This window comes from Malurus melanocephalus, unplaced genomic scaffold, assembly GCF_030028575.1.
Source record: "Malurus melanocephalus ecotype Western Australia unplaced genomic scaffold, MMel_1.1 scaffold_224, whole genome shotgun sequence".
NCBI lineage: Eukaryota > Metazoa > Chordata > Aves > Passeriformes > Maluridae > Malurus > Malurus melanocephalus.
This window is the reverse complement of record NW_026623456.1, coordinates 192739-253686: the sequence shown is the minus strand read 5'-3', so window position 1 is coordinate 253686 and position 60948 is coordinate 192739. Positions and strand designations below refer to the sequence as shown.

At 51.0% G+C, this 60948-nt stretch overlaps 6 protein-coding genes across 11 annotated transcripts in view; 3 read left to right on the top strand and 3 right to left on the bottom strand.

Annotated features, from left to right (window-relative positions):
* Positions 1-2036: 2036 nt before the first annotated feature.
* Positions 2037-17121, bottom strand: LOC130578332 (cryptochrome-1-like). 3 transcript variants are annotated; one of them, XM_057374324.1, is made up of 12 exons: positions 16904-17121; positions 15773-15955; positions 12660-13120; positions 11625-11741; positions 9515-9662; positions 9116-9256; positions 7826-7996; positions 7152-7292; positions 6557-6708; positions 5324-5421; positions 4719-4829; positions 2041-3012 (listed from the first exon to the last, which is right to left on the bottom strand). In XM_057374324.1, the coding sequence occupies exons 3-12, from the start codon at positions 13070-13072 to the stop codon at positions 2921-2923; spliced, it is 1584 nt and encodes a 527-aa protein (XP_057230307.1). In that variant the 5' UTR covers positions 13073-13120; positions 15773-15955; positions 16904-17121; the 3' UTR covers positions 2041-2920. The 3 variants fall into 3 exon arrangements, with proteins under 3 accessions (XP_057230305.1, XP_057230307.1, XP_057230308.1); XM_057374325.1 differs by lacking the exon at positions 16904-17121 and adding an exon at positions 16504-16554; XM_057374322.1 differs by lacking the exons at positions 15773-15955; positions 16904-17121 and adding an exon at positions 14535-14681 and having other exon boundaries at positions 2037-3012.
* On the top strand, positions 17094-22346 carry UBE2T (ubiquitin conjugating enzyme E2 T). 4 transcript variants are annotated; one of them, XM_057374328.1, is made up of 7 exons: positions 17094-17158; positions 18367-18512; positions 19022-19091; positions 19826-19931; positions 20533-20631; positions 21007-21087; positions 21999-22346. In XM_057374328.1, the coding sequence occupies exons 2-7, from the start codon at positions 18407-18409 to the stop codon at positions 22122-22124; spliced, it is 588 nt and encodes a 195-aa protein (XP_057230311.1). In that variant the 5' UTR covers positions 17094-17158; positions 18367-18406; the 3' UTR covers positions 22125-22346. The 4 variants fall into 4 exon arrangements, with proteins under 4 accessions (XP_057230311.1, XP_057230309.1, XP_057230310.1 ...); XM_057374326.1 differs by lacking the exon at positions 17094-17158 and adding an exon at positions 17327-17448; XM_057374327.1 differs by lacking the exon at positions 17094-17158 and adding an exon at positions 17327-17511.
* Positions 22347-23091: 745 nt separating this feature from the next.
* Positions 23092-25629, bottom strand: LOC130578340 (tetraspanin-18-like). The gene is made up of 7 exons (XM_057374345.1): positions 25573-25629; positions 25131-25325; positions 24522-24596; positions 24175-24273; positions 23808-23987; positions 23473-23556; positions 23092-23139 (listed from the first exon to the last, which is right to left on the bottom strand). Exons 1-7 carry the CDS (start codon positions 25627-25629, stop codon positions 23092-23094), a joined length of 738 nt encoding a protein of 245 aa, XP_057230328.1.
* Positions 25630-27046: 1417 nt separating this feature from the next.
* Positions 27047-33750, top strand: ADIPOR1 (adiponectin receptor 1). The gene is made up of 8 exons (XM_057374319.1): positions 27047-27128; positions 27238-27456; positions 28125-28241; positions 28918-29089; positions 29995-30181; positions 31133-31320; positions 32516-32709; positions 33000-33750. Exons 2-8 carry the CDS (start codon positions 27307-27309, stop codon positions 33126-33128), a joined length of 1137 nt encoding a protein of 378 aa, XP_057230302.1. The 5' UTR covers positions 27047-27128; positions 27238-27306; the 3' UTR covers positions 33129-33750.
* Positions 33751-34798: 1048 nt separating this feature from the next.
* Positions 34799-45707, bottom strand: TIMM17A (translocase of inner mitochondrial membrane 17A). Its single transcript, XM_057374320.1, has 6 exons — positions 45625-45707; positions 40867-40966; positions 39376-39439; positions 38496-38624; positions 37853-37963; positions 34799-35744 (listed from the first exon to the last, which is right to left on the bottom strand). Exons 1-6 carry the CDS (start codon positions 45648-45650, stop codon positions 35674-35676), a joined length of 501 nt encoding a protein of 166 aa, XP_057230303.1. The 5' UTR covers positions 45651-45707; the 3' UTR covers positions 34799-35673.
* A 6304-nt stretch (positions 45708-52011) lies between these two features.
* Positions 52012-60948, top strand: part of LMOD1 (leiomodin 1) — a 21182-nt gene continuing 12245 nt past the window's right edge. Inside the window, exon 1 of the mRNA XM_057374314.1 lies at positions 52012-52483. Within this exon, the coding sequence (XP_057230297.1) occupies positions 52223-52483 (261 nt within the window). The 5' untranslated portion in view covers positions 52012-52222. The remainder of the gene's footprint in view (positions 52484-60948) is intronic.

Here is a 60948-nt window from a genome sequence, read left to right as displayed (position 1 = left end):
TAAAGCCCTAATTCACAATCCCCAAATGAAAACTTTAAAAGATAAGCCTCAAAAAGTAGCAAAAATGAGAAAAAATATCACCTGGGCATAGAAGGAAGCTTTGGGTATGTTGGAGAGGATTGAGGGCGCCAAGGGAGGGGCAGGAGTGGTGAGAAAAATAAAAATAAAACAAAATCAACACCATCAGACACCTTTCCCTGCTGGAATAAATGCACCTAAGGGGGCCCAAATTCAGATATCACCACTGCCAAGCCAGAGCTGCTTTGGATCACACCAGCAATGCCCAGCAAAGATGCCATCACTTGTCTCCACCCAAGTCAGAAAGCTGCATCAGGTGAATTCTGATGATTCACTATGTGAACAATTCCACATCAAATCCTGCTGCCTCCAAGGTCCCCTCAGCAGTGAAAAAGAGGCAGAGACAGATCTACCAGTGCACTCTACCAGTGATTCATTTTTACAGAGTCTCTTGGCCATGAGATCACAAACCAGCTCAGCCCTTTCCAGTGGCAGCTGGGGAAGGAGACTTCAGGATGTTTCTACTGGCCATGGTCCACTTGTACAGTCCATCCAGTGACTGTACCCCTGCACTGGGCACTGATGAGGTCCCACCTCCAGTCCTGGGGTTGGTTTTGAGCCCCATACCCCAAAAAGGACCTTGAGGGGCTGGCGTGTGCCCAAGGAAGGAAAATGGACTTGGGGAAGGTTCTGGAGCCTGAGAAGCAGCTGARGGAGCTGGAAGGCTCAGCCCTGGGGAAAAGGAGGCTCAGGGGGGACCTTGTGGGTCTGCACAACTCCCTGACAGGAGCAGGCAACTAGGTGGGGGTTGGGCTCTGTTCCCAGGGAACAGGGACAGGACACAAGGGTTCAGCACTGAAAATACAAGACTCTTCAGGTTGCCCCAGGGGAGGTTTTAGGTTGGATATTATGAAAAATTTCTTCCTAAAAAGGGTGGTCAGGACATGGCAAGTACTGCCTGGGGCAGTGGTGGCGTCACCACCCCTTAAAGTGTTCCAAAAGTACGTGGATGTGGCACTTGGAAACACAGGTGAGTGGTGAAGGTGGCAGTGCTAGGGAAACATTTGGACCTGGCGATCTCAGAGAGCTTTTCCAGCCTCAAGGATTCTGTAATTCCATAGTTCTGCTTCTTTCAGAAACTTCTCCAATGCTACTTTGTCAGCCAGAAGCAGATGTCAGTCTCCAACAGCACTTGCTGTTTCTTGCTCAAACACTGCTCCTACTCTCACAGCAGCTCATTTGCAGGCCAAGTCTGCTCCTCCCAACCACGGACCAGACAATGAAGCTGCTTTCCAACAACAGGAGTCCCAAAGAGGTCTTGAAAKAGTGGCAAGGCCCTGGCACAGACTTTCCAGAGAAGCTGTGGCTGCCCCATCCCTGGAAGTGTCCAAAGCCATGCTGGATAGGGCTTGGAGCAACGTGGGACAGTGGAAGGTGTGCCTGCCCATGGYAGGGTGTGGGACTGGGTGACGTTGGAGGTCCCTTCCCACCAAACCAGTCTGGGATTCCGCACTTGTGCTGTACAACACAGCCTCAGGACTCATTGAAGCTCAGGGAACACAAAACACTTCAAGACAGAGACATTTCRGGAAGCAAGATCAGCCCCTCTAGGGCTTGAGTGCAAAGACTGTGCCTGGAACACAAGGCAGGAGCCAGCTCTGCATTCCTGTGGCCTCTGCACTGGGGCCAGGCTCAGACATGATGCCATAAATTCCTTCAGCTACAGGAAGGGCTTGGAGCAGCAGGAGAATCCTTGCAGCTTTGTATTTACATCTCCTGCCCTGCTGCCACTGTCCTCTTCCCTGACAGATCCTGCAGGTCTCCAGCACATTGGAAGATCCTGTCAGGAGCAGTTTATGGCCTCCTCCTGGTGCTCGTGGTTACTGTGTTGCTCCTGCACCAGATCCTGGGATCTTCCAAGGAGTTTGGATTGCTGCTGGAGCTGTCATGAGGCCTGATGGTTTCCTGGCAGGATAGATGGATACCAATCTTGGCAACAGATTCCTCCAGAGCCCTTGCATTGGTCATGTCAGAAATAAGTTTTATTTCTTTCCAAATCCAAAAGAGTACCTACAGCCATGAAAACCCTGCAARCCCCACTGCGCTCCCCTACCCCCCAAAATCCCAACCATAATTGATTAATCCTGCCTTGTCAAAGTTCACAAGGACACATTTCAGTAGGAGCGGAATTTTTTCCATGTGATACATGATAGAATTAATCTCTGCCCTGTAGTTCTGGAGGAATTAGTCGAGGAGGGGAGTTATGGTGATAAAGCTGTATATTTTAATCAGACATTTTCAAAGTTATAAAGTTGTACATAAAATGCATAAGAATTCCTACTTATGACTTAAAAACTACACACAAGGTACGAGGGTCTGCATTCTGCTCTGTCTCCCCAACCTGAGGACTATCACAAACTGGGAACTTAAAATAAATCATCTGAACATTCCAAAATCTCTGTCTCTACAAAACAAGCAAATCAAGGTCCTAATACTAATGTGTAACCACATTAATGTGCACACAGTTTTCAACAGACATTGAAATTAGTATTTATCAAAAAATCTATTTATACAGGTGCATGAAACACAAGGATTTGAAGGACACTGCAGCGGCAAGTCCTGCCACAACCAGGCACCTCTTGCATTCACCCAACAGCTTCAACCAATGGTCCACTCAAAGCCACTTTGAGAAGCCACTCAAAGATAAACAATTCCATCCAAAATAACTGCACTAACATTATTCAAGATCCAACACCTTTCCTGAGATCAGGTCACAAGCATGAAGCAACATTAGCAGGGAAAAATACTGAGGACAGTGCTTTGGCCACCTCAGCYGGCCCCTAGCTCACCCCTCTTGCTTTTATTTTTGTTCCCAGCAGGTGATCCGTGAGGGAACCTCWGTTTATTTTGTCATCCTGGCCACTTTTCCTTTTGAAATGTTTTCTTCAGAGAGGTCACATTTTACCTTTATTTCCATGGGGTCACCTGCATCATCTATAATGAGAAGGGAAGACAGATTAAAGTTTGCAAGTTTTCCTCTGATTTCAGTCAGGTGTAGATACAAAGTATTCCAGAAAATGCTTCTGTTCACAGGCAACAAGAATCATGGAATCCCAGCATGAATTGGATTGGAGGGGGACTTAAAGCTCATCTTGATCCATGGGCAGGGACACCTTCCATGTTGCTCCAAGCACCACCCAACTCCTTAGCCATTACTCTATTCCACCACCTGTTACCTGTATGAGCTGGKTTCACACTGAGTTGGGTGCTGGATAACGCTCCGAGTCAGGGACTCTGCTGTTCAGATTTTGGCGCTCCCAATCTAACAACAGCTCCAACATTTAGTCCCCGGTACCACAGGGCTTCTGGAAGAACTGCCAGCACACAGTGGTAACACCTCTAGTGTTCCAATGTGCAACCTCCTGGACACATTAACAGGTATCCATTTCAGGGTTTGGAACAATTAATTACCACAGACAAGAGCAGTGGAAGAAGGAATAGCTAAGGGTCCCCTCAGCTGCTGCATGTTGGGTTTCTGTAATACAGAGAAGCTGCTGTAGCCCACTGTTAAATAAAAAGGTATTTTGTCACTTACATTCCATTATGGAGCCAGGCTGGGAGAGYTGGGAATATTCAGCCTGGAGCAGAAAAGGCTTCAGGGAGACCTTAAAGACCCTTCCAGTGCCTAAAGGGGCTCCAGGAGAGCTGGAGAGGGACTTTGGACAAGGGATGGGGTGACAGGACACAGGAAATGCCCCCCCACTGCCAGAGGGCAGGGTTGGATGGGATATTGGGATGGAATTATTCACTGTGAGGGTGGGGAGGCCCTGGCACAGGGTGCACAGAGAAACTGTGGCTGCCCCATCCCTGGAACTGCCCAAGGCCAGGCTGGATGGGGCTTGGAGCACCCTGGGATAGTGGAAGGTGTCCCTGCCCTGGCAGGGAGTGGAATGGGATGAGCTTTAAGGTCTCTTCCCACCCAAACCAGGCTGAGATCCCATGATTCCTGAGAAGGATTCCTCTGAGCTCAGCCAGGCCCTGGGATTTCAACATTAAAAAATAAGGTGCCATGTATATATGTACATAAACTGTATGGCAAAGGTGCCATAAGTGACATGTCTGTGTGACTGGAAATATTGAACCAATTAATTACTTCAGGATCAGCACAGTTTGAGTGTTCCAGTCTTATCTGATAACTACCTGATTGTTATCTGTAGGGTTAAACAATGCAGAACACCAAGCCACAAGGTAAATTTCCTGGAGCAACTCATCTCTCCAGAGCTTAGTGCTCAGTGGAAATCTCAATCCCAGCTACAGCACAGGGCAGACAATGGAACCGAGGACAAACAAGGATGCTGTGGGTCACAAGAGGCATGGGCAGAGCTGTAGAGATTTCTACACCTTGGAGACACACCCAGCCAGCCTAGCACTAGGGAGTCTGGGCAGGTGGAGAAGATCTGATTTTGGCAAGGTATTCCTGTAGCAGGTAGAAAGRTGCTCCAAGGGGAGAGGGAAGGAAGAAAAGGCTCAACGTCTTGTTCTCCCATTTGAGATAGCATTTTAACAGTAACCAGAAGAGGAGTGCAAGATGTTGGTATCCCAAGAGGAAAAGTATGCTGAAAGAGCACCCAGAGCCCTGGGTTCCTGGGGACAGCCTGTATGTCACAGCACAGGAACTTGGGTGCTGCTGTACCTCTCACCTCTCGTGAGCTGGGCTGTTCTGTGCTGCTCCTCTCGGACCTGTTTCATCAGCTGCAGGTTGTGGTCACTGGCTTCCTTGTGGTTCACCATGGGGAAGGGGTAATCCTGACCTGGGCAATGTGAAGACAGAGCCTTTACAGAACTCAGCAAGGAGATTTCCCTGAATTTAAAATACTTCCAGCTTTTCTTAAAATAAATGGAAGTGCCTACTCCTCTCCATCAAAGAGAAGAGCTCCCATTTTGACATAAGAGCCTTCAAAGATGTGTTAGAGCAGAAGTAAAAGCACAAGGTGTTCTGATACTATTTAAAGCAGCCAAGCATCCAAGATGGATAAAATCAAAGGCAAAAGCCTAGAGTGATCCCAAAGTTTTAGGACATAAAATTGAGACAAAAATATGTACTCTGAAATGAAATTCCCATTAAAAAAAAGGCTAAAGGAGAATTAACAGAAGAGAGGCTTGGATTCATCCATTCTGTTGGATTCATCCATTTTCAGAAGATAAATGACTTGTGTTGGAAGTGTGATGCTACCATCTCATCCACATATTTATTTTGGATAGTTAGCAGCAGTGAAATCATTAGCAAGGAATGTGAATGAATTACCTATGATACACCCTGCTTGCTTCTGCTCCTCTTCAGATGCTGTCCAGGGCTCGTAGATGTACTTGGAAGGAAAATTCTTTAGGATAGGCAGGTATTTCCTACAATACACGGATAATAGGAAGGCTTATAATCCTGCAGGCAAATACTCATACATTCAGAGAAGTGTAAACCAACCTGTGCCATGTTAATATTGATATTACAATCCATGGGAAAATTCTGATTAATTCTCCTCAAAAGAATTATTTCTATGTCCTCAAACCTTCATAGGCGATATCTTTCAAAAGTTAACTTTATGGCATACAATAAATGGGGTGATTTAAACAGTATTTCAGTTTTGATTTCATCCAAAATAYGTTTTTAACATTGTCACTGAATTTCATCCTAAACACACTAATAAATTTAAAAACCAAACCAATTTAAAAATATTGTTGCAGAATGGAAAAGTAATTTTCTGTCCCACTCTGTCAGGTATATCAGCATGGGCTTCTTCTTGGCAATACCCAAGTCTAGACAGAATGAGAAGAAGAGGTGTGGGGAAATGGAGCTGTTTGATCAACATCAACACAGTGAGCCCAGGACACCCCCGTGCTTTGAGAGCCCATGAGCACCCTATGGAGAGAGAAGGAAATGAAGCAAAGAGGATTTAGAGTGGAAAATAAAACCTACATGTGTGCCACTAAAGGGTGGCAGGGTTAGATGGGATATTGGGATATTCCTCCCTGTGAGGGTGGGGAGGCCCTGGCACAGGCTGCCCAGAGAAGTTGGGGCTGCCCTGTGCCTGGAAGTGTCCAAGGTCAGGGCTTGGAGCAACCTGGGACAGTGGAAAGTGTCCCTGCCCATGGCAGGGCGTGGAATGGGATGAGCTTTAAAGTCTCTTCCAAGCCAAACAATCCCAGAATTCTATGAAAAGCAAGCAAAAAAGGGCASACAGGAACCAGGAAAGCTGTGGGAAGTTCTACTCTAATCTTTTAGGAAGAGGAGCCAGCCTGGTGACCAAACATGGTGCTGGAGTGGTCACAAATGAACACAAGCCCTGCTCAGCCATCGCTTGGAACCACAGGATCTCTCGGCTTCTCCATGCCTCTGCTTCTTCATGTGTTCAACAAAACCATTGCTATGAGCCCCATTTAACAGATGTGTGTGTTTCAAACAAATCCAGTTCATCAGCTTCTGCTGTCAGAAGAGCTTGGGAAGCTCTGAGGGAGTAGATGGTGGGGTGGAGTATCCCCTGACCTGATGTAGTTGCCCTGGGGGTCCGTGCGCTTCCCAAAGCGGACAGGACAGAAAATCCGTGTGTACTGGTGGAAGAAGGCGCTGGCTGACAGCCACATCCAGTTCCCAGCATTGATGCTGTAGTCGGCATCTAAAAGCAGCTCTTCAAACACCTGCACATCAGGGATGGGAAGGGAAAGAGAGAAACAACCCTGAAATGGCTACATTGCCAAAACTAGACAAAAGCAGGCTGTGAGTGAAGAGTGGGGGGTGCTACTGGAAGCATAGCATTGTGGGGCCTGTACTGCCTCCTCACAGGCACTCTGGGAATGCTCTCCACAAAGACAGAAGGAAGAGAGAGCAACCCAAAAACTTTGGGTTTGAGACCTGCTACAGACTAAGTGTGTCTCCACCACTATCCTCATTGTCCAAAAATCATGAGGATTTGGGGAAAGGAATGACCTTTCACCACAAACCAAGAGATTCCATAAACTCTAAAATTCGTAGGGAGGCTCAGAAGGTTCCTCAGAAGGAACCCTCCCACTGCTAGACTCAGGCTGTACAGGGTTTCTCAGGGCCAGGCAGAACAGAGGAAAAATAAAAGTCAGCAGTGAACCTTCATTCCCTTTTCCCAGCTGATCCAAAGATCCCCCCGGGTCAGGAAGCAGGCGACAGCATGCCGAGCCAGGTGATGGATCCAGCCTTCCTGGCGCAGCTGGGTCATAATGGCATCGATCCATGGGAACCCCGTCTGTGCCTGCAGCAGAACAGGAACATCAGCCCTCCCTTCACACACTGTTTTCACAAAATCCCAGGATAGGTCAGGTGGGAAGGGACCTTAAAGCTCATTCGACCCCCTGCCAGGGGCAAAGACACCTTCCACTAGACCAGTTCACTCTAAGCCCCRTCCAACCTAGCCTTGGACACTTCCAAGGACAGGGAGCCACACTTTCTGTGGACAACCTGCGTCAGGGCCTCCCTACCCACAACAAAGAAGAACTTCTTCCCAATATCCCATCTAACCCTGCCCTCTGGTGGTGGGAAGCCATTCCCCCTTGTCCTCTGGCTTCACCCCTCATCCGAAGTCCCTCTCCAGCTCTCCTGGAGCCCCTTTAGTCACTGGAAGAGTATGGTTACCCGGGAGCCTTCTCTTCTCCAGGCTGAACATTCCCAGCTCTCCCAGCCTGTCAGACCACTGCAAGACCCCCTCAAACCACCAGCAGGGATTGATCAAGGGAGGAGGAAAGCTCTGACTTCCAGTGCAGCGGCTGTGGCTGTGCACCTTATTACCATTTTCCATTTGTGGAGCCTCTCTGCGTCCTCATACCAGCGGATCTGGAGGCAGATGGGGTTCCCAGCCATTTGAGTGAAGTTGGGGGTTGCTGATGCCACTGTATAGAAAAATTCCCTCCACAACAGCTGCCCTTGGAGTGACACTGGGGGCAGAGAGTGGTGCTTTGCCTGCAAAAGACAAGAAGTGACTTCTCTGGCACTTCAGTTCATACACATATGTAATTGCAGCCTCACTAAATAAACATTAACCTGACCACAATAGCTGTGTGTCAAGGCACTTGAGCATTCAAGTCAAGGAAATCAAAGATCTGAGGCAATGCTGTCTGGCTCAAAGCCAGACCTCAGTGTTACCTCAAACATTCTCCATCTACCTTCCGAAACAATGTCACACTGGGATTTCTTACACCAAATATGTGTTTATTAATGTCTTAACTGATTTCAGGTGGCTCAGCCATGTCTCAAGAGATAATCTTAAAATGGAGGTTCAGGGGGACTTTGGTTTTCTTGGGTCGGTTTCAAGCTCTTTTTCTTACAAATCAAAGAAGATTTCAGAAGGTGGTTTTGGCTTATGCTACAAGTAAAACTTGTCTAAGACAAAACCAGTTGATTTCCAAAACCAAAACTACATAAACTGATCAAAAACTTCCATTATCTACCAGACAAGCAAACWAAAATCCTTCAAATTCAGGAAGGTTTTCCTGGCCTTCCCTGCTGATTCGAGGTCTGCTTACTCCCTATTCATAGAATCATGGAATGTTTTGTGTTGGAAGGGACTTCAAAATTCATCCAATTCCACTCCCTGTCATGGGCAGGGACACCTTCCACAATCCCAGGTTGCTCCAAGCCCTGTCCAACCTGGCCTTGGACACTTCCAGGCACGCAGCAGCCACAGCTTCTCTGGACACCCTATGTCAGTGCCTAACATCCCTCACGGGGAAGAATTTGTCCGCAACATCCCATCTAACCTTACTCTCTTTCAGTTTGAAGCTATTCCCCCTTGTCCTGTCACTACAGTTCCTGATAAAAATATGAATTTAGAATGTGATTATCCTGCTTCTAAAACTTTCTTGGGAAGAGTTGCAGACATTCACAGGTGTTTCACATGAGCTCACACAACATGAAGCCACTCCACAGATTTAATGGGATACAGTGAGAAGATATTAATAAAGCAACTTTTTGATACACCAAATCTCTACCAAGATGATCCAGGTGTTAAATCCTATCATCTCCCATGCCAGATGTGTCATAGTGTTGGATCTGCTTACTTAAGACCAATTATTTGCTTACCTGAGCATAAATGTTTGACAACCTATAAAAAAAGGTCCGAACYGACAGACAGCCCATACTTAAATATGGGCTCAGGCCTGTGGTGCTTGGAAGCAGTGAGTTTGGGATTGTCCTTGGTTTAGTAAAACTTGTCACCCAGCCCTGAAATGAAAACAGAAATCCAGGTTCAGGCAGCACAAGATCACACGCATCCAGTAATAAACAGAGGAAACCTCTTAGAACCCGCTTCTCTGTCACAAGGGCTTGTTTAATATCATGTCCGGAAAATGCTCCCGCTTCCCAGAAATCAAGGAGAACAAAACAATGAGCCCAAGCTTCCACCCTCCTCCAAGCCAAGGTGGACACTGACCTCAGCCCACCAGGAGCCACCACCATCCCCTATGTTCCATCAGGACTTACCTGGTCAGTCAAGTGTTGCTCCAGGCGCTGCAGCCCTTCAGTCTCCCCTCCTCTCCAAGGGGAAAGGCTCTCTGGGGATATCTTCAAATCAACAGGGAGAGGTACCCTGTAACACTCAGCCAGGCCTGAGTCAGGGGCCCTACATCTCCTGAGGTGAGAGAAAACTCCTTGAAAAGGGGAAGAGGAGCCAGAAGAGGTAGGCAGCCCTTGTCCATGACACACACCAAGTCTCTTCTGTCACGACTCAGCCAGAATACAGGGAATGAAAGCACAGCCAGGAATCCCAAGCTCCACTCTCCTGGGGAAGAATTCATCCCTAAAACCCTCCAGGGAATTCTAGACTGTACTGGGGGAAGAGGAACAATCCCACCAAGTTACAGTGCTCAGAGTAGTTGGCTGCAGACCCACAGCTCAGACCCCTCTTGGTTCCCTACCCCACACAAGGCTCAGAGGCAGCTTCTCTCCAGCTGCTCCCAGCTGTCACATCCATCCCTGGGAGGCGGATAAGAGCCTCCTCAGACCCTAGAAACAATTATGGTGCTGCATCCAAAGGCCACTCCAGCTCCTGTGTCTCTGAGGAGAGGTCCCTGTGAGACATTCCACTGAATCTCAGACTGGTTTGAATTGGAAGGGAACCTGAAAACCCATCCCATTTCACTCTCTGCCATGGACAGTGACACCTTCCACTATCCCAGGTTGCTCCAAGCCCCATCCAACCTGGCCTTGGACTCTTCCAGGGATGGGRCAGCCACAGCTTCTCTGGGCAGCCCATGCCATGGCCTCCCCACCCGCACAGGGAAGAACTTCTTCCCAAGATCTAATCCAAAGCTGCTCTCTCAGTTTAATAGGTAAGAAAGCAGATCAGCTCCCTGGGCCACTCCAGCTGCTCATTCCTATCCAAGGTGGGGGCTCTCCAAGCCCGCAGCCCCTCCCTTCATTTCTTCAGCCTCAGTTGCTGAGGCTTCCCAGGTCCCCTCCTCGCTGTGAGGCTGGAAGAGCATCAGCTTGGTTTTTCTTCCCCCTATAAAACATAGAGGAAGAGGCCCAAGGAAGTGGTGGTGGTACAGAGACTGAACTTAGACATCAACAGACCTTTGTACTTACCTTGACAAACCTGAGCTCAGCTCTGCTGCAGACACCTACAGAGGCGGGGCCAGTGCAGCTCTCAGAGCACTGACACAGCTGGGAAGCATGTGAACCACTTATCTCTCATCAGCATTAATTTAAAAAGTCCAAACAAACCAATTAGGCAAGAAAGGGAAAAAATCAGTGCTAGAAAAATTATAGAAACTTATATGTCCCAGTATCTACATGAGTCTTGTCATCAGACTGAGGACAATGTTCAGGAATTAACAAGATTACCCCAAGATGAGAAGACCCAAGCCTGGGCTGGTGGCACTGAGCTGAGGACACTGAATCCCAAGTACCTCCAGTCCCATCCCAGCTCTCTCCTACACCAGTCTTACCTCCCTTTGGATCACTGACTTCTCCTCATTCAGAGCTAAACACAATACATCCTTGACTCTGAGCTTCTTCTCAAGTCCAGGGAGACACGAGCTCAGTCCCTCTTTCCCATGCAGCAAAGGGGAGGAGAGATTTAAAGCCAGGAGGGAACAGTAAGATTAGTCCACCAAACTTCCTGCATGAAACAAACTATAGTGGTTCATCCAATTCCCGCCCAAAATCTTGGCAGGAATGTCGAGCATGCTTTCAAGTAAACTCGCCAGGCATTTCTCTGTTAGAGTTTGACATCTCCTAAATACTTTTCTCAAGATGCCTTGCAAAAGCTTAAGACTTTTATGGAATCAGAGAACCATTAAGGTAGTAAAAGACCTTTAAATAATTGAATCCAACCATTATTTTATCAGGTTTCCCACATGGTCGGAATAGTAAAAGAGCACAAATAGTAAAAGAGCTGAGTATCAGACCATTGCACCCTCTGCTCTYCCCTCCCAACAACAGTCACATGCCCTGTACATAGCATCAATAATCCTCCTGCACAGAAATAATACAAGAAAATATTTAAAACACCTCGTTATCATTTGGCCCTGGCTCTTCTTTTGGGCAGAGAAAGAGGACCAGCAATTCCCACTCACTGCCTTCTACTTACTGGAAATCTTCAGCTGTGAGGTTTCGTACAGGGACCTCAGGGTCACCAAGCAGAGACAGAATGTGAAGGAACTTCTTGTAAGTTAATGGGGGATTCCCACCATTTAGGTCCAAAATCCTAAAAAAAAAAAAATCAAGATTGCTTTTCACACAACAGAAACCAAGGAAGAAGCTGGAGCTGCCAGTGGACAGGATGGTGACATCACAGGCTATAACAACTCTATTAGTGCAACTGAATGTGGAAATTACAGATTTTACAAGTAAAACTCTCCTGGATGAATGTTCATCTATTCCAAGAGCAGCTTCTCTGGTCCTGAGACAACAAAACTGGCATTAGGATTCCAGCCATGGCTTCACCTATACAGCCACACCCAACTAGGACACAMAAGGCAGGGTGTGGGACACCTCTGGTGTCACAAAAAACAGGTTCAGGGCAGTAAATAACTGTCCTCAGTGCGCAGTCATGTGCAAACAGCTTGAATTCGAGACAGCAAGTTACACACATCCACTCATTTACATAATTTCGGGGTTTTGCATAATTGGAGTGTTAAGGCTGGTTTAGTTATTACTGTTTTCCATCCTAGTCATTTCAATACCTTCAGTCATTCAGCTCTGAGTAACAGCTTGGATCCAAGGCTACCCAGACACCAGTGAAAGTTGATTCAAAAGATTTAAAAAAAAAATCTGACACCAAAAATTCTTTACCACATTTAATACAACTTGTTACAAGTCCTATCAAATGTGTTAGAGAACTTCTTCCACTCTGTTTAAAACAGTAAGTTCCTAGGTGAATTAAACTGCCAAAAAGAAAGAAATTAACCTGCTGTCCAGGCTGAAATCCTAAAACCTGTGCATAATCTCTTCTATTCCTTCCAACAGACCAATGCACAAAGTTTCTCCAGCAAATAGCACCATGTTCATCTCAGATAGTCCAATTTTCTCCAAAGGAACAAGTTAAGACATATAAGACATTTGGTCTTTTCTATTCTAAAATGACCTTCCTGGAGACAGTTGTGGGTTTGGGGCAGTCACATACCGCTGGGTATCATACAGGCTGTGACCAACCAGGGAGAGCACCTCAAAGCCCAGCTCTGTCCCCAGGCACCGGATGTTGGCCTCCATCTCCTTGTAAAACGGCTCCATCTCTGCATCCAGCGTCACTTGCGTGATATTCCACTTCTGGACGTGATCCCTAAGAACAGATTCGTACTCCCCTTGAATAACCAGCAGGCAGGAGCCCAGCTGGCCCAAGTTTTTGTGAAGATCCTCGAGGGACTGGAGCAGGAAGTGCCAGCGCAGGGTCCCAATCTGCATGGAGGAGGCCAGGAAAGCTCTGTCCAGGATGTACACRGGGTACAAGGCCTCTGAGGACTCCAGGGCAGCCAGCAGCACTGGGTTGTCATGGAGCCGGAGCTCCTTCCGGAAAAGGTGAATGGTGCGATGCAGCATCCTGGCTGCAGAAGGAAGGGGACACTTGGCTTTCAGGATACCCAATCCCTGCAAAGAACAAGGTCAATTAACAATTAGAAATGGAGCTCAAAAAAAATAAAAAAAAATTTTACCACAAACCTCTTGCTTTTGATAAGTTTTCATGAGAGAGGAAGAGCAGTAACAGGACCAAACCTCTCCTCAGACCCCACTATTCAGCAGCAGGAACATCACCCAGTTCCACGGAGTATGGCCTCTGCCCCAAATGAGTCAATCAAATCGCTCAATGAAATTACATCCCAATAACACTCACCAGAAGGAAGGACTCAAAACAGATGGAGCTGCCAGAGCTCCACTTAATGCACTTTTTGACCCCACAGATGTGGCTATTAGCAAACCCTCTGGAAGTTATCAGCTCATTTCCAGGAGCTCCGCAGGAACAATTAATTCATCAAAGACCTGGTACAACACTCCTTCTGTCAGGGGTTTTCAGCAGGAAATATCTGAATTTATGGATTTCAGAAATCCCATGCTGGTTTGGGTTGGAAAGGACCTTAAAGATCTTCCAATTCTATCCCCCCTGCCATGGGCAGGGACACCTTCAACTAYCCCAGGTTGCTCCAAGCCCCATCCAGCCTGGCCTTGGACACTTCCAGGAATGGGGTAGCCACAGTTTGTCTGAAAGGCCTGTACCAGGGCCTCCCCACCCTCACAGGGAGGAATTTCTTCCAAAATCCCATCTAATCCTGTCCTCTGGCAGTAGGAAGCCATTCCCCCTTCCCAAGGACTCTTATTCCAAGTCCCTCTCCAGCTCTCCTGAGGCACTGGAAGGGGSTCTGAGGCCTCCCCTTTTCTTCTCCAGGCTGGACACCCCCAACTCTCCCAGCTTGTCTCCAGAGCAGAGCTGAGTGTGATAATGACACAAAATTACTCTTGATTCATACATTTATTCCCCTTTGAACCACTTCAGCTGATTTCAGAGGACTGGCAACAGCGCTGACCTTGGGTCTCAGGGTAGTTTGGGAAGCAGCTCCCAAGCTCTGTCTGCCCTGTTCTCTACAACAGACTCGCAGATGCCAAGAAGCAAAGGCAGAGCCCAGYTGCCACCCCGTGTCTGCACCGAGACTAGCAGCACCTCCAAATTCACTATCCCAAGGAATATGGGGAGAGTTCAATGCCCACCTCCCAGGTGGGTCCCCACCTGCTGCTAATCTTGAGCATTACCCCAGAGGAAAATTAAGAGATTGTTTGGTTCTTTCCTAATCCCTAATCTCTAATCCTACTCAGCTCTTTCAGACAAGTAAATCCAGTCACCCCCTCACCAATGGCTGCACCCAGCAACTCAGCCCCGTCACCACTCAACCCACATCCAGCAGCTTTCCCATAAACCTGATTTGCTCCGTTTCCCAAAAACATGCACCAGCAGCACCCATACAAACCCGGTTTGTTACAAGCACCTAATAAGTGAAGGCCCCAAACTCACAAGTGCAGGGTGCCAGCCCAACGCAGGGCTGGGTTGTGTGGGGTGCTCTGCCCTGCACCCAAGCTCCGCACCGTCCTGCACCCACTTCCTGGCAGAACCGGAAAAACAAGGTGACTCCCGTTGCTCAGGGGAGCAGCCAGCTGGCATTTCTGGGTACKAAACCATGCAAAGCATGCTGAAAGAGTCCCCTGCAGCCTAGGCACCAGCTGGCCTCACTGAGGGACTGCCCCAAGTCAGGGGCTCCAAGGCCCAAACAGCCTTTGGGGATGTCCCAAGCTGTATGGCCCCACATGGTCTGCAGGGTCACCCCAAATTCAGGGCCCCGCAGCCCCATGAAGCCTGTGGGATCACACTCACCCAGTGAGACTCCCATAGCTTGGACTGCTCTGAGTCGAGGGTTGAGCCCCACACTTCCTCTTGGAACACAGCCATCCCAAGACACAGCCTATGGGGCTCTCCAATCCAAGGGCCTATACCTCTACATAGCCTATGGGATCACTCTGAGCCCAGTGCCCCTACACAGCCCATGGGATGGCCCCAAGGCCATGGTGTCCCCAGATCGAGACCCATCCCATCCTTTCCAGGGCCGGCATCCCTGAATGAGCAGTGGGGAGCAGGACCACACCACAGCAGGGCATAGGGCAGGTGGCCCCCAGGCCAGGGCCTGGGTGGGCTGCAGGGCCTAGGTTCAGCACAGCTCTGGGGATCCCACTAAAGGGGACTGGGAAAATCAGAGTGGGTGACAGGGATTTCAYTGAAAGGGGCTGGGAGGAGCAGGGGCTCCATTAAAAAGGACTTGAGCTCACTGGGCAATGAAGGAGCCCAGAGACAAAAAAGTGTCAGGGCTGGGTGAGGAGTTGGGATCCCCTGCTGGGTGGGAAGGAATGGGGAGGGGATCACTTGTGCAGGCCATAGGTGGTGTCAGAAAGGAATTGTGCCCTCAGATACTCCTGCCCTGGCAGGAGCAAGGGGAAGATCCTCTGAGATGCTGGGTGGGAAGGCAGAGCAGATGCTGTCGGTCATTGACATCATTTTGGATTTATCCACTGTTACTCTTCTACCTCCCCACGAACCAGTGACTCAATCCCAGCAAGGCTGGGCAGAATTCCTGCCATGTCTGGATCACRTCTGTTCCCCAAAATAACAACCAGGCAGCCAGAAAATACACCTCATGCTGGATTCATCCCTGCACTTTGGGACAGGTACACCAAGACAAAGCAGGGAAAACGAGGCCTTACCTCAATGGTTGCCCAGCTGACAATCCAGGTCTTTACAGCACATCACCCAAAAAGAAGAGGTCACGCAGTCACTGATCCTGGCTCTCCCACTGTTGAGCATTTCTCTCCACAGGCAGGGATGTGCTGGAGGGATGCAAGGGCTGTCCATGTCACCATCCAAATCCCACTGTGCTGGTCCTRCTCCTACAGATGTCAAGAAATTAGTTGCCCAGGTTTAAACACTCCCAAATAACATAAGTATCTGCACTGAGGTGGATTTTGCACCAAAGATTGTTTGAGCTACTCAGGCTTTTGTGTAATTCCCAAGAGAGAAGGAGGAGGATTGTAGGCAGCTCCTCTCTGGTCCCACTGGCCCTCAAGAGCTGGCAGAGCCAGATGGGGCAGGGACAGAACAAGGCCTAGAAACTGGGAAGTGAAACTTTTAACAGGTTAAATTCCTCTGCAGGGCACTCTCCATTGTCTAATCCAGCCATGGATGCTCCTCGGCTATATCCTCTCTGCTTCAGAAGCAATAGTAACAGTTAAAGAGGTATAAGACACCTGGAGAGAGCAGTCTCACACCTTTCTCTGAAACCACAGTCTGGACTTGGGAAGTGGAATAATTATTACGGTTAAGTTATTTAATGTTACTCTGATTTGACAGGCTTGAGAACAATTCTTAACTGGGACCTAAGAATGAACTTTTGGCATAAATATGGTTCCATAATCCCACTATCCACACTGAGACAGACCTGAGGCTACTGTTGATTCCAGACTCTGCGTTCTTTCCCCTGCTTGAATACTTTACGTGGTAAATACGGTGCTGGATACAGCTTTGATGCAAGAAAATGGCATTTGGAGTCAAAGTAGGAAAGAAGTCCCAAATCCACCCAAGTGTAGAGGCTTGACTGGGGCTTCCCCTGCAGTGGGTGGAGAACCGTCTCCAAGAGTCTCTACCCATGGGCTACGGGGCGGGTGGGGAGACAGGCTGGGGCTCCGGGATCCCCTGCCCAGGCCCCTCACACGAGAGGGGAAGTGGCGAGGAGGGGACGAGGAAGGGGGGCCCCTGCGCCAGCCCCGCAGCAGCGGGGGCGAACTGTCCGTCCCGGCCCCCCGCCTCCTCCCTGGGGGGCTCCCAGAGCCCACCCTCACCTCCTTTCACCGCGGCCTGGGGTGGCGGCGGGCGCGGCGCCACTTCCTCGCCCCACGGGGCCGCTTATACAACACCAGCCAGGGGAGGAGGAGCTGAGACAGGCTGGTTACGTAAGGACCGCTCCCAGTGGGGTTGTGCCCACTGTCCGCGGAAGTTTAACGCGGTTCAGAGTGGAAGGGTCCGAGACCGAGGCGTCCTAGAGCGGCTCCAACCCCGCTCCGGCACCCCCATGACCGCCTCAGGCCGCTCCCCCGGTGTGTATTTCAATAGGGGTGGGTTTGGGTTCCCGCCCGCAGCGCTCACCCAATGGCAGGGCCAAAATTCAAACTGAGGGCGGGGCTAAAGGCCAGGGCAGCCCAATCAACGCCCGCGCAGGGCAGGGGGCGGGGCTGGCCGCCAGGCGTCCGCCCGTTGCCAGGCGATGGCGGAAATCCCGCCCCCTCCGCGCTCAGCCTCACGGGTCTGGTGGAGCGAAAAAACGGGGCTCGGGCCTTGGCGGAGCTGGGGTTGTAATTATTTAGAGTGAGGGGTTAATTAGTCCTGGGTAAGGAGAGACGGTGGAGGCAGAGGTTGTTCCTGAAGGGTTTTTGTGAGAGCTCTTTGAAGGGTGAGGTTGTGGGAGGCCGTTCTCATCCTTGGAGAATGGGAAGGGGGGCGCAGCCCTTGCCCGTTTGAGGGGGTAATTAGGCTGAGGGCCTAATTAATTAGGCTGATGGAGGGGGTGAAACGCTTCTTCGGTGGGGATAGTCAGGCTGAGRGTGCAGTGAGACTGAAGGGTGTTCGGTCGGGAAGGGGGTTGTGTTAATGGTGTGGTGTTAATGGTGCCTGAGGAGAAACTTCCCCCTGGAGGGGACAGTTAGGCCTAGGAAGTTGTCCTTCCCATCCTCAGCGTGAGTGGGTAGGGCTGTGGTGGGTTATCAAGCCAGGTCCCTTCGGGGTGGACTGGAGAGTGTCCCCATGTCGCTGTCCATGAGGACTGGAGGGCAGGGCAGACCCCTGCTGTARGGGTGTCAGGGGCATTGCTGTGATAGGGAGTGGCCCATCCCTGAGGCAGGTTTGGGGTTTCCTCCTGCACAAGAAGTGGGAGATGAAGCCTTCGGGTAGGCAGGGGCACTGATGGGTGGCCCCAGTAGGGCAGTGGGTACCCTAACCATGAAGGGACACAGGTGGTCCCAGGGCAGATGTCACAGTCCCATAAGGGGTTTGGAGCCGGGTCATGGCTTCCCAGTTCATTAGGGTTTGTTAAAATCCAGGGTTTATTAGACTCAGCTGGGACTGAGGGGATGGGATGGACTATAGAAGGTGGAAATCTCATTCCCCTCCTCCAGCTGGTTCCAATGGCAGCTCCAGGAACAGGGTCAACCTTTCTGTGACTTTGTTATCACATCAGGATAACAGCTCAAAACCCAGGTCTTTAGCCAAAAAAATTGCTCAATCTAAAGTGCTATTTTGGAAAATTCAGGTTTGTCAGGAATAGAATCTGGTCTTGGAGTTCCAGCACCATGCAGAGAACCTCACGACTATCAAGGGAGCTCTCTCTCCTGGCCACAGAGCCACCTCCAGGCATCACCTGCTGGCAGAACGGGCAGCTCAATGACCTGCGGGCACGTATGTACCTCAGGGGTTCCCAAAGGCAGGGTTGGCTTACAGCTTGCTGCTAGGTCTGTGTTCTTTGGGCTTTATAGGCTATGTGGAAGTGTGGGATTTTGTTTTTCTTTAAATACAGCTTGACCTATGCCTTGGATGGTCTGCCCTCAATTTTGATTGCTATGGAGGGGAACTGGTCTCACATAAGATGATGTTTTTTATTCCTGGATTCTTCGCTGTGAGGCCCTGGCACAGGCTGCCCAGATAAGTTGTGGCTGTTCTRTCCCTGGGAGTGTCCAGGTTGGATGAGGCTCAGCAACCTGGGATAGTGGAACGTGTTTGTGTAACTGGGTGGCCTTTTAGGTGTCTTTTAACTCTTAATGATTCTGTCACCTGAGCAGCCCTGTAACTGTGGGAGGTACATGGGGACTGCTGGGCAATGAGATGATCTTGGAGGTCCTTTCCAACCCAAACCATTCTGTGATTCTGGTTTTGAATGTAATGCTTATATTTTCATCTTGCTCCTAAAGAAATTTTAGGAGGTGCAGACACACCCTATGATAAAGGAATATTCAACCTGGAAATCATAGTTCCTGAAAGGTAAATGGTAATAACATCTAGCTAGACTAATTAAGAAGAATATATTCCCTGTGAGGGTGGGGAGGCCCTGGCACAGGGTGCCCAGAGGAGCTGTGGCTGCCCTGTATCTGGAAGTGTCCAAGGCCAGGTTGGATGGGGCTTGGAACAATCTGGGATAGTGGAAGGTGTCCCTCCCATGACAGTGGGGTGGAATGGGATGGGATTTAAGGTCCCTTCCCACCCAAACCAGGTTGACTCTCTGCTTCAGTAGTTGGTGTACTCCTGCTTTCAAATATGGGTTAACTGATGTAAGGTATTTGCTATAAATGCTACCATGTAGGTCTTTCCTTTATCCTCCCAACAAGGAATGGGGTTGAGACCCTTTTTTTAAGGAATGCAGTTTTTTCAGTGGATCATACACTTACTTTGCATTGAACATCAACGGTGTGTGATTAAAAACCTAAAAGTGCAGTGAGAAGTCTTTTGCCTCATCATACTGTCTCAAAGCTTTCTGGAAAGAGCTTGTTCATCAGTACAAAGTTTCTTGTGTTGCTCCCTTGTGGAAGGTTATCCAGGGAAGTRCTAGTTGGACACATCTAGAAGCAGCAAAGGCAGAGCACTGCCTCCTCCAAAGATATGTGGGGAAGGGTGTCATGTAGGCCAGGAGGAGGAAACAATGGCATTGCTTGGGTGGCAAAACAACTGGCCTACAGATACAGCAATAACCTTTTGTTTATTAACTCTTATCCCTTCAGGTACCCATTTGAGCCACCAAAGATTCGCTTCCTGACCCCCATCTACCATCCTAACATTGACTCTGCTGGAAGGATTTGCCTGGATATTCTTAAGTTACCACCGAAGGTAAGACAGTGCTTGGATATGAGTAAGTGAGCCGGGGGAGGATAATGAGCTCCTTATCTGCTCCCTGTAAAAGCCTGATTGAATGTCTATTTGCTCCTGATTTATTCACAAAGAGCAGGGAGTGAAGTTTTTGAGTGTCATCTCCTTTGTTTAGACACAGAACATAATGTTCCTTATTCTATATAAGTTTCCAAGATTTTAAGGATTAGAGTCACAAGGTATTAGGTCTGAAAATGAGTTGCCGCAACACAGCAGAGATGTGCAGGATGTAGCCCACGGAATCGTGGGGCTGGAAGGGACACGAGTTGAACTTGCACAGGACAACCCTAAAGTCCCACCTCGTCCCTGGGAGCATTGTCCAAATTCTCCTTCAGCTTTGGCAGCCCTGGAGCCACGACCACTGCCCTGGTTGGTAGTTGGGCTTCCTTGGAGCCTGATATTGAGAGTAAGTCTGGTATGTTCCATGGAGCATTAAGTGCTGGAAGTCCCCAGGCAGCTGTGGGCAGGTAAACTTGAAGTGCTGTGGGTTCTGAGGTGTCTCTGTGTTGCCATGTGCTGGTTTCTCTTTCTAAGCTGCTGTTCTCATCCCGTTTCCTTATAGGGTGCATGGAGGCCTTCCCTGAACATCTCCACCCTGCTGACCTCCATCCAGCTGCTGATGGCAGAGCCCAACCCTGATGACCCCCTCATGGCTGACATAGTATGTGTGTTTCTCTCCTTCCTTCCTGGCCATGGACACAGGTGGGGAGGGAGTGGGGGGCTGGATTATTTAGGCTTGACTTCCACTTCACTCGCTCTGGATTGACATACAATTCAGTGTGACCTGAATCAGCTGGGAAATCCCTGGACTTCCCTGAGGCAGCTGAGGCCAGAAGAGATGGTCAAGGTCTTGTCTTCAAGCCATTGTCCCCAGTACAAATGGCAGCATGAGTTCTTCAAGCAAACAAAATTAATTGTACACTTCATGCTTGTGGTTTTGGTCTGGTTTAGGAGCCCTAAAGCCAGACTTGGTCCTAGCTTCTCAGTGACATGTTAAATCAGTTAAATCTGTCTTTGTCTTGCTCTTCCCATGTAGTCCTCGGAGTACAAGTACAACAAGCAGCTGTTCCTGCTCAATGCCAGGGAGTGGACTGCAAAATACGCAGGGCAGCCGAGGGTAAGGACCATGCTCTGCTCACTGGGTGTAGCTCCCTCTTGGTCTACAGTTCTTTTGTCTCAGTTTCCCTTTCACAGTTGCTTTGTTCTTTCTCTACTTCTATTCTGTTTTGGATCTGTATTTACTTTCATTATATTTTTAAAACTCATTACATCCTCTCCTTCCAATTAAATGTGCTCATTCACTAAAAACTGCCATGCTGCTCGAAGAGGAGGAGTTACAGCTGGATAAACCCCTCCCAGGGATCCTGCAGCCCTTTCCTCCCTTAGCTCTGTCCCTGTCCTCCTGTGGCTGTGCCTGATGCCCACCTGTACCTGTTCTTCATCTGACCATCCATTCACTGACTAGTGTCCCTATTCCCTGGTGGAGTGCAGCCTTGCTCCCATCACCCTTCCTCTCTTCCTACAGCCTTTCCTCTCCTTCAYCTCACCAATGAGTCTCAAAAATAAATCACTCTTAAGTAGATCAAAACCTGTACCCAAAAATCAGTTACATTTGGGCCTTCTCCCTTGCCTTCCCTCCCTGCACCTGATTTGGATAACACCCTTTCTGGGATAAGGATGTCTTCCCTCTGGGACCCCTGGGAGCCATGCTCACTGCTCCAGCTCTCAACCCATTTCCAAGTTAACTGTGGTTCTCAGGAGTGCACAGGATGAAGGTATCCCGGCAATAACACACACAGCCTTGGAGCAACCTGGCTTATCCATGAGTGCGCTATTGCCCTGCTCAGTCATTATCCTGCTCTTCTGTCATCCCCCTTCCTAAAAATCCCAGCAGTGGGAGCAGGATAACAAAGGGTCAGCGCGTAAGAGCCAGAGTTCAGTCAGCTCTGACTTTGGTGGAGCACAGGGCATTCCAAAGGCTGTAAAATTAAATTATTCACCGTTCTTTTATTTCTTGGGTCATCAAAGGTTCCCAAGCCTTTGGAAGAGAAAATCAACCAGAGTAAAACAAGTGCCAGCAGTGAATCGATCAAGCAGAAAAGAAAAGGGGGTAACATCAGCAGGAAGGAGAAGAAATCCCGCCCAGATTCATGAGGTGCTTTTGTTCTCTTAGGACTGTCACTGTTCCCTTCCCCTTACACAAGTACAAGGGATGAGCCTGCCTTTAAAGGGCTGCACCACCTTTGGGTTTCTGTTTCCTAGGTCTGCTTTTTTTTGTGAAAAGTTCCATTATGTTAATAAAAGATAAAGCTTTCATTTATGGTTTTTTTTCCTTTTTTTTTTTTTTTGAGTGGAGGTTTTGGAATATTTGAAAGAAAATAAAACCAGTAAGCACCACTTCTGCTTCCAGTTTCTAATTTTCAGAGACAAAGGAATTGCACCAAGTAGTTCAGTTTCTATTTTCACAACTGAGAGCTGGAGCTGAGTAGCAGATGGGTCAGAACCACCTGGTGAAAATCCTTCTCCAGGAAGGGCTTAATTTTCCATGTAACCTCAAGGGATGAGTCATTAAACTCAAGTCTTAACAACTTCGGCTCTCCAGAGCAGTCTGTTAGGTTCCAGTTGGACCATTTAGGATAACCTGGATGGTGTCTTGGCTCTCTTGTGACTCCAGGAGGTGGTCAGTGACAAGAAATAGCTCGGGGCAGGTGAGGAAGAGCCCAGAGGATTACCGGAGATCTGGGAGTGGACAGATGGTGAAGAGCAGGATGTCAGTGATGTGATGTACAGGGTGAGGAGCCTGAGAGGATTGGGCTAAAGAGGACAATTCTTGGTGCTTCCACAGATCCAAAGATGAGGGCTGACGGCAAATCACATCAGGAGCAAGACAGGTGCTTGGCCTCTTGCTCTGCAGGTTCCTTAATTTAATAGGAATTTAATCCATGTCTTGTCCCTGCTTCCAGAAAAGCGAGCGAGGCCCATCTCTGGAGCAGAGACAGGACTTGGTGAGGTTCCCAATGCCTGGGAAGCGATGAAGCTCAGTGATGAGCGGTGCTCTGATGTGTGATGAAAGGCCATGTCCTCGGTGGCTCCCAAAGCCCCAGGCGTGTCCCTGCCCTGCTCAGTCAAAGTTGTAGTAAAGGCAGAAGGCAAAGAACATGGCGAAGATCTGGGATGATGGAGGCGGAAGAGGGTCAGTCCCAGGGCAGGGCCAGGCTAGGCTGGGCCTGGCTGCAGTTGGAAGCAGAGAGAGACCAGAGGATCTCTGGCCTGGGGCCATAGCTGTCCCCCTCCGTGGGCCTGGGCCAGCTGTCCATGGCAAGGAGACCCAGGGGGAGCAAAACAAATCATGTCCCTTCACCTGCCCCATCTGCAGCGGACAGCTGGCTCTGTACCCCAAAACAGACCTGAGCCCCTTTGTGCTCTCCTCACCCATTAAGCAACCCCCCCTGCCATGAAGAGGGGACCCTCTGTCTGCCCTGTCCCCAGCCCCACTCTGTACCTCGACAGCCAGCACGGCCAAGCTGCAGATCCCAGGAAGGGAGATGTACCTCTGCAGGGTCCTGCCAAAGGTGGAGAAGCAGCCCTGGGCAGGGAGAGGAGGGAGGGGCTCTTTCATGTTCCCCATGGCTGCAGGAAGCACAGAGGGGAACCAGTATGTGGGGGGGCCCCCTATGGGGCAGGACCAGTTGAGGACTTTGGCAGCTGCTGGACTGTGGGAACACAGTGTCCAGCCAGGCAAATGTCCCAGGCTCTTGACCTTGATGCTTTGCTCTGTGAGCCTGGGAAAGGCTGAGGCTGGGTCAGGGACACGGATGCAGCAGGGTTGTGTTGTACCTGCTCATGGATATAACCAGGGCTCCTGTCCTGGCACTGCTCCCAGCCCAGGAGCTCTCCCGCCTGCAGGAGCCCGTCCCGGGCACAGCATGCCTGTGGCCATGGCGTCCCCGGGTGCAGCTCCTGGAAGCGGGAGCCATTCCCAAAGTCTTCAGGTCCTAAAACACCACAACATGAGAACTGGAACAGAAGGGAAACACCATCACTGTGGTGTCAAAGTGGGGAAGATGTCACTTGAGAAGGTGACAGCAGGAGGGGGAACAGCCCAGGCAGTGGCTCCCACTCTGGGATCTGTGAGCCACTCACCCACCCTCAGTGGGTCCTGTGTGTGCTCCACACACCCCCCAGGAGCCTCCCAGCTGCTCACCGTGACCATGATGGTGTTCCAGGCTGTAGAGAAGACCTCGGCACCCTCGTCCCCACCATAGTTCCTCCGCAGCTCAGAGAGGAAGTGCTCGGGCTGAACCTGTGTGATTGGTGCCAGGGCTGGGACTGTTCTTTTTTTCCCATTCTGGTCAGCCCCAGCTCCTTTTGAGGGGAGGTGGGCACCCACCCATGGGAATCCCCCCCCTGCTTTGAGGTTTGTGTTGTGGTGCTGGTGATGGAAGTGAGGTGAAGGGTGTCCTCACACCAGCCCCAGTCGCCTGGTGGACTCTGAGCCATGGCCATGGTGTGACAGAGGGAGGCTGGTGACACTGGGGATGGCATCAGTACCTGTTTCCAGTGCACAAGGAAGAGAACAGCCCCGATGAGCTGTGTGAGGAAGACAATGCTGACGAGGATGAAGAACTGGAAGGCAGCAGGTGAAAGAGTCAGAGACCAGCCTGATCCCACAAGCAGCTTTCTCACATTATCCCTGCCCTCCTCTGCACCAGCCCTGCCTGTGCCCTGTGTCCCCAAGACCATGGACATGTGTACAGCTCCTGGGGACAAATGCCACCTCCCTGACCACTATGGCTGCAAGGCAGGGGTTAAAACCAAGCTGAAGAAATGGGAGATGCTGAAGAAATGAGGGTGTTGGTGTTCAGATAGGAGTTTCTGCCCCTCACCAGCAATGGGAATGTCTTGAAAATGCCATGTGGGACAAGCCAGTGTTTTCAGAGAGAAGTGACCCCACTTGATGGCTTTATAAATCCTCTGGACTCTAAACTGAGTCTCACGGTGGGGGAGTGGATGGCAGGGTGTGTTGAGGATGAGGAACAGCAGCTCCTGGCTCCATCAGGAACACCTGCATCCCCCACCACCCTCCAGCCCATGACTTCTGCCCCCAGTGCCCCCTGTGCACATCCTGCAGCCCCTTCCTGCCCATGTCCCCTCCCTCACCAGCAGTAGGAGCAGGCGGCTCCGGCGCAGGGCCCCACAGCAGCCCAGGAAGCCCAGCAGGGACAGGGTGATGCCCACAGCCATCAGCAGCCACGCACCCACGCTCAGCACGGCTCTGGCGGCCACTATGTCCTGGAAACCAGATGGGTCCACAGCCACCCAGACTCCCACGCCCACCAGGCACGTCCCCCCAGCCTGCAGGGGGAGGTCAGGGGATGATCATGGGGTCAGGGGATGCTCCAAGGCTTGGTCCCCTCCCTGGGACGAGTGTCACCTACCCCTAAGTGAAATGGAAATGTCACCCCATGGGGATGGGGGACACTTCAACCTTTGGTCCCCTCCCTGGGACTGGTGTCACCCACCCCTGAACCAGCTGGAGATGTCACTCCCCAGGGATGGGTTCCCTCCACCCCTGCACCMCACACGGCCAACAGGGACTCACAAACACCAGCATGTTGAAGATGAACATCAGGTACTTCATGCAGCTCAAGACACCCATGGGGAACACCGGGGGGGACACAGCAGTGTTTGTCCCTGTAGAGGGGAGAGCAGAGCCCTGGCCATGGCCAGCCCTGACTTGTCCTGGACCCCATGTCTCCAGCAAAAGGCGGGGGATGCAGCCTCCCAGAATTCCCAGATCATTTCCTCTCCCCACCATCTCCCATGACACCCCAAAAAACCCCAAACCTGTGTCCTCTCCAAATCCGTGTCCCCTCCCAACTGCATGTCCCCTTGAAATCCCATGTCTCCAGTACTGTGTCCCCTCCAAACCCTGTATCCCCTCCAAACCCTATATCCCCACCAAATCCCATGTCCCCTCCTAACTTGTGTCCTCTCCAAATCCCATGTCTCCTCCAAACCCGTGCTCCCTCTAAATCCTGTGTCCCCTTCAGCCCCTGCACCACTCACTCTGCGGGAACAGCGGGTGACCCAGGTGCCTCCAACCTTTTCTGGTGTTGCCAGCACCTATATAACATCACAAAGGTCGGAAAATCCCTCCCCCTTCCTGCTCCACCAGCCCCCAGAGAAACCCCTTCCAGCAGGGTGGCCATGAATGATTGATGGGGAACAGGATCCACCATTGTGCCGGCGGCGGCTGGGAGTCTCCGGCTCTTGTCAGCCAAGGAAATGAAATCTGTGGGCAGGGAAAGACGAGCCACCCCCCAGGCCGGGATGACCTCGGCCACCAATTATTGCTGTGGCCATTTGGGGAAGCCCTCGATGGCCACACGTGGGACCTGTGGGCGGGCAGGTGATGCTGCAGGGGCTGAAGGCTTTCAGGACAGATGACAGGGTCTGTCCCCTCTTGTTGCCGACTTTAGGACCTCTCTAAATGCAGAGTCATGTTGCAAAGGAGAAATTATTTATTCTGGTGGGTGCAAAGAGGAACCTTCCACAAATCAAGAACACGAAGAAGAAGAAAGTTAAACCTTTTGTACAGTCAAATTTGCATGAACCCACCTATCTAAAGCATATTCTTCGCCTGCCTAGTGCACTTTTATTTTGGTGATGTGACTTTACAGTGTTTGAAACACAAAGTTCTTCTCTTCATTGAAGCATCTTCTGTTGGAGAAGTTAAATTACGACAGTTACGTTTGCAAAAGGTGAGAAAATTCATCCTGGCGGCAGATAATTCAACTTGAAGACATCAATTTGAAGACTTTACCGCTGAGAGCGCAGCCCCGGGGCCCCGCTGGGCTCTGTCCCGCCGCGCTGCCAGCAGGGGGCAGCAGAGCGCGCAGCCACAAAGCTGCTCGGAGCGGCCAGAGCGCCTCCCGCCCGCGCCTCAGCCGGGCGGCTCGACCAATCGCAGCGCGCGGCTGCCGGCAGGGCGGGAGAAGGGACAGACAGACAGTGGCACTGACCAATCATAGACGTCGTTCCTGGGACGTGACTCTGTAGGGGCGTGACCTCCAGGCCGGAACTGGCGCTGTGCGTTCCCGTTCCCTCAGCGTTGCTTCCGGCGCCGCCGCCGCCGCCTGCGGGATGTAGCGGCCGGTGAGGGACGGGCGCGGGGGTCCCGGGCAGCGCCGCTGGTTCCAGTCCGCCGCGGAGGGTCCTGTTGCCGCTCCCGGCGATCCCTGTAACTCTGCTTCTTTCCCCCCAGCGCGGCGGCAGAAGGACGCGGAGGGACCTTAACCGGCTGCCTCGGAGCCGCACGGACCCCGCCGCCCCCATGGCGTCCCGCAAGGCCCCCGCCGGGGCGAGCAGCGGGCTGGTGGCYGCCGGCCGGGACCGGGAGCGAGAACGGGCGCACCTGGAGCTCGCCGAGCTGGGGCCGCTCCTGGAGGAGAAGGGGGACCAAGGACCCGTCGGCGTGGCCAGCGTGAGCCCCTCCGAGAGCACCGGGCGAAAGGGGATGCAGAGCCTGGCTCGGTCTCCTTGCTCCGTCCTCGCGGATTATCCCGGGAATCTTCCCGTTATCCCATTAGCAGCTGGGTCGTTCCTCGGACTGGCCCCTCCTCCGAGTCGGCCCAAACTCTGCTCCTGCCGAGCAGGCATGGAACTGGGATAGCCCCATGCAGAGATATCACCCTGGGGGATGGGATGGATCCCTGATGGGATCGCTCTGCCTGTGCCGAGTGTTCCCAGGGTGCTCCCAGTGCCCCAGCATTTCCACGGGGCTGGGAATTCCATTCCCGAACCCTCTCCCGGCTGAGGAGAGTGGGAGATGTGCCGGACCCAGAGCGCTCCCATCTCGGAGCTGCCTCTGCTCCGGGCTGGAGGCTCGGTTTTCCCGTCTGGGCCGAGCGGCCGTTCCAGCCCTGGTTGTAGGGATGAAAATCCCTGGCAGTAATCCTGCATTTCGACAGGATAAATCTGGGATTAGCCCGCCTGGGATGGGTCAGACAGCAATGTGTTACATAAGCGAGCATGACTGGCGGGTCCTGCCTGTCCCCTCRGAGGGATGAAGTCCCAGGTCCTCTCAGAAGGGCAGGCATGATTCCTCTCCCAGGGGCTGGAATGATTCCCTCCCCACCCATCTCCCTTCAGGCCGAGGACCCGCCGTGCCAGGTGGCTCGCGAGGAGGAGGAGGAAGTGGTGCGGGTGCTGACCCTCCCCCTGCAGGCTCACCATGCCATGGAGAAGATGGAAGAATTTGTGTACAAGGTACTGGAGCTCTCGKCGATCCCCTGGTCCTTGATTCTGGGGCAGATTCCCCAATCCCAGGCTCGGGGTGATGGGATGTGTCGCTGTGTCCGGATAAAGCTTCACGTGGCTGCAGTCAGCTCTGGCTCTGATGGGCTGCTTCCGGTGGCATCCCTTGGGAGTGGTGTGGGAAGGGGATGGCCAGGATGGAGATTGGCCCAGCCATGGTGGGTGAGGATCTGGGAGCAATCCTGGTGTTCCTGCAGGCCTGGGTGGAGCCTGGGAGCACCGAGTGCCAGCCAGGGTGTCATCTGGTGCCTGCAGTCACTGTGGCTCCCATGCTTCTTCCCTGACCAAATTAGAATTCCCACTGCAGAGAACAGTCTGTGGGTGTGGAAGCTGCTGGTAGGAATCACCCCTGCCTGGAATCACTCCCTGTGGGGGCTGGGAATCAATCCTTGGGGGGGATGGGGAATCAATCCTTGGTGGGGACTGGGAATCACTCCCGGGGGGACCTGGGCTCACTCCCTGGAGGGCTGTGAGGAGCAAAGTGCAGGAGGTGGTGGCTTACAGGGTCCCACGGGGTGCCTGATGTCAGAGAAGCCGAACTTACTCTCCCCGAGGAGCATCCCAGGGCTGTGCTGCTCCCTGTGGATTTGGGGCCCTGGGCTGCCCTGATCCCCCTGCTTCGTTGCAGGTGTGGGAAGGGCGCTGGCGTGTGATCCCATATGACGTCCTGCCCGACTGGCTGAAGGACAACGATTACCTCCTGCATGGACACCGGCCCCCCATGCCCTCCTTCCGAGCCTGCTTCCGGAGTATCTTCCGGATACACACCGAGACGGGCAACATCTGGACACACCTGCTGGGTGAGTGTGGGAAGGGGGAGCCCTGGGGCTGGAGGGGCTCAGACACTGCAGTAGGTTCAGGATGGGCTTGCTGCTAGATCCTCTCCATGCCCAGGGCTCCCTGTGCAGATCCTGTGCACGCAGGACGATCAGACATGGAATGCCTGGAGCTCCTGGATCCCTTTGGGAGAGAAGGGCCAGGGCTGGGCTCAGCCACTGCAGGAGTGGGATGGGGAAATGTGTCCTGGGCAGAACAGGGAGGCCTCAGAGGATTTTCCTCTGAAATGAGTCCAGAGGAAGCCACAGAGATGCTGTGATGGCTGGAGCCCCTCTGCTTTGCTGGGAATGCTGGGAATATGTAGCCTGAAGAAGAGAAGGCTCTAGGGACACCTTRGAGCTCCTTCCCATGCCTAAAGGGACTCCAGGAGAGTTGGAACAAGGGATTGGAGTCACAGGACAGTGGGGAATGGCTTCCCACTGCCAGAGGGTTAAGATGGAATGCTGGGGAGGAATTCTTCCCTGTGAGGTTGCCCAGAGAAGCTGTGGCTGCTCCATGTCTGGCAGTGTCCAAGGCCAGGTTGGACAGGGCTTGGAGCAGCCTGGGACAGTGGAAGGTGTGCCGGCCCTGGCAGGGGGTGGAACAGGGTGAGCTTTAAGGTTCCTTCCCACCCAACCCAGTCTGTGATTCCATGATCCTGTGAAACACAGGAATGCTCAGCAGCTCTTTGCCCTGTGCCTGCCTGCCCCTGCCCCCAGCCCTGCTCATTTGCACTAACAAAAGCTTCAGCCAAGTGCCCATTGTGGGTCACTGAGCACCCCTGGGACACATCCAGGACCTCCCAGAGCATGGACAGGGCTGTTCTCATCCTGGCTCTGCTGAGTTCCCCCACTGCTGCTTTGACTTGCCACTCCATGTGTTCCTGCAGGATTTGTTCTGTTCCTCTGCCTGGGCATCCTGACCATGCTGCGACCCAACATGTACTTCATGGCTCCTCTCCAAGAGAAGGTGGTGTTTGGGATGTTCTTCCTGGGAGCAGTGCTGTGCCTCAGCTTCTCCTGGCTTTTCCACACTGTCTATTGTCACTCAGAGAAGGTCTCACGGACTTTTTCGAAGTGAGTCAACATGAGTGTGGTAGTGTGGTCTCCTGGGAGGTTTTGTGTTCTTGCAGCACTTCCTCTGGGAAAGCCCTGTGTTCCCAAATGTTTTGTCCYTGGGGGAAGGGAGCATCCACCCAAGCCAGTATGGAACTGAGGGGGAACCACAATGGGGTTCTGGAGGGCTCTGCCTCAGCACCTTAAATCTGCCAGGTCAGGGGCCTCAGGTGGATGGTAAAGATTCTGGAACCCTGCAGCTCCCAAGGGAACAGGCTCTGCCCCTTGTAGCAGCAAACTGAGGAGGAGTCTTGCTGTCACTGGGCAGCTGGGGGCCATGGCCAGTTTGGCAGGTCCCAGTTTACGGGATGCTTTTAAAAACCTCTGGCTTGGATACGGCTTGGACTGAAACCAAATGGAAACAAGGAACACAAGGATTTCTAGCAGAGTGGGAAGGCTGGTCAGTGGCTGGTGCCTCTTTCTGGGCTGCTCCGAGAGTCAAGCTCCCATCAGTCTTCACAGTGATGCTCTCAAGTGCATTCTGCTCCCAAATGGCTCTTAAAGGCATTTATTTAGGTACTCCTTTGCACAACCCCCGGAGATTCCATGGGATCCTGACTCCAGAACAAACCCAGCAAGAATGCCCTTGTGTTCCAGGGAAGGTAATGGGGGCAGTGCAGGTGCTGTGTTTCAGTGATGAGATGGTTCTTGGTTCAGTGGATCTAGAGTGCTTTGAGTGGAGGATCACAGATCCATGTGCACAGGGACTAGTTCCCAGTGGTTTGAGCTCCAGCCCCCTCCTGCCCCTCCCTAGCATTCCCACTGTGCCCAGGCCCTACCTTCTTTCCCACCTGGTGCCAATGGGACCCCAGCACATCCCTCCTGCCCAGTGACTCCACTCGAGTGTGGCTGAAGAATTCCCACACATGAAGGGGCTCACCCGTGGCTTTCTGTCATTCACCCTGGCTGCAGGTTGGATTATTCAGGAATTGCACTGCTGATCATGGGGAGCTTCGTCCCATGGCTCTACTATTCATTCTACTGCTCTCCACAGCCAAGACTCATCTACCTCTCCATCGTCTGTGTCTTGGGCATCTCTGCCATCATCGTGGCACAGTGGGACCGATTTGCCACCCCCAAGCACAGGCAGACCAGAGCAGGTAGGACCTCCCTCCTCGCCTGGGTCCTGGGAGGCACTTTGGGCAGATCCCACTTGGGAAAAGCTCTGGGCAACTGCAGGATTCATTCTCCCTGAGCAGCATAACACTGCCGGGAGCAGCCTCCTGCCTTTTCTTGTTGTGCTGGGGATCTGTCTCCTGTGAGTCTGAGGTTTGAAGTTTAAAAATAGCCCTGGGTGGGCTGCGGCTGTACTTTCTCCGCCTTCTCCAGGAAGCAGTTTGGCAGTAGGAACCTGCAGCTAGGGCAGGAGAGGAAGACATCCCTGAGCTCTTGCCTGCCAGGGACACACTGGCTGGTGGTTGCCTTCCTGGGGGTGGGGTGGTGAGCTGCCTCCAGCCCCACACCCCGGTTCACCCCCAAGGCAAGTCCCATCAGCCTCACTGAGCACCAGGAGACACCTCCCTCCCCAGCTCCCCAGGGTCCTGGAGCAAATTTCTCTTGGAGCACTGTTCTGGCTATGTGAGTGAGGAGAGATCATGCTGAGCCAGAAGTCACCTGAGAGCCCTCAGATAAGGGCAGGGGACAGACAGGACTCATGTTGCCATGGCTCCTCCCCACTGCATCCTGTGCCCCCAACACAGGCAAGGTCCAGCCAGGTACCACCCACAGCCTCTCTGGTCAAGTGTCACCAAGGGGCCCCTTGTTCTCTGCCAACTCAGGAGAGGCCAGAGCTGAACATTTCGGCTGCTGCTGAGCTCCTTCCTCAGAAGCTCCAGTTACTTTCCTGGAAGGGGTGGCTGTGTTTCTCGTTTGATCCAAGGGGCTGGCACCTTCCAAAATGTCTATTCCTGTTGTTAGGAGTGGGAGCTGCTGAAGCCTTGTATTAGAGACACTGGGTGGGTTCTGCCCTGTGAGCACAGGGGCAGTTTGCCTGGGATGTGGAGCCGTGGATCCCTCATTTTGTGAAAGATAAATGCCATGCGGATTGGAGAAGTTCAAGGAGTGTTTGGACAATGCTCTTGGGCACAGGGTGGGATTGTCTGAGAATGTCCTGTGCAGGGCTGGGAGTTGGACACAATGATCCTTATGGGTCCTTTCCAACTTGGGATATTCTGTGGATCCAGTGAGGAAAAGCTTCTTTCCTAGAGCAGGATGAGGGATCAAGGGGAGTTGGTGGGAGGAGCAACTCCCCCTCCACACTGAGCTCCTTTCCCTGACCTCCTCTCTGGGCTGCAGGYGTGTTCCTGGGGCTGGGGCTGAGCGGGGTCGTGCCCACCATGCACTTCACCATTGCTGAGGGTTTTGTGAAGGCCACCACGGTGGGGCAGATGGGCTGGTTCTTCCTCATGGCCGTGATGTACATCACAGGCGCTGGCCTGTACGCCGCCCGCATCCCTGAGCGCTTTTTCCCGGGCAAGTTCGACATCTGGGTGAGTGTGGGGGTGAATGGGGTGTCTGAGGGCACCTATGGGGTCGGGGGAGGGGGCATTGATGGGCTGGATGCTGGGTGTGTCCTGCTATGCCCCAGCACATGCTGGCAGGCAGACCTTGAACAGGTGCTGTGCATGGGCAGAGCAAAGTACAGGGTGGGAATTGCTGCTGGAAGTGACAGAGCAGAGGGCARAGGACAGACCTGGAGCAGCAAGGAAGAGGAGGAGGAGTGTTGACAGTGTTACTGTCCCCTTTGGTCTGGTCTAAAGGCTTTCTCGCTTCCCTGCAGTTCCAGTCTCATCAGATCTTCCACGTGCTGGTGGTGGCTGCAGCCTTTGTCCACTTCTATGGGGTGTCCAACCTGCAGGAATTCCGCTATGGCCTGGAAGGGGGGTGCACAGATGACTCTCTCCTCTGAGAGCGCCTGGTTTTAGTACAAGCTTCCTAAGTGCTTTTTAAACTCTTGTCTTTGCTAAAATCAAAGGAAGACTCAAAACCATTTGGGGTTGTTGGTTTGTTGGGTTTTTTTTTTTAAGAAACAAAAAAATAAGAAACKGATAAATCCTTTAGCAAAGTTGTTGACCAAATCCTCATCCCCTTCCCCATGCGCTGAGGCTGCGGGGGGGAAGCTCCTGCCTCCTCCGGAGTGTTTTAGCTGCACCAGGATCATCCGCTGCTCCAACAGCACAGGGAGCAGCTCCCTGCTCCTGCATAGGCGAGCACATCCCTCTCCTCATGCACCAGGAGTTCTGCATATCCCCCGCGGCACCGCCTGGCTGCAGCAGCCCCAGGCACAGGCACACACTCATGTAATTTAAAGTTTTAATTGTCCTTTTTTTGTTTGTTTTGTTTTCCTTGACAAAGTAATGTAAACATAAATGAAAGAATATTTAATATTTAATACTAAGCTTTAAGACGATGCGCTGCCACCGCAGTGTCCTCAGCTCCCTCACTGTAGGGGGGAGGGAGGAAGGACAATGTTGTAGGGAACGTAGAGCTGCTGTTGCTGATGAAATAAAAAGGTCAATAGTTCAGTGTCACTGATGTGTCTGTTTTTGGGATGGGGGTAGAGAGGGCTCTGGGCAACCCCAGGAGCAGGGGTCCCTCCAGCTACAGTGAAGTCTGGACTGGGCTGCAATAAAACAGGAAGTTGGGGTGTTGTGGTGATGACAGAGCAGGAAACCTGGCCCTGGCTGGTGAGAGCACCAGGGCTGTTACTTCCCTCGGGGCTCAGCAGGCCTAGAGATGTGTCACAGCCCAGCTGCCGTGGGGGCAGTGCAGGACCATGCCCCACTCAGAAGCTTCTCCTGGTGTACAGGGGACAGTAACTGTCAGAGGCTTGGACGGGCAGAAGCCAGCAGAGCAAAGCCCAGCTCAGGCAGCTGAAGGACATTACGTGACCTAGGGGTGAGGGAAGAGTTTGGGCAGAGCCACCACAGCCCCTGTGCCACCTATCCCTGCTATCCCACACTCGTGGGGACATCCCTTTGCTGAGCTGTTTGGATGGGGCCCAGCTTTGGAAATCCCCCAAGGGTGGGCAGCAGCAGCAGATCCTGCACCCCCTGTCCCACCTGGGCAGAGCCCAAGCGATCCTGCATCCCACATCTGACCCAGGCTGAGCCCAGTCCCAGACACAGCACTGCTGGGAGAGGTCACCCTGTGTTTCAGGAGGTGATGTGGATGAGTGTCCTCCCCTCCCAGCAAAGCTCCATGGTGCACAGCCAGGCCTCGGAGTGGCACCCTGGAACTGCACATGGATCTGAACAACACCTGAGTGCTCCTCCCTTGGAGGCTGGGAAAACATTAGGGATGAGCACCCAGGTTTGGACACACAGGGAACCCAGAAGTGTAATCTTCTCTCAGAGCACTCACCTGAGAACAGAAGAGGCATCAGCTGAGTGATGCAAATCAAGAAAACTAACTTCAAAATCTGACCAAGAAAAAAGGGAAGTGGCAAAGCGAGCCTTCACACACACACACCCACACACACACACACACACCACAAACACAAAAGGCTCTTTTGTGCGTAAAATCACTGTTTGCTTACACACCAGTGGTAACACTGAGGAATGAGACGAGACACAAGCCCTGGTAGTCCTGGCATGGTTCTGGGAGGCAGGGGGGTGGAAATGGGAAAATGTCCATTTAAGTACACAGGAGATCATTAGACACTCACACATGCGTGCACATCTTGTACAACACTAATTCTCACTCTTGTCAACATTACTGKGAGCACTTCTGTTTCTTCCATTCTTTGCATCCTCTACACGGCTCTGATTTGGTTTCCTCCTTGCTGGGCAGAGGAAAAGCTAGGCGTTGCTCACATGGCATTACTGGAGTCTTTCTGGATACTTAACAGGAACTGCCAGCAAGCAACAGTATCGATGAGTTAATTAACAAATTACAATGGAAAACCTTGCCGGATGTGATTTTCTAACTGCTGGCAAGAGGGAAGGGGCCTCCAAAGCTGGAGTTTAAGCACAAAATTGCAGAGCAGATGTGCTTAAAGCTGGGATCCAAGATGAAAAGCAGAAGGCTGTGCTGGCAGCAGGTGCAATACTTCCCCTTCCAGTCTCGTAATCTACATCTGACAGGAAAGAGACTACATTCCAGCTGCATTCACTGCAGGTGCCACATCCCAGAGGAGACTCCAAGCCTTTCTCTCCAGTAGGAATCCAAAGGATGACAAGACTCCATTTGGTTCTTGTCTCAAACTTCCTTGTATTCTACCAGACATGTGTAACATTACAGCAATGGAATCTATCAGGAATAAATAGATTTTCTTTTCCAAAAGTTCTCCTGAGCAGTTTGACATTGAGAAATGCTGCAGGTCCTCCTAGCACGGTGCATAAGGGACAACCACTGGTGTAAGGACAAACCCCCTCCACATCCTCCAGGCAGGACAGCTCAGGAACAGGGAAGAAGGAGGAGGAGGAGGAGGAGGAGGAGGAGGCCGGGGACTATCACTGGTACTGCCGATAGTCGCTGAACGGGGGTGGCTGGAGCTGGGATGGATCCTCTGATAACTGTGGGCCTGGAGCAGGGACAGGGGAAAATGCAAATAAATATACCAAAAGGCAGGAGATACTTTCTATTAACAGAATTTTCAAGAGGTTTGTTTAAATAAATCCCTCTTAAAATTAATCACAGATCCAGGAATGGTTTGGGTTTCATAAAAAGTTCCAAAAGTTGCATAGAATCCCGGACTGGTTTGGGTTGGAAGAGACCTTAAAGCTCATCCAGTTCTACCCCCTGCCATGGGCAGGGACACCTTCTGTTATCCCAGACTGCCCCAAGACCCATCCAACCTGGCCTTGGATACTTCCAGGCATGGAATAGCTATAGCTGTTCTTGGCACCCTGTGCCAGGGCCTCTCCACCCTCACAGGGAAGAATTCCTTCCCAATATCCCATGTGACCCTGTCCTCTGGCAGTGGGAAGCCATTCCCCCTTGTCCTGTGACTCCCAGTCCTTGTCCAAAGCCTCTCTTCCAGCTCCCTTTTAGGAAAAGTACCCTGTCTGTGCAAGCTGCTCCAAAGATAAATCATTTAGCTGCAAGTTTCACAGAATCATGGAATTTTGGAATAATTTGGGTTGGAAGGGACCTTAAAGCTCATCCTGTTCCACCCCTTGCCATGGACAGGGACACCTTGCACGAGACAAGGTTTTCTAACAAGGAAATGAACCAGAGCAGGGAGAGAGAAACCTTTCAGTCACCTAAAGGAACTGGAAACTTTTGCATTAGTGCTCTTGAAGTGACCTTGGYCTCTCTGGAAAGGTTTAACTATGGTAACTTGCTTGACAATAAAGCAACCAGTGAAATGGAACAAGTGTGAAGTCAGCTTCCTGATCCACTGCCTGCTGCTGGTGGGACAATCCAGAGAGAAATAATTGTCATACACAGATGATACACTTTCTTCCAAGGCAGATTAATTTTCAAGCATCTTTAAAGAAAGAAATTGTCATAGGTCAGGTTGGATGAAGAATATTGGTGAACAAACCCAGGTGAAGATTAGCTCAGGAATTAGTGACTTGCTACTCATCCAACACTAGTGGTTTGTGTTCTTCCTAAAATGAGGTGGAGCATTTCTCCTATGAGGAAAGGCTAGGAGAGCTGGGAATGTTCAGCCTGGAGAGAAGGCTCCAGGGAGACCTTAAAGACCCTTCAAGTGCCTAAAGGGGCTTCAAGAGAGCTGGAGAGGGACTTGGGACAAGGGCCGGGAGTCACAGAACAAGCAGGTATGGCTTCCCACTGCCACAGGGCAGGGTTCGGTGGGATGTTGGGAAGGAATTCTATCTACCCTGTGAGGGTGGGGAGACCCTGGCACAGGGTGCCAAGAACAGCTATAGCTATTCCATGCCTGGAAGTATCCAAGGCCAGGTTGGATGGGTCTTGGGGCAGTCTGGGATAACAGAAGGTGTCCCTGCCCAGAGAAGCTGGGGCTGCTCCATGCCTGGAAGTGTGCAAGGCCAGGTTGGATGGGGCTTGGTGCAACCCATCTAGTTGAAAGTCTAGTGAAAGGTGTCCCTGCCCGTGGCAGGGGGTTGAATGAGATGGGCTCTGAGGTCCCTCCCACCCTAAACCTGAAATTCAGTGACAGTGGTATTTAGGGCTTCCCACAGAAAGCATTTATACAACAGTTTCTAACTCAGTGATAGCTGTGCTTGCATTTTACTTGGGAAAGAAAAACAGGATGTCGATATTGAAGCAGTTTAGAAGAAAACCACCACCACYCTTCTTGGAAATAGTATATCTGTATCTGCCTGGTCTTTATCATCTTATTTACCCCGGAGCTCCCCACACAGACCATAGCCTGCCAGAACCACCCCTCTTTTCCACAACTTGCTGCCTGCCATTGCCTCAAACCTTTGTGTCCCACTCCTGAGTAAAACCCTGCCATGTGCCAGGTGTGTGGCAGAAGCCAGGGACAGCAGGGATATCCCTGCTCTCAGCCATGCCACCTCCCAGCAGGAAAAAGCTGGTGATAATCTCGTGTCATCAGCACCTGAAGCTTCTCCTTGGCTTTCCACAGCCTAAGGAGCTCACGGGGCAGTGCAGATTCACTCCAGGATATGACTGATGACTGCCAGAGGTACATCAGCAAAGCAAATCCTTGTGATACATCCTCTGTTGGCTCCTTACCGTTTGGAAACTGCGTGGAGGCAAATCTTGTCAGCAGAATTCCAGCTCCTTCAATCAGGGCCAGGAGAATTCCTCCCATCGCAGCAGATCCAACCATGGCAACTGGGCCATCTGGAAATGAAAAGCACAAACCAACACTTCTAATTTCTTTGTTGCATGTTGGAATCCATTGAATCCCAGGACTGCTTAGGCTGAAAGGGACCTCAAAGCTCATTTTATTCCACCCCCTGCCATGGGCACAGACACCTTCCACTATCCCAGGTTGCTCCAAGCCCCATCCAACCYGGCCTTGGACACTTCCAGGGACAGAGCAGCCACAGCTTCTATAGGCAACCTGTGCTGCACCCTCTTTGTGCAGTCTTAATCTCTCCCAAAGCAGACTCAGAGCAGTAATTCTGCATCCATTAAGCTGCATTATAGGATAATGACTATGCAACGGCCCCCACCACTTGGAGGAGCACCGGCAACATTTGTGAACCTGATTATTACTTTACTAAGCACAGTAGAAAAGTTGCAGATTCTTTTTCAGTGTCTGAGATATCAAATTGCAGTTTGGGTGTCACAAACTGTTGCTTTTCTATAACAATGAGAATTGTACATTTAGAGAACAGGAGGCTTTCAACTGATATCCACAGTTTCTTACTTCTTGCAGCTAAAATGGCTCCAGTCAGGGCTCCACTCGTGATGGAATTCCAGGGATCTTCCTTCCCTCTCATCCTGACCATACTGCAGTCAATCATGGAGAAGAGACCTCCCCAGACAGCAAAGCTACCTGTTCCAAATCAAACCAAAGCCACTTGAGAGAAAGCAGAGAAGCCAGTTGTGCTGCGCAAGAGATGCTGTAGCGTTACTGTGCTCCGTTACAGACAAGTAAATTCAAACTCAGAAAGATCCAAATATAGGTTAGAATCAATAAAATTTCCAACTTGTCATGTCATTATACCCCTCTTCCCCCCATTTTACATAGCATCTCACTAATCTACAATTAACTACAGAAAGTTTATCAGACTGTGATTATAATGGGACTTTAATCCTAACAAAACCACATTAGCTCAGGGAACTTCCAGATTGATCCCTTTTCAAAATATATTCTCACAGACAATGATGCACAGTCATGTCACACCTCACACCTCATCCCAACTCTGCTCCTGAGGCCTCAGGAGCTTGGCACCCTACAGCACATGCAGGGACATCTCCAAGTTCTATTTCTGATCCAAGTTGAATCTCTTTGTGTTATGAGTTAGTTTTATCTTAACACCTCGCACACCATGAAGAGGCTACAGGGAGCTCTGCTGTTCACGATATGACCAGTTATTATCCCTGGCTTATCACTCCAGGAACACCGGGGTTTCCTCCCCAACCAAACTCATTTTTGATGCATCAGAACTGTATTTACCCATTGTTTGTCCCAAAAGACCTGGTGAGACTCAGCTCAGGTGTCAGTGCATCTGCACCATGTTACATTCCCAAACTGTTATCTACCAACAGTGAGTTCCATGCAACAAATCCCAAAAGTCCATTACCTCCCAATTGGGGAGCTCTGGTTTTAATGGCTGTCAAACTCCCCCGCAGCCGGTGATTTACTCCCTGAAATAAGAGAATTTTGTTAAAATAAAACAGTAAAATCTTATAGCAAAGCAGAGTTCATATTGCAAAAACCTGCCACGGGCCCAACACATTTCTGAGCCACCTCAGTAGCTGTGAGGAGCTGAGACAAAGTGTGTTTTACACCTACTTCACTATTTATCACTCCCTTACAATATTCCATCAGGTAAAGATGGGAATTACAGTTATCAGGCAGGAAACAGTTTGGATTAACAGTCTTAGTGGCCCAGTGGGACTGAAAGAGCCATTACAGTAACATTTCAGCAGCATAAGCAGTGTTTTTTCACATGTATCATTTTTTCTTCCTATCTGATGGGCAATCCCACTAGCTGTCCGATGTTTAGTCATTCCTGCGGGTGGAATAGTCCATGTCTCTGCAGCCAAGAGTAGCAATGTCATGCTGAGTCTTCCAGAGTCCAATACCCAATATGTCATCCAGGACCCCACTGAACTACAGTTACACATTTTCCCACATTTTAACACTGTTTAAACAACATCCACCAAGTTTTATTTTTGCTATAATCACTCAGAAGTGGGGACAGGTTTATTTAGCAAGTCTTAAGCAAAATAGAGAATCTAATTAAGCACACAGTCCTTTTCACATGAAGTGTCTGCAGGATCTGACTAGTTTGGAAGCAGTTATTACTAAACCCACCTCAAACCAACAGCTTATTGTCAGAGTAACACCAAAACCACCTTTTATATGAAGTCAGAGAAATTTTAAAACAAATGTGCATGTAGAAATTGGATCTTAATTTATTAAATGTCTCTGCAATGGGTTTATAGCCAAAATTTTGCAGCAGATATCCTGAAAGTGAAAACTGACTTGCATCAGCAAAACTTCACTTCCATATTTACTCATTTCTCCATTGAAACCAAACCTCAGCATTAAAAAATCAGTTAATAAAAAGGGAAATGATTAAATAAGAAATTAGTTAAAGAAAATGATACCCTTTAATATAAATCTGAAGAAGAAAAAGATTCTTCCTTTGAGTCATTCCATGTTTTAAAAGGGAGAGGCCAGGAGAGGAAGGAGAACCCGGGCTTCACATCCCTAGATACAGACAGAACTACAGGCCAGCCAAGATGGACATCATTGCCTACTGCACTTCCCCATCCCAATGAAAACATTCCTCACGAGGGAGGAACGAGCTACCAGTGCGTGCCATTGTGGCCACCAGAGCAAGCAGGGGGAAGCAGCAATTTTATCCCAAAAGATGAAGGACCCCCTCAGACCCTGAGCCAGGACAGATTGTCATGGTCTGGATTAATGATATATATACAGGTCCTCAATCAGCCCTGTACTCTGCACAGGGATTTATTCTCCTTCCCCTTCACTGCCAGATGCCCCAGGRAAGGACAGTGGAGGCAAGACTGCAGTCAGTGCATCTTCAGAGGATTTTACTCACCACTGGGGAATTTCGGAAGCCTTTGATAGCTTGGAATATGCCCCCTCCTATGGCCCCCATGGTGAAGGCCCCTCCACAGTCATCCACTATCCTCCAGGGACTGAAAAGAAAAATAGATATGAAATTATTAAATTCCATCATGTTAAACCATGTTTGGGATGGATCCGGCACTTCAGCATTGGCATAAGTGGGGTAAAGATCAAACCTGGTGGCTGTACTATCTCACATCTAGCTCACTAAGCAGGCAGCAACAAAAAAACCAGGAATATTACAGCAAAACAAACTCCACCTTTGCCAGAGTCTCTGGACCCACTTCCCTGGAGTGGGAAGTACCAAATACACAGAAATGCCTGAACTCCTCACACAAGGCAGAGACATACTTCCATCATGGAAAACTCCTGCAGAATTCCAGTTCTGCCCTACTTACATAGTGTAAATAGCTTTAAATTCCCTGATCTCCTTCTTCTCTTGACCTACAGAGAACCGAGGTGGCAAATTCCATGAGACTCAGTGACCAGCTGGCACAAAACTTGTTTTCTTGAATCACTCACACTTTTCATTAGTTCTGCTTATTTAAGACAGACTTCAAAGCCATCTTTGCTGAGCTGGAAGGTTTTTCCTGATGCATCTTGGATCTCTGAAGTCCATTCAAACAAAACACAGACCCCCTCAGGGGTGTAGCAGCCACAATTCCTGCTCCAACACCACAGAGCAGCCAGGAAAACCTTGCACAGAAGCACCTTCCTGCAGCACAGGCTATCAGCACCTGCCAGGGGAGTTTTAATTCAAGGTTCAGAACCTCTGCCAAGAACTGGAACCTTGCAACCCTAAACCAAATTCCAAAATTAGGTGAGCTTTAAGATGCCACTAACTTCTGTTGTCACTGTGGGTAATTTCAGAGCATAAAATAACAAAGTTGTTTGGTTTCTTTCATCTTGTGTAAAGACCTTCCAGCCAAGCACTCTGATGATTTAACTCATGCACTGCAGAAAATGCAGCAAATACTAGCCTACAGCAGCGTGCAGGTCACAAATCTGAGCACCGCGGCAAGCACAGTGTTTATGTTAGGCAGGAACATTGATGAACACTTCCAATTTCACTTAGAATGTCATGTTTCTGTTCCTGAGGATCCCCTACAGCTTCCAGCCCCTGCACACAAGGACACATCATCCCTGACCAGCCACTTCCCCACCTCACAGACCTCCTCTAGTTGAAGGATAACAAACACCCCTCATTGTGTTGAAGGCTTTGCCATAAGCTGTTTTCTTCCCCAAAAAAWGTGTCTCTAACCTGTAGTCCCTCCTCCTGCACGTTCTCCCACGCTCCTCATGTTCATGACCTACTTCCAAACCTCTCCCTCCGCAGCCAGCCCTGCCCCCTGCCCAAGGGAACTCCTGTGTGCAYGGGTCACACTCAGTGCTGGCTTTTGTACCTTGGATTGCTGGGTTGTTCCCAAGTTACCAGGACCCAAGTGTCTTTACTGAGTGTCCCCAGTGACAGCCACATCCAGGTCTCAAACCTACACAGCCTCAGGAAACAGAGGTGCATTTTATCCTTCCTCATCTCCTGTTTGTCTGCCCTGCCTGCACATGGTCTCATCTCATTACAACCCCCGCAGCCCTGACTGCATTCAATAATTCAACAGTTTATTTTCCTTCTGCTCTTCCCAGCATGAGGAAAAGGTTCCAGGCACACTCTTGTCAGAGATGCCAAGATGAAAAGCAACTCAAGTCTTTCGTCTCAAGGATTTTTTTTTGTTTCGTTCTCACGTTTCCTGTGCAGATTTTGATCTTCTCTGTTATGAATAAAACATCTCATCCCAACTCTCTCCCTTCGTGAACTCTCCCAGAGTGATTTTGTTAAAAGGCTTTCTGGAAATCTAAATGGATTATGTAAATTGGGCTTTCCTTACCCACCCAGTCAAGGAATTCCAATTTACAAATCATGGCTGCATTTTCCTGAAGCCTCATTAATGAGACCCCAATCATAGAATGCTTCCCTCTTTAACCTCATTAGCTGTTACCTTCAGGGCTCCTAATTTTCCTTTTAAACTATTCTCCAAGCTTTCCTGAGCAGCTTTTAAATGAGCAGCTTTTAAATGAGAGAACCTCTTTGATCCCAGCCCATGTGTCAGCTCCTCCGAACTCCCTCAGAGCTGTGACAAAACATCCCCAGCCTGGCACTGCTTTACTTCATAAAGAATTGGAGAAGAGATTATTCCATTATTAATTTGGTACTTATCTACAAGCATAACGCTACTGTTAACTTTTTTCCTGACTCTGAGGGGAGCCCTGGCTGTAGGCAGATGACATATTGGTAAGTTCAGGCTCCTGCTCCTGATAGCACCAGAGATTGCTCAGATATGAGGAGAGCAGAGGGCAGGACATCACTTTTCTCAGGGTTCTGGGGCAGCCACACACCAGCTCTGGCTGCCTGGGAAAGGGGTGAGTCCTCCCTCCAAGCCCCACAGCATTCTGCAGCTCTCCTGAAAGCTGGGAAACCACTGTAATCAGAGGCCACCACACTTGAAATAAACTAAGGGGCTCTTTCTCAGTGCCAATGGCTGGTAGGGAACCAGCCTGACACCAGAACAGTCGATCCCAGGGGCTGGCCCCCCAGGCCCCTCCCCCTGTGGGGGTACCACAGGGTGACCAGTAGCAAAGGGGTCAGAACAACGGGGGATACCAACAGCCCCACACGGCTTGGCAAAACTTCCCTATTGCATAGCATTAAGGACACAGCCTCAAGTTAARCCTGGGGAGGGTCAGGTTGGATATCAGGAAGAATTTCTCCAAGGAAAGGACTGTCAGGGATTGGCAGGGGCTGCCCAAGGAGGTGGTGGAATCCCCATCCATGGAGGTGTTCATGGAATGACTGGACGTGTCACTAAGTGCTCTGGTCTGGTTGACAAGGTCACAGGTTGGACTTGATAGTCTGAGAGGTCTTTTCCAACCTCAGCAATTCTGGAATTACCTGGAGCCCACAGCAATCTATCAATAACTACAATTTACTTTGCTCATGTCCCAGACTTTATATTGTGAAAAAGCGGTGGTAACATTTATGGAGAAACTTAATACATGTCAGCAGAGCAACATGCAAAGTTTGGGAAAAGCCTCATGAACAGTTGCAGGTCACTGCAATGGTGAGCAGAATTTCAGGATGGTTTGGGTTGCAAGGGACCCTAAAGCTTACCCCATTCCATCCCATGCCATGGGCAGGGACACCTTCCACTAGAACAAGTTGCTCCAAGCCCTGTCCAACCTGGCTTTGAACACTGCCCCATGACTGGAAGTGTTCAAGGGGCCTGTGCCAGGRCCCCCCCACCCTCAACAAGGAAGAATTGCCTCCCAGTATCCCATCTAACCCTGCCCTCTGGCAGTGTAAAGTCATTCCCCCTTGTCCTGTTACTCCAGGCCCTTGGACTTATCTCAAGTCCCTCTCCATGCTGAGAGAGAACTCTGCCCAGGATTCAGTAACCCTGCACCTGAGCTTGCATTTAATCCTGTTATTACTACAAATACAACCTTTGATTTACAGCCAGTGTGACTGTGCAGATCTACTAAGACAGCACTGAACTGTGACAGGGCTCAGACACTACCAACTTGGCATTGGGGAGGACCCACGAGGGGCCAGGTTGTGCTTAAGAAAAAGGGGAGGCAGAGGGGCAGGGGCACTGGGGGGGGGGGGGGGGGGGGGGGGGGGCCGGGGGCGGGGGGGGGGGGGGGGGGGGGGGGGGGGGGGGGGGGGGGGGGGGGGGGGGGGGGGGGGGGGGGGGGGGGGGGGGGGGGGGGGAGTGGAGCTTGGGGGTGCCCAAGGTTGAGGGGAGCTCGGGGGCTGAGGACAGGTTGAGACTGAATTAAGGGTGAGAGAAGGCTGAGTGGGATGTGAGGGAGGATGAGAGAGGCTGTGGATGAAGGAAGGCTGGGGGGTGGGGCTGAAGGAGGTGATGCTGAAGATCGGGGGGAACTGTGGATGAGAGGGAGGACTGAGGATGGGGAAGTTGAGACGGTGGTTGAGAATGAAGAGGGACTGAGGATTGGAGGAGCTGTAGATCAGAGATAGAATGAGGGGAGCTGAGAATGAGGGGTGATTGAGGATGGAGAGTCTGAGAGTGACGGAGGGACTGAGGACGAAAAGGGGGGCTGAGGGTGGGGGGGGTCTATGGATGAGCGGAGACTGGGAATGAGGGAGGGACTGAGAATGTGAGAAGCTGAGGATGAGGGGTGATTGAAGATAGGGAAGCTGAGGATGGGGGGCCAAGACCGACGGGGACTGAGAATGAAGAGGCAATGACGATAATGGAAGGCTGGAAGGGAAGCTGAGGATGAGGGACCGAGGTGGGGCTGCGAGTAAGGGGGTGCTGAAGGTCCGAAGCGCTGCCCGATGCGAAACCGCCACTGCAGGGCCCGCAGCCCTCGGAGGCACACGAGCGGAGCAGGCCGCAGGGCCCCGCCGGCTCCCCGTCGCTTCGGAAGGCCGCGCGGGGCTCGGTAGCGGCGGGGTTTGGCTGCCCAGGCCCCGAGAGGGCCCCGCGGCCGCGGCCTGCGGCACGGCCTCCACCGCCTCCCTCATGGGGCCCCACCAAGGTCATCCCCGTCCCCCACGACGGGGAGCGGCCCCGAAGCGCTCCCGCAACGCTCCCCCACAACTTTCCGGGGCTCGTGGACCCCGATCCCGATCCCGATCCCGATCCCGATCCCGATCCCGATCCCGATCCCGATCCCGATCCCGATCCCGGCCCCGCGCCGCTCCCCTCACCAGGGCTCGCGCGCGTACTCCTCCATCTTGCCCGGCCCCCGGCCTCCCCGCGCGCGATTGGCTGCGGCGGCCCGGCGCCGGCCAATAGCAGCGGGGGGCGGGACTAGACGGGAGGTAGGATTCTGTCTATGCGTGCGTCATGCCCCGGCCCCGCCCCCAGCCATGATTGACAGGCACGTGACGGCGGGGGTGCCGCCGGCCCGTCAGGGGAGAAATGGCGCAGCGCRGGTTCGGTTGTGTGGGACGGATTTTAAATCCCCTCCAGTGCCGCTCCCCGCCATGGGCGGTGACACATTCCACCGTCCCAGGTTGCTCCAAGCGCCGTCCAGCCTGGCCTTGGACGCTTCCAGGGATGTAGGGGCAGCCACACCTTCTCTGAGCACCCTGTGCCAGGGCCTCCCCACCCTCACAGGGAGGAATTCCTTCCCAATATCCCATCTAACCCTCTCCTACGGCAGTGAGTGGGAAGCCATTTGTCCTGTGACTCCCGGCCCTTGTCCAAAGTCCCTCTCCAGTTCTTTTAGGAACAGTAACTATGCAAGCTGCTCCAAATACAAACCGCTCTACTCCAAGTTTCATGGAATCATGGAGTGGTTTGGGTTTTAAGGGACTTTAAAGCTAATTCCRTTCCAGCCCATGCCATGGGCAGGGACATTTTCCACTAGACGTGGTTGCTTCAAGTCCTATCCAACCTGGCCTGGAATGTCAAGGTCCTAGCCCATGTCATTCCTGATGCTGCTGTATGAGCTGGGCTGACCTCACATCTCCCAGGGAATGCTCCTGTGGTTTTGCACATAGCTGGGACCTGGGATTTAACCCCTATCACCAGCTCAGTTCCCTGGGCAGACAGAGCTGGAATCCAGAGAACAGTGTCTGTGCTGGCAAGAAATTCCTGCACAATTGGGCACAAGCTGAGACTCTTCCTTCTTATCCCATCACTTGTTCCCTGGGAGCAGAGCCCTATCCCCATCCATCTCCACCCTGCTGTCAGGGTGTTGTAGAGGGCGAGAAGGTCCCCGGAGTCTCATTTTCTGCCCTGGAGCCTTCCCCCACTCAGTGGTTTGCAGCCACTCTAAGTTGTAAATTGTTTATTCTTTTCTAGTTCTAATTTAACCATGCTCTGCTCACCTGCAAGGGCAGCGAATCATCCAGTAGGGAWAACTGACTGTAGGGTGATATCCAAGGACTTAGTTGGCTGAAACACTGTGAAGGAGCTGGAATGCTCCATCTGCCGTGTTGGGTTTTGAGGCTTTAAAAGACTCCTGGGGTTAGATGAACAGGTGTGGTTGGCCCGATTTCAGGTGGGAGGGTAGGGTTCATGCAATTTTTGAGATTTTTGGGAGGTGGTATTGTGGCCAAGAAGGGGAGATGGGAAAAGTAGGCAATGTCAGCATCTCCAGCCACTAGAGCAGTTCTTCCACTTCTCCTTCGGTACTGCTGTGATTCCATCCACCTGTTCAGGGTGGTGCTGGTGTTACACCTCAAATCCTGGGGTCAGTTCTGGGCCTCTCAATTTAGGAAGGACATTGAGGGGCTAGAGGGAAGGAGAGAGAAGGGAATAGAGGTGGGGAAGGGTCTGGAGCACCAGGAGCAACTGARGGAGCTGGGAAAGGGGCTCAGCCTGGAGCAAAGGGGGATCAGGGGAGACCTTGTGGCTCTGCACAACTCCCTGACAGGACGGGCAGCCGGGGGGTTGGGCTCTACTCCCAGGGAACAGGGACAGCACAAGAGCCTCAAGCTGTGCCAGGGGAGGYTCAGGTTGGATACTGRGGAAAATTTCTTCCTGGAAAGAGTGGTCAGGCCCTGGCACAGGCTGCCCAGGGCAGTGGTGTAATCACTACTGGAGGGATTAAAAAAGCATGTGAATGGGACACTTGGGTGCATGGGTTAGTGGTGGCCTTGAAAGTGCTCGGGGAACTGAGAGGGCTTTTCCAAACTMWACRATTCTGTGATTCTCAAAGTCTGACCCTTTTCAAGGTGGCAGTTCTTTGCCATAGCCCTTGGCCTTTCCCCAGTGAGTAGCAGGGTAATTCAATCAGGTTGAACTGTCATTCTGGTCCCACCTTTCACAAGCTATGTGAGAATTGGTGAAACATGGTCAGTCCATGAGGTGCAGGAGCTTCAGCATCACCCAACAGAGCTGGTGGCATCGCCAGGCAAGCTCAGGGAAGATGTCCAAGAGCTTTCTAGGATTTCTGGATTTTCAGGATTTGGTTAGTTTCCCAAAATGTAATGTTGTCTCCAGTCTTGCTGTCATGTGAACATGTATCTGGGGAGGACGTTTTGGATAAAGATGCTATTGGGTTTGGGAGAGAAGCAATTTCTCTCACTGGCCACAAGACCACCGCCTATGGTGGCCAGGCAGGGAAATGTCACTCTTCAGCAAATAGTTGTCACTCTAACAGTAAAACAGGAAAAAGATTAAAAGATCAGTTTTTAACCTCTCTTCATGTGGGCTGTGAAGGAAAGGGAAAGAAAACCAAAACTGATCCATCCAAAGTTCAGCTGTCCTGTATCAGCTAATAGGGAAAAATAAAGGCAAATGGATGGTTAAGGTGGTAATGAGAGACATGGGGGCACTGAAAGCTTTCTCAGCTCTGCCGGAGTTGGTAAAGACACCTGGAAAAGCTGCTTAATCTGCCTCTGCCTCTGTCCCTTCTCTCTAATGGCTTGTTGTGGTGCTTCAAATCGAGTGGTTTGGAAATATTCATTAGTGCCCTCGAGGCTGCTAAGGAGATGGGATCCTGATAAATTCAGGACTGGCAGATTCAGAGCTGCCAGGAGCTCCTGTATGCCAAACTACATGGTATTGCACTCCTCTGAACCACATGGGGTCTGGAGCATCTCTCTGATGAGGAAAGACTGCAGGAGCTGGGCCTGGTTAGTCCAGAGAACACTGAGAGGGGATTCCATCAATCCAGCTCAATATCTCCAAGGGTGTCATAGGAAAGTGCCAGGCTCTCTTCAATGATGCTTAGCAACAGGATGAGGAGCAATGGCCATAAACTAAACCACAAGAACTTCCTCCTCAGCATGAGGAAGAACTTCTATCCATGGAGGAGGACAAAGCACTGGAACAACTTCCCATGGAAAGTGTGGAGTCTCTCTTCTCTGGAGATATTCCAAATCCATCTGGAAGTGTTCCTGTGTCACCAGGTGACCCTGCTTGGGCAAGAGGGTGATCTCTAGAGGTCTCTTCCAACCCCAGCAATTCTGGAGTTCTAGTATCCTGTACTTCCCTATTCCACACTGTGGTGGCTGGAACCAGCTCTGGAGCATGGCCCAAGGATCTCCAAACACAACCCCAGTCACATCACAGTTGTTGGTAGCCCATGAAGGACCAGCCAGTGCAGACAAATCCAGAGGTCCTCTTATTCTAGGGTGAAACAAAAGAAAATTTCTTTCTAGTATTTCCTTTCTACAGCCCCAAGAACCCTATGGAATACGGTGCAACTGAACTGTGCCAATATCCCAGTTAAAAAGGGCTGTGTGATGGCCAAGATAAACACAGTGAGACCATCCACTCTAAATCATGACAGGTGTCCCCTGCTTCTCTCCCAGATTTTCTGCTAATGTAGAAATACATAGGAATAGAAAAGTATGCTCTGTGCTACCTCTGCCCAGCTCAGTGCCTCTGAGTTCAGCAGAGCTGTGAACTCTTGGTTCAGGAAAGGATGGGTGATTCTTCAGGAGAAACTTGGAGTCTCCCGAGCCACATTAAGAGCTTCTTATGAAATTCCTCATCACAGGAATCAAGATTCAGGAATGACAAAATAGAGATTTTGTCAAGTTGTTGATAGTGATTTTTTTTCTGTTGAAAATCAGTTTACAGCATGAGGAAGTTTGCAACGATTTACTATGAAGGAAAGGCAGACAGAGAAATTTCCAGATTTTTCTTTTAGTTAGAATGATTCTTTCTCTGGTATAGCATTGCAGATCATCCCTGGGGCTGTCTACATGTCCTGTCCCTGGAACGTACCTGGGGATGCTGGGATTGTTCTTAGAAGAGGCAGACACAGAGATGTGATTCCTCACCACCTTTTTATTGTATGCTTTCCAGTTGGGAAATGAGTTTCTAGTTTGTTGCTTGCCTCTTACAAGCACTTGAAGGCTGTGCACAGCACCACCATAGAAATACTGGAGGGTTGGACATTTATGGAATAGCATAATGGATTCTTGTAGGTTGGAAAAGCCTTCTAAGATCATCAAGTCCAACTGTTCCCCCAGCACTACCACTAACCCAGTAAATCCCTCCAGGGATGGAGTCTCCACCACTGCCCTGGGCAGCTGTGCCAGGACTGGGCAATCCTTTCAGGGAAGAAATTTTCCCGATATCCAACCTCAACCCCCTCAGTGCAATTTGAGGACATTTGCTTTTGTCCTGTCTCTTGTTCCCTGGGAGCAGAGCCTGACACCCACCTGGACGCACCCTCCTGTCAGTTAATTTCTTCCATCCCCAGACCCTGTAACTCAAATTTTTCTTCCAAAATGCACAGTATGAAAACATTTCCAGCCTTGTATCCTGAAAAGTGACCAGACAGGACCTTAGAGAGGTCCAGGGCTGTATTAAGGAGGAGCAAGCAAGACATTCATTTGGCGTCTTCAGGCAAAAACGGCAGCAAATGGACAACAAGCACTAAGGTTACTGTGGTTTCTGTTGCCTTCAGCACTGTCACAGCTGTGGCAATGTTGGGGAAGGAGACTCAAGGAAGATGGAGAGTGACTTTTTATCAGGAACTGGAGTGACAGGACAAGGGGGAATGGCTTCCCACTGCCAGAGGGCAGGGATAGCTGAGATATTGGAAAGGAACTGTTCCCTGTGAGGGTGGAGAGGCCCTGGCATGGGTTGCCCAGAGAAGCTGGGGCTGCTCCATGCCTGGAAGCATTCAAAGCCAGGCTGGACGTGGCTTGGAGCTGCCTGGGATGGTGGAAGGTGTCCCTGCCCATGGCAGGGTGTGGAATGTGGTGAGCTTTAAGGTCCCTTTCCCACCCAAACCATCCCATGGTTCTGTGTCTGAGACCAGCAGGGGAAGAGAATGTCTGTGTCCCTCCCAGTGCAGATGAGCACCAAGACCAGGGTTGCAGGATCAGGGAGACAGAAGTGATGGGGATGGAATCCACCATGGCAATGTTTAAGTTTGTGCACTTGGAAACTAAACCCAGCAGTTTCTTCTACAATCTGGAAAAAATCTTAGCCATGCTGGTGAATCATAGGGAGGATATGAGCAGGACAGTAGGACCTGAGCACTGAAGTGCTGGAGATAAAGGAAATCCTGGAATGCACCAAGAATGTACATTTCCTGTCAGGATGGGGAATGTCTAATTTGTAACACACGGCACTGGGAGACTCACCTGGAGCACCTATTGCCTGCATGTAGGATGGCATCTGGCCAGGGACACAGGCAGAGGAGGTGATAAGGCTGAGGAAAATCCTAGGGGAGCTTATTTTATCAAAAAAGACCAAAGGGCTCCTTGCTTGGATAAGAGCAAGCAGTAAATATTAAGAGGATGATAAAGAATGAAGAAAACCAGGATGAAGCTGGCAGGATAACAAATGGCTACAAAATGTTGGATATGGGGTAAAGCTGCCTGGAAACTCGGAGAGAAGAGCCTGTCTCCTTCTGTCCCTGCATACAGGAGAACTCCCAGGTGCCAGTAAAGCTTCTTGATGGATTAGGGAGATGGAAAGTTGGTGCCGCCAGCCAAAGCCCAGGCTTAGGGCACCACCGGGACCAGCAGCAGGGGAGACTCAGGCATTCCATCTGTGCCGAAGGAGGGATGTCTTTGGGGCTTGGCCAGGGGAGTGGGAGTGTGTGTGGAACAGCAGCTGCAGGAACAGCCCCTCAGGGTTGAGAGTCGGCAGGAGCTCTGACAGTCCCCGGGGGGTCAGATCTGCAGCGCCGGGAGCATTCACTACCTGCTGCTCCATCCCTCCGATGGAACCAGGCTGCCCCAGCACCACTATCCTCCACCTCTTTCCGAGGGGCTGAGTGCCTCTGCCAACGGCACGGATCCCAGATTGCAACAGGATAAAGAGCGAGAGCTTTCCCTGGAGTCGGTGTTTCCTTGCTGATTTCAGCCAAGAGCTGACACTGTCACAGCAGAGGCTCCCCCCATCCCTTCGTATCTACGCTGCCCACTTTAGTAGCCCCCAGTTCCCATGGCATAGGCTGGGGCTGCCTCCCCCACCCCCATCCCCGGCCTGCTGGCTGGTGCATTTTTCCATGTTTTCTCACTGGGTTGGCCCATTGCCTTTAAAAGGCGAAATGCTTCGGACTAAATTTGGTCATGTAGCTCTGCATGGCTCCCTGGAATGTCCTCGGGTTTCAGGCTCCTCTGATAGCACCATTCCCCGCCTCCCGCCGGGCTCCATTGGCTTCCCAGTGCCCGAACTGCCACTGGATCCTGTTATTGGCCAACTCTTGGACTGAGGGGTGTCCCCTCTGGATAACCACCATATCCCGGGCTGCAGAGCTGCTGAGATTTAACACTTCAGCATCTGCTGCCACTTGGGAAGCAGCCTTGGAGCTTCGGCTTCCTTTTTTCCTCCTGCTTTGGGTACCACACAACCGCCACCGTGTCTCGCCAGAGAGCCAAGATGTCCAAAGTGGCCAAATACCGGCGACAAGTTAGTGAAGATCCAGATATAGACAATTTATTGTCTACTTTGTCTCCAGAGGAGATGGAGGAGCTGGAAAAGGAGTTGGATGTGGTGGATGCAGATGGGAGCATCCCTGTGGAGCGCAGTCAGAAAAACCAATCGGAAAACTCCTCCCCTGGCCCACAGAACTGTGATGCGGAGCTCAACCACCACGACAAGGGCACCAGGAGGCTCCTGCAGCGGGAGCACTCGATAGACGTAAGTTGCATCTTCCACTGCTGCTGTGGGAAAGGTGGGGACACACCTCAACCCCCCTCCCCGGGCTGAGTGAGGGACGAGATGGAAAACACAAAACCCGAGAAGGGAATGTGCATACTGATGGGGAAAAGCTGTCCAGGAGAGACCAGGGAGCTGGTCCACGCACTCTGGGAGGGAACAGGGTGTCCTGTAAAATCCCAGTGTTACTAGCAAAGCCAAAACCTGTGCTGGTGCCAGAGATTTTCTCCCTGCCCCTGTTCTAACATCCCTAGGTAGGGCTGGGAGCAGAGCTGGGGTTCCCAGGAGGCAGCTGGAGGGTCCAGTGCAGTGAACACAATCCCACAGGCAGCATTTCTTTCTCTATCTTTTTTTTTTTTCCTTTGGAGATCTCTGGACTCTTGGTCCTTTCTTGTGCAAATACTTAAACAGTCTGTTTCTGGTTCTTATGGAATAAAAAAGTTTGCTGCTTTGTGGAAATCACCCCAAGAAGTAGGTTTTACCCATGCTGTTTGTTTTGCACTTTATTGTTCACTTAAAATTCCTTTTTTTTATTTTGATTTGGGTACATTTATCTCCCTCCCTGCACCTGGCAAATCCTTTTAATGTTTGCTTGGAGCTCAAGAGCTTTGTGCCAGTCCCTCTCCTCTTTCTGTGCCATGCACAAAGTCCATGGGACTTAGTAGGAGTCAGTCCCACTTTTCTGTAACATTTGTTAACCTCAGCACTAAGAATATTTGGTATGTGCTTTGTGCATGGAAGCATCTGGTTTCCCTGTTTTTTTTTATGGCAGGCTGAGCCAGAAAGTGAAAGACAGCAACTTTTCAGCGATTGATCCATGTGGTCATGGGCAGGTTTCGTGTCCCGGGCAGGATTCGCCTCTTGTGTGCCAGGGCAGGGCTGGGGACTGTTGGCAGCACAAGCAAAGCCCAGGATTATGTGCATAACCCTTCTGCTCTGGCTCTGATTCCGGATCTATTCCAGGTTACCCAGCTGTACCCTGGGTCTTCCAGCTGAGTAATCAAGCTGTAACTACCCCAGAGCACTTGGAAATTTCTCTTTGCAGATATTTATGAAGTTTATATAGATGATCCTCTCCTGATTGTGGCCTGGGCACCCCTATTCCCCTCTAAACATTGGGAGGAGTGGGAATGAGAATTGCACATATAGGAGAAATAACTGAAGGTTGATTTTGGAGAGCTGAACAAGGGGTTATATATTTCCCCACACTCCTGTCCTGGGAGCTCCCTCTGGCTCTAAGGACAAGACACAGCCTTCATCTTCTGTATGTGGTGCTTGGTGTGAGCTAGGGGACAGTGAGTGCAGTGCCCCTTACCACGAGAGCTCTGCCTTGATTTCCTCACCAGTGGAAAATTTTCCTGTGGAGGGGAAGTGTAGGTGCTGCATGACAAACCTGCCTGAGAGGGAAATGCTGTTTTGTGGGACCAGTCATCCCAGTGATCATCGGTTTGCAGGTGATCCTGAGAGCTGACACTAAAAAATCTTCTTTTTCAGGTGTGGGGATTTGAGTTTGACATTGCTCATGATGCTATTTCACTTTTAACTGCTGGAAGATGGGTTGACTGGGAATTAGTATAGGGAAGTGTCTGTGACCAGGAGGAAGGGAGGAAATTTGTAGGTTTTGTTAAAAGGAGACTGGGGAATTGCCTGGTTAAACATAATGTTGTTTGGAAATGCCTGAGAGTGTGTGTCCTGTGGGAGAGGACTTGGGCTGTGGAAAGGGATGGCCTGGGGAGGAGAGACACCTAGGAGAGAGTCTAGGGCTCTGTCAGGTGGGAAGAGCAGCATGGGGGCCCTGGAAAAGCTCTCCTGCTCCTCTCTGAGCTCAGGAGATTCAGACTGCAGAAGACAAAGCGAATTGGCCATGGGCCAAGTTTGTCAGTGAATGTGGCCCTGTTTGATTGCATTACAGTAACTGGATAGGGCAGAACTGACTTTCTTCTTCTATTTCAATCCCTGGAGACCATGAAAAAATATATCCTTCACCCCTTCATCCCTGGCATTGTTAGAATCTGGGATTAGCACCTAGAAAACGTCAGCTTGCAGTGCTGCTACATCAGATCATGCTGGTAGTGGGGCAGGGCTGTGCTCTGCCATGGGGCCTGAGGATGGAGTGGGATGGGATAGGATGGGATGGGATGGGATGGGATGGAATCATTGGAGCACAGGAATAGTCACAAAAACCAGTGCAGGTAGCCAATGGTCACCTCTGTCTGAGGAAGCCCCAGGGCTGTGTTTTGCTGCAGGACGGAATGAGAACATGGAGCCATCCAGAGCATCCCAGGCAGGTGCTGAGCTCTCCCCCAGCTGCTCAGAGCTCTGAGGCCTCCGATGACAAATCCTTCTCATGTATCAGCAGATTTCATTCTGTGCCAGCAAGCACAGGCATGGTGGCTGCACTCCCACAAGGCTGGCATTCCCCCAGGGTGTGCAGACATCACCCCACTGATGTCCATCTGAGCCCCTCTCCTTCAACATTTCCCAGTATTCTGCATCACAAACCCACACAGTGCCTGGCATTCCTGATTTACGGCATCAAGAGATACTTTTGCAAGCCAGAAACAGAGGTGTGAGCCTGGCAGGGGAGAAGTACAGGCACGAGGGTGGGGAAGAAATGGGATGTAATTCCAGTGGGACTGGTCCTATGAACATCTGGAAGATGTTATCCTGTGTCTGTGACGTCTTTTCAGTAGGGAGGGACAGAAGGGCAGATTTTTGTCCTTGAACTACAGCAAGTTTGTCTGTCCATAGTTCATGGAATCATGGAATGGTCTGGGTGGGAAGGGACCTTAAAGCTCATCCTGTTCCACCCCCTGCCATGGGCAGGGACACCTTCTACTATCCCAGGTTGCTTGAAGCCCTGTCCAGCCTGGCCTTGGACACTGCCAAGGATCCAGGGGCAGCCACAGCTTCTCTGTGCACCCTGTGCCAGGGCCTCCCCACCCTCACAGGGAACAATTCCTTCCCAATATCCCATCTAACCTTGCCTTCTGGCAGTAGGAACCCATTCCCCCTTGTCCTGTCCCTCCATCCCTAGTTCCCAGTCCCTCTCCAGCTCTCCTCGAGCCCCCATAGACACTGGAAGGGGCTCTAAGCTGTCCCCAGAGCCTCTTATTCGCCATGTGCACACTCCCAGCTCTCCCAGCCTGCCTCCAGAGCAGAGGGGCTCCAGCCCTCAGAGCATCTCTCCGGCCTCCTCTGGACTTGCTTGAGTAGTTCCAAGTCCTTTCCATATTCTCACTGCTGTTCTTCCATGTCTTCTGATGGGAATCTCCATATGTGACATTGCCTGTTATCTGGGATATGCAGGAATTCCTCCAAAGTACAAAATAAGGTATTTTGAAGGGAAAGGTTGAGTTTCTGCCCATCTCACTGTTCTTGTAGTCATTGCCCTGTTCTCGAACTGGCTCCAGACACCTCCATTCCCACCTAAATATTGGGAGAAGTGGGTATTTTTAGAAATATTTTAACTAAATAATAATACATCTTAGTGATGAAAAGGGCAAACTTGGGTAACTAGGAAGCAGACTATAAACAGCCCAAAATAGACATGAGCTTTGCCCCAGCCTTTCCACACTTGGCAGCCAAATTCCCATCTTGGTGATGCAGTAATTAATTAATCTTCATTTTGTGTTGCTAGTGAGTAGAAGTATAACCCAGCTCAAGGGTGGGGCTTGGGCCAGTGCCTCTTTCTGGATGTGCTCAAGAAAGTCCATGTGTCACATGAGCTGGAATTAAGTGAATATTCATGGCAGATAAATCAAGAGATGATTTCTGATAGCTCACATCTCTTTACTGTCACAGGCAAAGATGTCATCAAAGAAATCAATTTAGAAACTGTGGAATTGATGCTGTGGAATTAAACTGCCAGAGGGTAGGGTTAGATGGGATATTGGAAAGAAATTCTTCCCTGTGAGGGTGGGGAGGCCCTGGCACAGACTTTCCAGAGCAGCTGTGGCTGCCCTGGATCTCTGGAAGTGTCCAAGGCCAGGTTGGACAGGGCTTGCAGCAACCTGGGATAGTGCAAGGTGTCCCTGTCCATGGCAGGGGGTGGATCGTGGTGAGCTTTAAGGTCCCTTCCCACCCAACCCAGGCTGTGATTCTGTGATTTATCTGGGACACAACTGACTGGCTGTCACTGGAAATCCTGGTATCATACCTGGGATTTCTGTCCAGAAAAGGAAGAGCTGCATGTGCCAGGGCACAGTGGCTCTGTTCAGGTGTCCCTGAAGGATGGGTTTCTCTGGGAGCTCAGCTATGTGTGGGAACTGGTCCAGTTCCTCCTCTGTTGCTGGAGACATTTGTAAAAACCATGTGTGTGTGCAGAGAGCACAGTGATACCCTGCATGGGAGCACCACATCCATGGGGTCTCTTCCATGGTCGTCTTTAAGGGTATGATCTTTAAGGTCCCTTCCAAGCAAAGCCATTCTATATTCCATGATCTTTCCCACTGGCGTTTGGTCAGCCCTAAACACTCTCAGTGAACTTCTGCCAGGTGGGACTGGCTGAGAAGAGCTATCTCATGGGAAGGATCTCCATGGGAGCCACATGTGCCATGGACTGGTGCTTTGGTGGATGAGCCCTCCTTAGCAGTTGCCAGAACCACATCAGAATGTTTTACTTTTCAAAGCATTACACAAAATCTACCTGCAGCTGTTCTTGGCTCTCCTTGGATTCCAACCTGGCCTCACCAAAGGGCTCTGGTGGCTCCCAAAACACTGACCACCTGGTGGCAGAGGCAGCCCCTTCTTGTGCTTTTCTTTCTCTAGCACCACCATCTTCCCTGRGAATGGGTAGAGCCTCCTTCCCTCAGCTCATAGAATCATGGAATATTCTGAGTTGGAAGGGACCCACAAGGATTACTGAGTCCAGCTCCTAGCCCTGCACAGGACAAGCCCAAAATCCCACCGTGTGTGTCAGAGAGTTGTCCAAACATTCCTCGAACCTCACCTGTAGGAGGAAGACACCGGGACATCCCAATCCCATCAAAGTTTTCAGTCCTGCCTCCCAACAGGACTGGTTTTGATTTGATTTCATGCAGCTTCCCGTATGGATGACTGGGAAGTGCTGAGAAGTTGCATGAGGGAGCATTATCCTGCTGATGGAGGGAAGTAATTTCAGGGCCACAAACCCATTTCTTTTAGGAAGATACTCACATCGTGGGTGTCTCTCTTCATGGAAGCCCAAGGACCAGTTCCCTGGAGGAGAAAGCTCTGAACAGGGGATGCTGGATGCCAGGGCAGTTATGTACAGCCAGAGCCAGATGTGCACAGCCAGCGCCAGATGTGCACAGTGCAGATGATTCTCTGTATTTTTGTCTSCTGAAGGCTGATCTCCCTTTCCACAGGAGAAGCTGAGGTGGTTCAGCACCTTTTCCCTTCCTTTCAGATATCCCACTCCCCAAGCACACCCCTCTGCAGTCAAGACCCCCTCCTGTTCCAGGTCCATGCATTCTTTTCCCTGCCRCCTCCTGGGAATGTCTCCATGTCCCCAGGCTCTCCTTACCAGAGGCTGGACAGGCTCATTGCCTGGTTTGGGTGAAGAGGGAAAAGCAGTGACCTCGGAGGATTTATTTAACCTAAATTTTGCATATTTGAAGAATGCCAGTGCCAGAGGACAACAGGTCCTATTGCCATGGAGAAGGATTTCAAAGTCCTCGGGAAGGTCTTTAAAAAAGTCCTGCCTTCCTTTCTAACTCTCGCAGGCTTGCTGCTGGGTGGTTTTTAATCCAAGTCACTTGATTTCCCTCCATGAAAAGTGGAGATCCTCAGCAGAAACCCCTTCTTCAACACCAAGTGAAAACAAGCTGAGATTTAATTTTCTTATTAATGCTTGAAACTTGTCATATTTTCATGAAAATATCTGGAGAAAAAAACAAGCTGTTCATTTAACTTGCTGGGACAGACTCAAAGGAATTTGCAAGCAAGGGAATAGCAGGGGTTATATCATTCCTTGAGCATCTTCCCAGTTTGTCCCTAACATGTGTGTACTGAAACTCTGCTCTTCTGTTTATCAGTTGGTTCTGTTGACTGCTAAGACWGTTCCTCCGACCCTCCAAGAGTCTTTACTAATTCCCAGCTCTCACCTTTCTTTTATCCATGTCCTGGCCTGGTCTCTTTTCCCTCATCAGAGAATCTTTATGATTGGGAAATACCTCTAAGATCATCAAGTCCAAAGAATCCCAGAATTCCAGACCAGTTTGGGTGGGAAGTGACCTTAAAGCTCATCCTGTTCCACCCCCACCATGGGCAGGGACACCTTCCACTGTCCCAGGTTGCTCCAAGACCCACCCAGCCTGGCCTTGGACACTTCCAGAGATTCAGAGGCAGCCACAGCTTCTCTGGGCATCCTCCAGGCCAGGGCCTCCCCACCCTCACAGGGGAGAATGGACCAGAATAAAGTTGTTCTGAACAGCTTCTGGTCTCCAAAAGAGGTGAAAGGGGTGGGTGATACCGGGTCATCCATCCAGAGGCTTCTCCAGCGGGCCCTGGCTCATGGATTGGGCAGTGGGCAAGCCACATGTCCTTCCACCAGCACACAGAGGGGAAATAGAGCTGGCAGCTCCCTGGACTTTGCGTTCCTCCATGGATAATAGCCAGGGATATCCAAACTAGTCACACATTTGGAAAGAAACCAAAGGTATTGAGTCGTTCCTATTTGGTCTTCAAAGGAGGTCACAGATGGTCCCTCCAGCTGCACAAGTCACTCTCCAACTCCCTGACAGGAGGGTGGATCCAGGTGGGGGTCAGGCTCTTCTCCCAGAGAGCAAGAGACAGCACAAGAGGAAACAAGAGGCCTCAAGCTGTACCAGGGGAGGTTTAGGTTGGATGTCAGGAGGAATTTCTCCATGGAAAGGGTGGTGAGACATTGGAAGAGGCTTCCCTGGGCAGTGATGAAATCCCCATCCCTGAAGGTGTCCAAGGAATGTCTTGACATGACGCTCAGTGCTCTGGTCTGGGTTACAAGGCAGGAAGATCAGTCAAAGTTTGGCCTCAATGATCTCAGAGGTCTTTTCCAACCAAATTGATTCTGTAATTCTGTGAAATCCAGGAGATCCCTTTATTTGTCACCTTTCATTGCTCAGAAATGAAAACTGATGTCTGTGCTCAGATGTTTTGTTCTGAGTTTCTGAAAAAGTCCCAATCCTGTCATGAGAGGGACAAGCAGCAGAAGCAGGAGCTGTCACCTGCAGCAGATAATAAAGCAACCCTCCAAAGGGAACACAGAAGCAAGAATAAACCCATGTCAGCTCCCAGAAGGATCTGCAGTGTGGAGAACAGCTGAACAGTGATGTGAGAATGCAGGCAGCTTTGAGCTGCATTCCTAAAAAAATGGTGTGAGAAAGACCTTCACAGCTGGATTGGTGTTTTTGTAATGCCCTCAGGGGCAGAAGCCTTGTTTTCCTTGTTTTCCCTTGTATGACCAGGGCAAGAGGCAGCACAAAGCATTCCCAGTGACGCAGAGGTCACGCCAAAGGCACATACAATTCTGGGAGATCCATCTAAGGGCACAAGCAAGGAAAAAAACTGGATTTCTAGTCAATTGAGAAAAAAACAGCAAAAATCTCACTTCTATATTTACATAAAGCACAATTGGGATGCAGATAAATCCATAGAAGTGCTTAGAGTTTAGCTTATATGGGCTGAGCTGCCCAGGAGGTTTAATATGTGTTTATGTTTAGCTGATAAATAGACATGGAGGAGGAGAAGAGCCAGGTCCRTTATGTGTCCCTCTCTTCCACAGTGTTATGACATCACTTGTGTGCTAAAACTATCTGGGTGACTCAGCTCCCAGCGGGATGCTGGGATTAACCCATCACATTGCTCCAGCCCACCCTTTGCCATGTGGCAATCGCAGCAATATGGCACAAGAGGATCTCGGTGTCAGGGTGCACATTTTGAAGTCGAGGTGTGGCTGGTGAGATGGCAGGGGATAGACGCTGGAGGGTCAAGGGTCCTGCTCTGTCCATTCCTCGCCCAGAATGTGGAGCAAACAGGGATGAAACAAGAAAGTAATTGGAGCTGTGGGAACAAGAGCTGTCCCAGCCATGGTGTGGCAACAGCACCAGGGCAGTGCCCATCACCTGTGCTGGGCACTGATAGGGTCACATCTCCAGTCCAGGGACAGTTTTGGGCTGCTCAGGACAAGAAAGTCATTGAGGGGCTGGAGCATGTCCAGAGAAGAGAACAGATCTGAGGAAGGGTCTGAAGCACCAGGAGCAGCTGAGGGAGCTGGGGGGCTCAGCCTGAAGAAAAGGAGGCTCAGCGGGGACCTTGTGGCTCTGCACGACTCCCTGACAGGAGGGGGCAGCCAGGTGGGGGTCGGGTTCTGCTTTCGGGGAAGAGGGACAGCACAAAAGGTAATGGCCTCAAACTGTGCCAGTGGAGGGACCGTTTGGATATTGGGGAAAATTCCTGCATGGAAAGGATTGTAAGGCACTGGCGCA

Coding starts and splice junctions, on each gene's coding strand:
- UBE2T (XM_057374328.1), top strand. CDS start 18,407: ATGCAGAGAACCTCACGACTATCAAGGGAGCTCTCTCTCCTGGCCACA. Junction 18,513..19,021: donor GCTCAATGACCTGCGGGCAC/GTATGTACCTCA, acceptor TTGCTCCTAAAG/AAATTTTAGGAGGTGCAGAC. Junction 21,088..21,998: donor AATACGCAGGGCAGCCGAGG/GTAAGGACCATG, acceptor GGGTCATCAAAG/GTTCCCAAGCCTTTGGAAGA.
- LOC130578340 (XM_057374345.1), bottom strand. CDS start 25,629: ATGGGTGTCTTGAGCTGCATGAAGTACCTGATGTTCATCTTCAACATG. Junction 25,326..25,572: donor TCTTCAACATGCTGGTGTTT/GTGAGTCCCTGT, acceptor CTCCCCCTGCAG/GCTGGGGGGACGTGCCTGGT. Junction 23,140..23,472: donor TGGCCGTGCTGGCTGTCGAG/GTACAGAGTGGG, acceptor CCATCATCCCAG/ATCTTCGCCATGTTCTTTGC.
- TIMM17A (XM_057374320.1), bottom strand. CDS start 45,650: ATGGAGGAGTACGCGCGCGAGCCCTG. Junction 39,440..40,866: donor GCTTCCGAAATTCCCCAGTG/GTGAGTAAAATC, acceptor CTCTTATTTCAG/GGAGTAAATCACCGGCTGCG. Junction 38,625..39,375: donor CAGAGCTCCCCAATTGGGAG/GTAATGGACTTT, acceptor GATTTGGAACAG/GTAGCTTTGCTGTCTGGGGA.